General features: G+C 39.1%; 1 protein-coding gene across 1 annotated transcript; it reads right to left on the bottom strand.

The window, feature by feature from the left end:
* Positions 1 to 21,269: 21,269 nt before the first annotated feature.
* Positions 21,270 to 31,536, bottom strand: LOC115520530 (guanylate-binding protein 6-like). The gene is made up of 6 exons (XM_030324979.2): positions 31,229 to 31,536; positions 27,145 to 27,362; positions 26,004 to 26,088; positions 25,472 to 25,662; positions 24,351 to 24,530; positions 21,270 to 21,685 (listed from the first exon to the last, which is right to left on the bottom strand). Exons 2-5 carry the CDS (start codon positions 27,232 to 27,234, stop codon positions 24,357 to 24,359), a joined length of 540 nt encoding a protein of 179 aa, XP_030180839.1. The 5' UTR covers positions 27,235 to 27,362; positions 31,229 to 31,536; the 3' UTR covers positions 21,270 to 21,685; positions 24,351 to 24,356.
* Between the last annotated feature and the right edge of the window lie 40,553 nt (positions 31,537 to 72,089).

The following is a 72,089-nucleotide window of genomic DNA, read 5'->3' on the forward strand; positions in this document are numbered from 1 at the left end:
CATGCAGTGAGATTAGCCTTGGTGAGATGGAGTTCAGGCTAATGGGTTCATATGAATCCTGCATCCCTGCAGCCAAGTCTACTCTGAAGAAATGGGTGACTGAGGAGAAAGAGTGGCTCAAATCTACTGAATAGGTCATTCTAACCACCCGATTGCTTAGTGTCTTTATGAAATGTATCCTCTTTAGTGAACATTGACATAAAGATCCACATCCTTTATATGACCACTCTCTAGGTTAATTCAGACGTCCTTATCTCTGATTATCCAGTCATGCTCCTTCTAAACTGTGGCCAACTAGATAAACCATTGCCACTGCTCAAAATTCTATGTATATTGTTACTTCAGACCTTTATACAAAACTGATACCCTGTTGTTTGAAGCTCTATCCATAGGGAAGATTTCTCTACATCAATGTCTTTGGGGGCTATCCCTATGTGCACCAGCAATTAATTTTCCATTTGGTTTTTATAAATAGAAAAACCTGAACACTGAATTAGAATTGCCATATAATGTCATACCTTGAATTGAGGTTCTCCGTTGTATTGAAAATTTCTTGCACAGGAATTCTAAATTATATTGGCTTTATATCTTACTCTAGCCTCTGCCATTGTTACCATTTCTGCAGGTTTGTATAGGTATCATTGAGTGGTTTCTCCCCTGGGCTGGTGCTTCATTTCTTCTATGCTTTTACAGTGTTGGGCTCTAATGAGAATTTACTTGATGTTCTTTCATGTACAACTACAAAGTGTAAGAGAAGTTAACATTTATAGGAATGGAAGCCAATAAGGAAATGCTTTCCTATTGTTTTTCCTGTATATTCCATTCTGAGATGCTTTTCATAAAGTGTCTCAGAAAGTTCTGGCGAGATCAATTAGCAATTATTCACACTGGTGACCAACCCAATGACTTCTTCTTTCATTGACCTTCCCTCCTTTTCTGTTTTACTCCCCTGATCCTCTATCCTAATCCCTATGTCCTTTCCTGGGATCATTTTTCTAAAAACAACTGTTTTCACTCAGGCCTTTGTCTCAGGTTCTGAGTTGAGGAGTATCCAGACTAAGACAGGTAATAATGGAGACCCTAGCAAGCAACCCTATTGGTGGTATTCAGACTGGATCATTTACTCAGCAAAGAGTTATAAGGGCTCCATCAGTGGTGATAAGTGGTGTGATAACCTCTAACATGTAAGTAAATTAAGATAAAGTGCAGGTTGAAAATGAGCATTAGATTATGCTCTGAGATTTTAAACCGTATGGGTCCATGGAAATTATAAGAATTTCAGAATTGCGGACTCTTGTTAGTTGCTTGGAAAATCATGAAAAGAAAAAAATAACAGGCTTACAATGTTCTTTGGGACCCCTAGTATGCCATGTAAGATGTACAACTAGAGATGAAAATGTACAGACTAGTACAACCAGAGATGAAAACTAATGTAGACACTTCAATTGATATTCCCAGGTGGACCCAAGCATGTAAATGAGGCCATCCTGAACCCTCTAAACCATCTGTTAACTGAATACCAGAGTATCTTCAGTTGGAACTCCTTGGAGCTGAAGTGTCACTCAGCCAACTCTGGCCCAAATTCTTGACATAGATGATTGTGAAATCATTGGCTGTAATAAAATGTTGCTTTAAACCACTGAATTCTAGGGTAACTTTCTAAGCAAAAATATAGGACCAGAGTAATTTACCCTGATTACAATGAGGACTGGAGTTACATAGTGGATGCACAGAGGAGTATATCTGGAACATAGAGCATAGCTTGTGGGTTTTTTTGTTTTATTTTTTATTTGTTTTTGTTTTTGTTTGTGATTGATTTTTATACTGGCAATGGCAGCAGCCACCACTCAACAAAAATCAAGATAACTTAGCATTCAGATTCCCTAGGGAGAAATAACGCTCACCCCACACCCACAAGCAACTTAAAATATCCAAAGGGCCGGCTGAAGGTTAAGGAAATCTAGAATGGATGGAACAAGAGGGAGGTCAAGAATATCAATTATGGTCTCAAAGCCTGCTGTTTGAAGCAGGAGATAACTTTTCCCACTAAGCCTCCTTTATGAAATCCCTGCAGTTTCCATCTGAGGACACCCTGAAGGGGACTGTATGATTGACTGATCCTAATGGAGAGAGCAAGTGGATCAGGTGGTCGTGCGCACTGTACTGTACAGGCAGCCCTTTTGCACCACGTCAGATTTCTCATGGCTCTACCTCATAGTCTAGGTCCTGGTATTGCAACCTATTCCACATGGGCTGGGACAGGCTTTATGCTGGTGAACCCTTTGCCTCAGGCTCGTACCTATACCATTTGTTTCCTGCCCTGAGGCTTTTTTGATGCTGCAGTCTGGATCAACCTTAGAACATGCCTAGCGCTCATTCTTGCAGAACTCGATGGTAACACCTGTCCGACCTCCTTAATCAATAAGGGTTGGGTGCTGAAGCGTCCATGCTTTCCTTTTTCAACTTCTTGGGGGAATAGTTTTGGAATACATTTTGTGGGCACCTGGGTGGCTCAGTCGGTTAAGCGTCCAACTTCGGCTCAGGTCATGATCTCGCAGTTCGGGAGTTTGAGCCCCGCGTCCGGCTCTGTGCTGACGGCTCAGAGCCTGGAGCCTGCTTCGGATTCTGTGTCTCCCTGTCTCTCTGCCCCTTCCCTGCTCATGTGTACTTCTTAGTACTTCTGCCCCTTCCCTTCATCGTGTGTACTCTCTGTCTCTCAAAAATAAATGAATATTTAAAAAAAAAGAAATACATTTTGTAATACTCCCCAAATCTCCCAGTGAAATTAAGCAGCTCTGTACCAGAAGTGCCCAACTTGATCACCCCATTCTTTTATTGACTTTCCTCCTTTCCCTATTTCATTCCATTTCTCATTTCTACTCTCTGGGATTGTATTCCCAATTAGAGCACCAATGAGCAAGCCGTTATTTCTAGGCTCTGCTTTTAGAGAAACTAAAGCTAAGAAAATGTGAATTTATTATCTTAGATATTGGAGTATACCAATATTAGATAAACTTTACCAAACTGGGCTAAGTGTGTTTTCTTACTTCCTCTCTTCATTCTACCTCCATTTTTTTCACTTCTAAAATTTGATATCTGTATTGGACATCTAGGTGCTTATTTATCTAATGACATGTATATAAGAAATGACAGCTCTACCTTTAAAATAGATCCATAATCTGACCACTTTTCAACACTTTTCCACTTGTCTCCTTGGTATAGGCCTCTAGCATCTCCAGTCGAGATTATTGCAGGAAACTCCAGTAGGTCTGCCTTCCATTCTTTCTTCCTTGCCCCCTTTCAGCATCCAGTGTTGTCCTTTTTACGATGTAAGTCAGATACTGTAATTCCATTGCCCAAAAGTTTTCAGTGACCTCGCTACATGTTTAAAAGACCTGTAAACCAGAGGCTTTATATTGGCTCAATAAATCTGGCTTCTGCTCTGTTCCTCAACTCATCTGCACACTGCTGCTTTCTTACTGTTCCTAGAACACACCAAAGATTCTTTAGTTCAATACACTGCACATGGCTGCTCCTTTTACATAGCAGAGTTCTTCCTTTAGATATCTACATGGCATCTCTGTAATTGAATTTGCAAACCTCCCTCCTTCTCTGACCTAAATTTCTATCTCTCCCCTCTGTTTTTCCCATAACAGTTACCACCAGCTGATATATTTTACTATTTCATATGTTTATTTTTTTCGTATCTTCATTTATTAGAACGTTCCATGTGATGGGTTGTTTGTACCTGTTTTGTTGACAGCTGTATCCCTAGCACTTCAAATGCTACATAACATATAATGGGTACTTAACAAATACTAATTAAATGAACGAATAAATAGACAAATAAACAAGTAACCTGTGGTATCTGCAATATTTGTAAAATGTGATACAAATTTGGGATGGGTAGTTGATTGAATTATAGCCTCTCATAAATCGTTTTTTCCACTGGCCACAATTTACTGGTATAATGGTGGGCATCTAGGCTGAGCTAATTCAGTAGTGCTTCCTTCATTAAGGAACACTGATCTGGATTTTCAATGACATGATGAGAGAATAGATCAACCACATATACAAATATATATTTAGACAGCTGTGGTAAATCAGTAATTCAAAAGAGCTTGACTAAGCTAAACAATCAGGGTAAATATACAAAATTGAAAAAAGGAGAATATGGAGAGCAGAACAGCAATCTAGGAAATTCTAATTTGCGTCCTCAGTGAGAATGGATGTGACTTTGCTCTAATTAAATGAGAAGGCTGTCATGGAGAAAGGACTATTCTGTGACACAAAAATAGTCTCAAAAAGATGCATACTTTGACATATAAAATCAAAAGAAGTACTGAAGAAGAAGAATGGATACTGCTTGAAACTGATTAATAATAGAATCAAATCAAGGAATCTTCGAAAGCAGAACAAAAGGACAAAGAGACAACATGAAAACAGACACAGAGAGTGGTCTGGGAAGTACATTATCTACATTTTGGGAGTTGCAGATGGAAGAACAGAAGCAAAAGCAATCTAAATGATTATCAAAAAATACTCTAAGAAAAATTGCTTCATCTGAAGAGACAAATCATCAGATCAATCCTGGAATAATTTCTGAATTCCAAGGATAAAGAAAATGAAAGTTTTTAATGAAATACTGTTTGCCTACAATGTCAAGAGAATCAAACTTTCCATCCATGATACCATAGAAAATGCTTTATTTTGACCTAGAGTTCTATATCGAGAAAAAATATCACTTATGTGTATGTGTAAAATAAGACTTTTTCTAATAGTGAAGAAATCAGAAAGTTTATGATCATTAACTTTTTGGTAAGGCAAATTCAAAAATGTGTGGTCACCACTGACAGAAGTAAAAGTAGGACAAGATCTAAGCAGCTCTTGATGGTGTTATTTGTGAAATACAGTAAAACCTTGGTTTGCAAGCATAACTTGTTTTGGAAACATGCTTGTAATCCAAAGAACTTGTATATCAAAGTGAATTTCAAAAACCATTGGCTCAGTTGTGATCATGTGATGTACACGATCATGTACATGATCATGTACCACTCGTATTGGAAGACATTGCTCATTTATTAAGTTAAAATTTATTAGAAATGTGTTCTCATCTTGCAGAACACTCACAGAACAAGTTACTCGCAATCCAAGGTTTTTACTATATTACAAATGCTAAAGTTGAGTTTTTAATGGGAAAGGTCTACTTATCTAAGATATCTACGTATCTAAGTTTCCTTGTCTTTGAAAGAGACTACTGGGTAAAGTGGTCTCCCTGGGAAGCCCTGCTCTGCTGATTCAGTGTTGCTTTCCACAACCTGGACTTCCATTAGCTCTATTAGTTGTCCTCCCCAGCCCTCATTCTCAGGCACCCTATTACTTTTCAAAGTACACTCTAACTTGATGTAGAAAATACTTCAGTCTCTGAAGACCAACATATTTTAGTGCTGCCAGATCGAAAAGTTGACTCCTATCTCATGCCTCAACTCGTGTATCCCACTGAGTAGAGTAGTCCAGGATTGGATTTCTTTGCCCTCCACTTCTGAGCCCATATGCTGACAACTGCACAAAATCTCACCACTGCTTTGTATGGCACCCTGTCCTGTTTTACAGCTGTCCACCTCTGAGGGACTAGAACCCTGACCATGAATTTTGTTCTGAACTTGAAGCTCTGATTGCTGTAAAATACTTTCCAAATATTATAGGACTGCCTTGATTCTTTGTTACTGTGCACAGATGGTCTGCTTATTTGAACTGGCTATTTGCTTGCCTAGAATACAGATTTCAGGGGCGCCTGGGTGGCGCAGTCGGTTAAGCGTCCGACTTCAGCCAGGTCAACGATCTCGCGGTCCGTGAGTTCGAGCCCCGCGTCGGGCTCTGGGCTGATGGCTCAGAGCCTGGAGCCTGTTTCCGATTCTGTGTCTCCCTCTCTCTCTGCCCCTCCCCCGTTCATGCTCTGTCTCTCTCTGTCCCAAAAATAAATAAACGTTAAAAAAAAAAAAAAGAATACAGATTTCAACCGTCGTAATCCCTTGACTTATTCATCAAGCTAAGCCATCCTTTCTCCTCGACTCATGCCAACTCTTTTCTGTGTTCTACTCTACTGGTTCTTACAGTGTGTCCTACTTTTAAATAATTGGCCTTTGATACAACAAACACAATTTTGTATATATAGTCATTCTTTAGTAAGTAACTTTCCAATTAAATACATAATTGAGTTGCAATATCTAAATTTTTAGTATCTCAGTGTGTTTTAAAATGAGATGGATTAGACTCGAGAGTACGGAAGATGGCGGCGTAGCAGGACGCTGGGCTCACTGCGCGTCCTGCTGATCACTTAGATTCCACCTACACCTGCCTAAATAACCCAGAAAACCGCCAGAGGATTAGCAGAACGGAGTCTCCGGAGCCAAGCGCAGACGAGAGGCCCATGGAAGAGGGTAGGAAGGGCGGCGAGGCAGTGTGCGCTGCACGGACTGGCGGGAGGGAGCCAGGGCAGAGGGGCGGCTCGCCGGCCAAGCAGAGCCCCTGAGTCTGGCTTACAAAAGCAGAGGGGCCTGATGGACTGTGTTCCAACAGCAAGCGTGACTTAGCGTCTGGGAGGTCATAAGTTAACAGCTCTGCTCAGAAAGCGGGAAGGCTGGAGGACAAAGGGAGGGAGAGCTGCTGAGCCCCCTGACGACAGAGCTCAGTTTGGTGGGGAACAAAGGCGCTTGCCAGCACCATCTCCCCCGCCCATCCCCCAGCCAAAATCCCAAAGGGAACCAGTTCCTGCCAGGGAACTTGCTCGCTCCCGCGCAAACACCCAACTCTGTGCTTCTGCGGAGCCAAACCTCCAGCAGCAGATCTGACTCCCTCCCGCTGCCACAGGGCCCCTCCTGAAGTGGATCACCTAAGGAGAAGCGAGCTAAGCCTGCCCCTCCTGCCCCCGTGCACCTTGCCTACCCACCCCAGCTAATACGCCAGATCCCCAGCACCACAAGCCTGGCAGTGTGCAAGTAGCCCAGACGGGCCACGCCACCCCACAGTGAATCCCACCCCTAGGAGAGGGGAAAAGAAGGCACACACCAGTCTGACTGTGGCCCCAGTGGTGGGCTGGGGGCAGACATCAGGACTGACTGCGGCCCCGCCCACCAACTCCAGTTATACACCACAGCACAGGGGAAGTGCCCTGCAGGTCCTCACCACTCCAGGGACTATCCAAAATGACCAAACGAAAGAATTCCTCTCAGAAGAATCTCCAGGAAATAACAACAGCTAATGAACTGATCAAAAAGGATTTAAATAATATAACAGAAAGTGAATTTAGAATAATAGTCATAAAATTAATCGCTGGGCTTGAAAACAGTATAGAGGACAGCAGAGAATCTCTTGCTACAGAGGTCAAGGGACTAAGGAACAGTCACGAGGAGCTGAAAAGCGCTTTAAACGAAATGCAAAGCAAAATGGAAACGACGACAGCTCGGATTGAAGAGGCAGAGGAGAGAATAGGTGAACTAGAAGATAAAGTTATGGAAAAAGAGGAAGCTGAGAGAAAGAGAGATAAAAAAAAATCCAGGAGTGTGAGGGGAAAATTAGAGAACTAAGTGATACACTAAAAAGAAATAATATACGCATAATTGGTATCCCAGAGGAGGAAGAGAGAGGGAAAGGTGCTGAAGGGGTACTTGAAGAAATTATAGCTGAGAACTTCCCTGAACTGGGGAAGGAAAAAGGCATTGAAATCCAAGAGGCACAAGAACTCCCTTCAGACGTAACTTGAATCGATCTTCTGCACGACATATCATAGTGAAACTGGCAAAATACAAGGATAAAGAGAAAATTTTGAAAGCAGCAAGGGATAAACGTGCCCTCACATATAAAGGGAAACCTATAAGACTCGTGACTGATCTCTCTTTTGAAACTTGGCAGGCCAGAAAGAATTGGCACGATATTTTCAGTGTGCTAAACAGGAAAAATATGCAGCCGAGAATCCTTTATCCAGCAAGTCTGTCATTTAGAATAGAAGGAGAGATAAAGGTCTTACCAAACAAACAAAAACTGAAGGAATTCGTCACCACTAAACCAGCCCTACAAGAGATCCTAAGGGGGATCCTGTGAGACAAAGTACCAGAGACATTGTTACAAGCATGAAACATACGGACATCACAATGACTCTAAACCCATATCTTTCTATAATAGCACTGAATGTAAATGGACTAAATGAGCCAACCAAAAGACATAGGGTATCGGAATGGATAAAAAAAACAAGACCCATCTATTTGCTGTCTACAAGACTCATTTTAGACCTGAGGACACCTTTAGATTGAGAGTGAGGGGATGGAGAACTATTTATCATGCTACTGGAAGCCAAAAGACAGCTGGAGTAGCCATACTTATATCAGACAAACTAGATTTTAAATTAAAGGCTGTAACAAGAGATGAAGAAGGACATTATATAATAATTACAGGGTCTATCCATCAGGAAGAGCTAAGAATTATAAATGTCTATGCGCCGCATACCGGAGCCCCCAAATATATAAAACAATTACTCACAAACATAAGCAACCTTATTGATAAGAATGTGGTAATTGCAGGGGACTTTAACACTCCACTTACAGAAATGGACAGATCATCTAGACACACAGTCAATCAAGAAACAAGGGCCCTGAATGAGACATTGGATCAGATGGACTTGACAGATATATTTAGAACTCTGCATCCCAAAGCAACAGAATATACTTTCTTCTCGAGTGCACATGGAACATTCTCCAAGATAGATCACATACTGGGTCACAAAACAGCCCTTCATAAGTTTACAAGAATTGAAATTATACCGTGCATACTTTCAGACCACAATGCTATGAAGCTTGAAATCAACCACAGGAAAAAGTCTGGAAAACCTCCAAAAGCATGGAGGTTAAAGAACACCCTACTGGGGCGCCTGGGTGGCGCAGTCGGTTAAGCGTCCGACTTCAGCCAGGTCACGATCTCGCGGTCCGTGAGTTCGAGCCCCACGTCGGGCTCTGGGCTGATGGCTCAGAGCCTGGAGCCTGTTTCCGATTCTGTGTCTCCCTCTCTCTCTGCCCCTCCCCCGTTCATGCTCTGTCTCTCTCTGTCCCAAAAATAAAATAAAAACGTTGAAAAAAAAAAATTTTAAAGAACACCCTACTAACGAATGAGTGGGTCAACCAGGCAATTAGAGAAGAAATTTAAAAATATATGGAAACAAACGAAAATGAAAATACAACAATCCAAACGCTTTGGGACGCAGCGAAGGCAGTCCTGAGAGGAAAATACATTGCAATCCAGGCCTATCTCAAGAAACAAGAAAAATCCCAAATACAAAATCTAACAGCACACCTAAAGGAAATAGAAGCAGAACAGCAAAGGCAGCCTAAACCCAGCAGAAGAAGAGAAATAATAAAGATCAGAGCAGAAATAAACAATATAGAACCTAAAAAAAACTGTAGAGCAGATCAACGAAACCAAGAGTTGGTTTTTTGAAAAAATAAACAAAATTGACAAACCTCTAGCCAGGCTTCTCAAAAAGAAAAGGGAGATGACCCAAATAGATAAAATCATGAATGAAAATGGAATTATGACAACCAATCCCTCAGAGATACAAACAATTATCAGGGAATACTGTGAAAAATTATATGCCAACAAATTGGACAACCTGGAAGAAATGGACAAATTCCTAAACACCCACACACTTCCAAAACTCAATCAGGAGGAAATAGAAAGCTTGAACAGACCCATAACCAGTGAAGAAATTGAAGCGGTTATCAAAAATCTCCCAACAAATAAGAGTCCAGGACCAGATGGCTTCCCAGGGGAGTTCTACCAGACGTTTAAAGCAGAGATAATACCTATCCTTCTCAAGCTATTCCAAGAAATAGAAAGGGAAGGAAAACCTCCAGACTCATTCTATGAAGCCAGTATTACTTTGATTCCTAAACCAGACAGAGACCCAGTAAAAAAAGAGAACTACAGGCCAATATCCCTGATGAATATGGATGCAAAAATTCTCAATAAGATACTAGCAAATCGAATTCAACAGCATATAAAAAGAATTATTCACCATGATCAAGTGGGATTCATTCCTGGGATGCAGGGCTGGTTCAACATTCGCAAATCAATCAACGTGATACATCACATTAACAAAAAAAAAGAGAAGAACCATATGATCCTGTCAATCGATGCAGAAAAGGCCTTTGACAAAATCCAGCACCCTTTCTTAATAAAAACCCTTGAGAAAGTCGGGATAGAAGGAACATACTTAAAGATCATAAAAGCCATTTATGAAAAGCCCACAGCTAACATCATCCTCAACGGGGAAAAACTGAGAGCTTTTTCCCTGAGATCAGGAACACGACAGGGATGCCCACTCTCACCGCTGTTGTTTAACATAGTGCTGGAAGTTCTAGCATCAGCAATCAGACAACAAAAGGAAATCAAAGGCATCAAAATTGGCAAAGATGAAGTCAAGCTTTCGCTTTTTGCAGATGACATGATATTATACATGGAAAATCTGATAGACTCCACCAAAAGTCTGCTAGAACTGATACACGAATTCAGCAAAGTTGCAGGATACAAAATCAATGTATAGAAATCAGTTGCATTCTTATACACTAACAATGAAGCAACAGAAAGACAAATAAAGACACTGATCCCATTCATAATTGCACCAAGAAGCATAAAATACCTAGGAATAAATCTAACCAAAGATGTAAAAGATCTGTATGCTGAAAACTATAGAAAGCTTATGAAGGTAATTGAAGAAGATATAAAGAAATGGAAAGACATTCCCTGCTCATGGATTGGAAGAATAAATATTGTCAAAATGTCAATACTACCCAAAGCTATCTACACATTCAATGCAATCCCAATCAAAATTGCACCAGCATTCTTCTCGAAACTAGAATAAGCAATCCTAAAATTCATATGGAACCACAAAAGGCCCCGAATAGCCAAAGTAATTTTGAAGAAGAAGACCAAAGCAGGAGGCATCACAATCCCAGACTTTAGCCTCTACTACAAAGCTGTCATCATCAAGACAGCATGGTACTGGCACAAAAACAGACACATAGACCAACGGAATAGAATAGAAACCCCAGAACTAGATCCACAAATGTATGGCCAACTAATCTTTGACAAAGCAGGAAAGAACATCCATGGAAAAAAGACAGTCTCTTTAACAAATGGTGCTGGGAGAACTGGACAGCAACATGCAGAAGGTTGAAACTAGACCACTTTCTCACACCATTCAGAAAAATAAACTCAAAATGGATAAAGGACCTGAATGTGAGACAGGAAACCATCAAAACCTTAGAGGAGAAAGCAGGAAAAGACCTCTCTGACCTCAGCCGTAGCAATCTCTTACTCGACACATCCCCAAAGGCAAGCGAATTAAAAGCAAAAGTGAATTACTGGGACCTTATGAAGATAAAAAGCTTCTACACAGCAAAGGAAACAACCAACAAAACTAAAAGGCAACCAACGGAATGGGAAAAGATATTTGCAAATGACATATTGGACAAAGGGCTAGTATCCAAAATCTATAAAGAGCTCACCAAACTCCACACCCGAAAAACAAATAACCCAGTGAAGAAATGGGCAGAAAACATGAAAAGACACTTCTCTAAAGAAGACATCTGGATGGCCAACAGGCACATGAAAAGATGTTCAGCGTCGCTCCTTATCAGGGAAATACAAATCAAAACCGCACTCAGATATCACCTCACGCCAGTCAGAGTGGCCAAAATGAACAAATCAGGAGACTATAGATGCTGGAGAGGATGTGGAGAAACGGGAACCCTCTTGCACTGTTGGTGGGAATGCAAATTGGTGCAGCCACTCTGGAAAGCAGTGTGGAGGTTCCTCAGAAAATTAAAAATAGACCTACCCTATGACCCAGCAATAGCACTGCTAGGAATTTATCCAAGGGATACAGGAGTACTGATGCACAGGGGCACTTGTACCCCAATGTTTATAGCAGCACTCTCAACAATAGCCAAATTATGGAAAGAGCCTAAATGTCCATCAACTGATGAATGGATAAAGAAATTGTGGTTTATATACACAATGGAATACTACGTGGCAATGAGAAAGAATGAAATATGGCCCTCTGTAGCAACGTGGATGGAACTGGAGAGTGTGATGCTAAGTGAAATAAGCCATACAGAGAGGGACAGATACCATATGGTTTCACTCTTATGTGGATCCTAAGAAACTTAACAGAAACCCATGGGGGAAGGGAAGGGAAGGAAAAAAAAAAAAAAGAGGTTAGAGTGGGAGAGAGCCAAAACAGAAGAGACTGTTAAAAACTGAGAACAAACTGAGGGTTGATGGGGGGTGGGAGGGAGGGGAGGGTGGGTGATGGGTACTGAGGAGGGCACCTTTTGGGATGAGCACTCGGTGTTGTATGGAAACCAATTTGACAATAAATTTCATATATTAAAAAAAATGAGATGGATTATTTTTTCAAAATGGGAATATGTTTATTGATTTTGAATTATAAAGTGGTTAATTATAAAATAAACACATGCTCATGGTTAAAAATACAGAAACTATGTAGAAGATAAATGATTCATATCTAATCTCTCCATCCAGAATAGGATAACAGGTCCATAATATTTATGTGCCCATCTTTCTGGCTTTCTTTACATTATTTAAACATTTATTTATACAAATAGAGGAATATATGGTTGATCCTTAGCCACTTTTTACAAGGCTAATAGGTATTAGTTCAGATAAATGGCAACAGAAAAAAATCCAGCTTTCATATGCCTAATTAGCAAAAAGCTTAAATTGCCTTTGGGAAAACTTTCCAACAGTCTATTATAGAATATTTGTATAAGTGTAAAAACAGAAAAAAAATTATTTCAGTTAAATAGAGCCAACTTTTTATTGACAGTCATTTCTCTTTTTAAGCCAAGTAAATAACCAAGTGCACTGTCAATACATTCTGGCATTAAAAAAAAAATTCCATGTGGATTGTAGAGCCAACTAGGAAAGAAAAAAACAAAGTGTATAGAAAATATCAAAGATAATATTTTCATGTCCTCCAGATTGGGGAACAAGACACAGAACACTAAATGTAGACAAAGAATTGGTGAGTTTACATAAAAATTAAGAACTAACACAGCTCAAATTCAGAATATAGAAAACAATCTTTACATCAACAACAAGAAAGTCTGTTAGAAAAATAAACTTGTCTTGAATATGCATGACAAAGAGAGGACATCCAAATTATCAATAGATATGAAAAGGTCCTTGACCTCCCTAGTTATCCAAGAAAAACAAATTAAACCTGTAATTAAAATTCCATACTCATCAAGATGATTACGATTTAAAAGTTGGATCTATCTAAGTAATGGTGACTATAGGGAACATTGGAAATTCTTATACATTGATAGTGAAAGTAAAAAATTGGGAGAATCACATTGAAAATTTTTCATAGGCTTATAAATTGAAATGATTTTACTGAACCCAACAGCTTGAGTGAATCTAAAAACATAATGTTTAGCAAAGGAAGTCAAACATAAAACATCCTATGTAATTTAATTTATATAAACTTAAAAAATAGACCATAGCAGTCTCTGGCATTAGGAGTCTGATGAAAGTTGTCTGAATTAGTTATCTATTGCTGCATAATAAATTTCCTCAAAACTCAGTGGCTTGAAACAACATTTATTATCTCAGAGACTCAGAATGTCAAGAATTCAGGTGTAGTTTAGCTAGATCCTCTGCTTTAGAGTCTCTAATTGGGACTACAGTCATCTTAAGACTTGGAGAGGGGGAGAGAGAGAGAGAGAGAGAATGAGAGAGAGAATGAGAGTGAGAGAGAGAGAAAGAGAGAGAAATCAGTCATTTATAACCTAGTTATGGAAGTACAGTCTCATAACTTTTGCTGTATTCTTAGAAGCAGTTCACTAGATTTGGTCCACCCTTGGAGAGGAGAGTATAGAACAAGGGTGACAAGGGTGTGGGCAGTAGGAAGTGGAATGATACTAGGATCATTGGGGCTACATCAGAAATTGTCTACCATAGTTTTCTTGTGGGAGAAGGGAAGCAGTTGAAATTGCAAGGTGCTATGATTGAGCTTCAGAAAGTATTTGTAAAAATGTACTCCTCAACTTAAGTGATAGTGCAAGGACATATTTACTTTTTGAAAATCACCTGTAAGTGTATGATTTTATTGCAACTCTTTGTGTATATGATTTTCTAGTTCACTTTTTCAAAGTGAATATTGCTAGGCCTGGAATACAGGGGTACAAGAGTGAGCATGATCGTTGGGTTAGAAGTCTAGGATTCCAGGTAGATGGTGATGTGAACTTGGACCTGACTCTAGATATATTTCAAATTTAGAGCTGATAGGACTTGTTGGTTTGAATTTAAGTCTGGAGAGAAAAATTGGAATCAAGGGTGAATTAAAGGAGTTATTACTTACTGATACAGGGCTCTATGGGATGATCAGGTATTAGATCATGGGGGAAATAAAGACTTTTAGTTTGTATATATTAAATTTGAAATATTTGTTGAAAACAGGGGTGAACATGTTAAATAGGTAGTTAAATTTAAAAGCTTAAAGTTCAGGAGTAAAGATAGGACTGAAAATATAAATTTGGACTGTATGTATATATGATTACTCCAGCCATGGTCCTTAAGAAAAATTTCTCAAACTGAGAAGTATAATATTTATAGATTAATAAGTCAGAGGATATGGAATTGGAAGCTGAAAAAAAAATTACTGGTGAGATAAAGAAAAACAAGGAGGGTATGACAGAGAAGCAGCCAGAAAAATAAAATACTTTAAGAAGGAAGGGAGGGTTGATTAACTTTGTCAAATGTTGCTGAAACATAAAATAAGAGGAGGGCGGAGAATTGGCCACTTGCTGTGGCAGCATGGGAGGAGGTCTTGAGAAGGACTGATTGTGTGGGATGCTTGCAACTGAGATTATGGGGGAGGTTTAGTTCCCGTTGGAAAAATGTCCAGGCTGAGGTGAGGTGGTTGACAAGACTTTGGATATGAGAAAGTCAACAGACCGAGAGGTCGTGGTATTAGATGGCTGTCTGCTGGATGCTGAAGGCCCCAAGATTAACAAGAGTAGTGGTAAAGTGGGGAAGAATCAGGTGCTAAAATCTTCAGTAAATGAAAGGACTGTGAGATCTAGGACCCCTGGAATAACAGGGAGTAACGAGTAATAGAGTCTGATGACATGTGCTTCAAAGATACTTTATGCGTTTTGTTGTTCTTTGTCATTTTTTTTTTTTATGGGAGGGCTAGTGGCCTAAAAAAAAAAAGGATAAATGATCTGGAAGTCATAATAAGGAGCAAGAAGGGTATGTAATCTACCTCACAGCTCTGTCAAATTAGGAAAGTGGAAGAAAAACAGAAGCACTAGAAGGAGCTGCCCGCATAACACTTGTGTAAATCAACTGCCCCTTGTCTTTCTTTTCTCTGTCACCTCCTCCATCATCTACCCAATTCTAAAGGATTGTGAAGCTTGAGATAATGCATATAAAAGGCCTATCACATATCAAGCTCATCATGATCATTTAAAATTGGTAACTTTTGGGGCACCTGGGTGACTCAGTCGGTCGGTTAAGCATCTGACTCTTGATTTCAACTCAGGTCACGATCTCATGGTTCATGGGTTCAAGCCCCACGTCAGGCTCCACGCTGACAGTGCAGAGCGTGCTTGGGATTCTCTCTTTCCCTTTCTCTGCCCTTCTCTCACTCAAGCTCTCTCTCAACATTATGAATAAACTTTGAAAAAAATTTTTTTTAATTGGCAACTTTTAATTAACTCTAAAAAATCAAAACATATTTCTTAATCTTGTTAATTAAATACATCCTGTTTTCCTTCTGGGAAAGTTTTCATATCACAAAATTTGTTTTTTTTTTTTTTAATTTTTTTTTTCGACGTTTATTTATTTTTGGGACAGAGAGAGACAGAGCATGAACGGGGGAGGGGCAGAGAGAGAGGGAGACACAGAATCGGAAACAGGCTCTAGGCTCTGAGCCATCAGCCCAGAGCCTGACGCGGGGCTCGAACTAACGGACCGTGAGATCGTGACCTGGCTGAAGTCGGACGCTTAACCGACTGCGCCACCCAGGCGCCCCTCATATCACAAAATTTGTAATAAAACTGTTCTGTAGTAATAAAAGTCAGAATTGCGGTTAACTTTGGGTTAGTCGAATAAGGGAAGCTTATGGGATGTTAATAATGTTCTCTATTTTAGTCTGGTAGGAGTTACATGTGTATATAAATTGGAAGAGTACAGTTACCTGAAATAAAAGTCTCATCTTGTATATATCTGTATGTGTGTATTTTGTCTTTTTATTAAAATATTATTATTTACTGACTCAGAAACATGACTTTAGATAGGTCTGTTTCTATGAACTCTGGCTCTATTGACATTGAAACCATGCACTTATTTTGCAAGGTGCAGACAAATATCTAATCTTCTCGACTCTACTTTCTGATTATTTCCCTGTTTTGCCTCATTTTTTTCTAAATCTGTTGATGCTTAGCTTTTGCTATTGCTGTTTAGGTGTTTAGACATACTACATGGCAAGATGAATAATATATGTTATTCCAGCAAAGAGAATTTTTTAAATTATTGTCATGTAGATGACCACATTGTGTACTTTTTCTTAGAGGAGAGAGAGTATAGTTATTCTTCTGTCCTTCCATGACCTTGTGAAGTCAGTCATATAAACTGCAGCAAACAGAACTGAGGACTTTGTCTTCATCTGGCAAGAATTCCGATGGTTTCTGTTTTCTGAATTGAATGGTGAGTGGATACAACAAGCAGGAAAAGATTTCAGTGTCTTATTTTTATTTTTTTCAAGCAGTACTGTGGTTAACTCTCATTTACCTCACCATATGAAACAAACAGAAGATACTGGCATTCCTAACACATCCCTGGTCCTTTAACCACAGATGCACTAATGTAGCTTAGAGTTTTCTAAAAAAAATAATTTGTTTTCTAAAGGAAAACTGTTCCTCTGCACCTAGAACACTTCTGACACTAAATGTGTAGGTTTTTTCCATATTAACTACCACGTCTCCAGCTCTTCATACTCTACATGGGTGTCCTACAGTTCAAATCAATTTGACAGTGTCTACGTGGAGTTAGCATCAGACCCCACAGGGTAGTGGCTCAGTACCACTTCAGACATCATCACAAGTTCCACTGGGATGCCTGGGTAGCTCAATTGATTTGGCATCCGACTTCGGCTCAGGTCATGATCTTGCAGTTCATGAGTTTGAGCCCTGCGTCAGGCTCTGTGCTGACAGCTCACAGCCTGGAGCCTGTTTCAGATTCTGTGTCTCCCTCTCTCTCTGCACCCACCCCCCCCCTCCACCTCCCCGGGACTTGTGTGTGTGTGTGCAAGTCTCTCTCTCTGTCTCTCAGAAATAAGTTAAAACATAATTTTTTTTTTTTTTTCAAAATCACAAGTCCCAGGCCTATGGTACTTATGACCAACTTGACTACAGTTTGAAGGTTCCCATGATCCCCTCCTTGGGTTTGATAATTTCCTGGAGCTGTGCAGAGAACTCAGGGAAACACTTGTGTTTACTGTTTTACTATAAAGGATACAGATAAAAAGCTCTAAAAGAAGAACTACAGAGGGCAAGGTATAAAGCAACACAACTTCCATGCCCTCTCAGGTCACACCACTATCCCGGGATCTCCATGTGTTCACCAACCCAGAAACTCTCCAAACACCATTGTTTAGGGGTTTTATGGGGCTTCATTATACAAGCATGATTGGTGATTAAGTCAGTCTGCAACCCCTCACCTCTTGTTGCCCCTTGGGGAGAAGGGCTGAAAATCCTAACCCTCTAATCACATAATTAGTTACCCTGGTTACCAGCCTTCATCTTCCCAGGTTATTCTATTACCATAAACTCCCTTGTAGTTGAAAGAGGATTATTAAGAATAACAAAAAAGTGCTCTAATCATTCCAGTGACTCAGGAAATTCCGAGAGTTTTAAAAACTCTCTGCCAGGAGCCTGAGATAAAGACCAAATGTATATTTGTTATATCACATCACAGTGCCCAAGGTGAATACAATGCTGTGTTTTCATATTTGTTTTCTGTGACCTTGAATCTGCAGATATCTGTGCAGTAAAGTATTACTGGCTAACAAATCTATATTATTATGAGTAAGTCCCTTCGTCTCTATAAAGATATCTAGTTAACTAGAAGATGAGAAGGCATGAGGTCACTTCACACTTACTGTTCCACATCTGTTTAAAAAAATTCCAAAGTAGTCCTTCATGTCTATTTTAGAGACTGTACAGTTGTGGTACATCTCCTTTAAATGATGAAGGCACTACTGGCAATGATCACTAACAAAAAGTCATTTAAATAAAATACCTTATAAGTTGACAACTGCAGGATTTTTTTCTTTTCCTCACCACAAATTGACATAAAAACCGAAGTAATGAAACAGTTCTAATCTGGAATTTCGCCTGGTACCTTTGATACAATTGATTAATCAGACATGTCTCACAGTGTCCTAAATGCTTAATTTCTGGACTTTATATGTAGTACTAATCATTCAGTAATTATTATTACTGTTTTAATTAAAATCGAATCTGCTTCTTGTTGATGTGGTTTGAAGTAGGGTTCAGGAGCCAATGGCCAACAAAGAAATCTTGAGACATTTTCAGTGCAAAAAGGTGTTTTTATTATAGCATGGGGACAGGACTCGTGGGCAGAAAGAGCTGCACTGGGGTTTTGAGGAGTAACTGATTATATAGGATTTTCTATCCTATGGAAGAGGAGGGTGATGTTAGGGCTCTAGGAAGTTGCATCTATAGGTTTCTAGAGATTGCTTTTTTCTTATAAATCATGAAGACAGTTGCCAACTGATGGAGACTCATGTCCTACACTACTGTGATCTCTATCAGTTGACCATTTGTTTTTCCCTTTCCTTTGTTTTGGGAAGCCAGGAGTACCTAAGGAATGTCACACATATCCCACCTGGTGGAGGGGGGGTGTTGCAGGGTGTTATCTTGTGTCTTGCCCTCAGCTTGCCTTTTGCTTCCTCATCATTGTCACATTAAATTATCCCTAAGAATAACAGCTCAGTTTGAAAACCCTAGAATATGAATATATTTGATTTTTTTAATAGACAAGCTGATTAAAATCCCTAATGGAAGTTTAGAGTATATGTAGTTAATTGGAGCTTCTTGAAGCCCTCACCAAAACACTACCTAAAATTATACACACAAAAAATGTTACACATCCTTGCAACATGACTGTGTCAAGTCGTTAGAGAGGACATATGGAAAACTACTAAAATCAGAAAGAATGTATCCATGTGGGAATGAAGAAAACAACTGCAATTTCAAAACATCGGAAGGGCACATGGGTTTATCAGATAAAAAGGAATATTCATATAGGAAAAATTCCCTGATTGTGAGTAATTCAAGGATGATGGATCATAAATAAGCATAAAGAGATATCAGCAACAACTTCATTGATCTCTTTTTTATTAGATATTGGGCAGGTCCAGTGGACAGAAAGAGTCATACTGGGGTTGAAACCAGTGACTGATTATATACCTTCAGGTTGGGCGGGGGTTAGAGATAGCATAAATCTCCAAGGTATTTTGGAAACAAGGTTTTAAGGACCTGGAGGGGGCTAGCTGCTGTTAGGAAAAGGTCATTTATTACCATTTAGTAAAAACTCAGTCATGAGACCCTTCAGATGTATATCAGTGGGCCACATAAGGTTGGAATAGGATTGCCCACCTATATCTTGGGGGGTAGAGATCAAAGAAGTTTCCAAAGGAATTTTTATATGTTAAAGTAGACTTACAGGATCCTGGAGGTCAGGATAATGTTAAGCTAAGATTGCCTTTTGCCCTCAGCCAAGTATCATCATTGAGGGAGTGGAGTTGTAGACGAAGGTCACTCTGCCTGTCTCAAGGACTTGCCAATGGGTTGTAAGTTGTAAGGAAATGTAATTTTTTTCTTTTGCCTTTGTTTCCCACATCATATACCACATCTTCTTTATCCCTTCATCTATCAGTGGACACGGGCTGCTTCCATAGTTTGGCTGTTGCGGATAATGCTGCCATAAACATAGGGGTGCATGTATCCCTTTGAATTTGTGTTTTCATGGTTTTTTTTTTTTGGGTAAATACCCAGTAATGTGATTACTGGATTGTAGGGTAGTTCTATTTTTAATTTTTTGAGGAACCTCCGTACTGTCTTCCACAGTGGTTGCACCAGTGTAGATTCCCATCAACAGTGCACGAGTGTTCCTTTTTCTCCACATCTTCACCAATACTTGTTTTTTCTTGTGTTGTTGATTTTAGCCATTCTGATAGGTGTGAGGTGATATCTTGTCATTTCGATTTGCATTTCCCTGATGATGAGTGATGTTGAGTATCTTTTCATATTTTCCTTTAAATGTTTTCCTTTGACCTGTGAGTCAAAAGTGAGTGATGTCATTCATGAGTAGTTGTCATAGGAAACTCGAACTGAATACATGATGAATCAGCCCTTCTCTCAGGAAGAACACTGTAGCAAGTCTCAATTAGCATGCGTATCCTCACAGTCCTATTTCCTAGGAATTGTAGTCCTAATTCATTCCACACCCTTTGTATTAGAATCTTAAAACTTATGTGATTTGATGTAGGGTTCAGGAGTGAACAGTCAAGAAAGAATTCTTGAGACATTTTTGGTGCAAAAAGGTGTCTTTAATTGAAGTACAGGGACAGGACTCCTGGAGAGAAAGAGTTGTACTGGGGTTGTGAGGAGTGATTGATTACATACTTTTAAGGTGGGAGGGGTAGAGAAAAAGAAAGTCTCCAAGAGGATTTTCATATATTAAAGAAGACTTACAAGATCGTGGAAGTCTGACTATTGTCGAGGTAAGGTTGTTTCTGCCACTAGCAAAGCATTAATATTAACACAGTTGGGAGTTCCTGGAGGAATGTCATACTCTCCCTGTCTCAAGTATTTGTCATTGGGCTGCAGGTTATGAGGAAATTTAATTTTATCTACATCTCCTTTTGTCTTTGTTCTCTATGTCAAAAACTATACCCTTTGTTTTAAGGGTCCTTTAAAGCATCTGTCATAATTAGTGAGGATATATATAGAAAACAGGAACTGGGCACCTGAGCGGCTCAGTCAGTTAAGCATCTAACTCTTTATCTCAGCTCAGGTCATGATCTCACAGTTCATGAGTTCGAACTCCACATCAGGCTCTGTGCTGACAGTGCAGAGCCTGCTTGGGATTCTCTCATTCTTCCCCTCTCTCTGCCCCTTCCCCACTCATGCTCGCTCTCTCTCTCTCTCTCTCTCTCTCTCTCTCTGTCTCAAAAATAAATAAACCTTTTGTTAAAGAAGAATCTTTAGAGAGTGGGGAATGTGTTCAACCATCATTTTGCAGTTACTGATCAAGTGTTGGACATGCAAATAGGAACTAAGATTACAATGATAAAGATAAACTTGTCCCTAGCAGTGAGGTATCATCAGCGAAACAGAGTCAATGGGTAACTTAAGTTTTCAAAATCATGCCATAGGTACAACGAGATCACAAAGGAGGGCCACCCAACCCGCTTTAGAGGATTCAGGAAATCCAAGACTTCATGGAGAAACCAGTCTGCAACATAAAGTTGAGGATCGTAGAGGTTGTTGGAAGAAGTCTGAATACTGTGCACAGGTATCTAGAATAGAGGTGTTAACATGTCAAGCTTGTGCAGTTGGAAGTAGTTCATTATAACAAAAGCAAAGCATGCAAACATCAGCTTAAAGGGAAGTCTAAAAACATCAAGATACACTGCAGACACACTATACAACTAACATCTAAAACTGTAATTTGAAGTTGGAAAGTGAAGACACACAAGCTGGGATTTCAGAATTGCATCATATTCTTATTCAGACCTTATTTTTCAAAGAATTTAAGGAAGTAGAATTCAACCCTATAATATAAACAAGATTAGGATATATGTTTTTCCCCCCAGTATTGGACCTCACTATTTATTACACCTCTCTTTTGAACTGGTTGATGCTTTTCTAAGAATGTAAAATTTCCTAAATACCATCATCATTGTCATCATCACCACCACCATCATCACCATAAACAGCATCGTTGGTTTTTTTTCTTATACTCCTGAACAAGTATTACATACTCCTTGTAAAATTTCCAAAGATACAAAGGTTTATACCGAATAAAATAAGTATTCCTCTCATTCCTGATCTCAGAAACCTAGTTTCCCCTAGAAGCAACCAACAGTGCTAGTTCCTCATGTGTATACAAATAAGTATTATGAATTCCATTTTTTTTTGCAGAAATAGTGCCCTAGTCTCATTGGTTGGCACCCCAGTTTTTCCATATTACAATAGATCTAGTAAGTTGTTCTGTGTCATTACAAATCGTGCTATTTCTCAATTTTCTGGCTATATAATCTTCTATTGTAGAAGTGTGCTGAAATTTACATTACCACTCCCATATAGACATATAAGTAGTTCCAATCTTTAGAGTTACAGACAATGCCACAATGGACATGTTATCAATACACAATTTTCATGACTGTGTGTGTGTATGAGAGAGTGTGTGTATACCTTAAAACTGAGTATGTGGTGCTAAAATGGACATCTATTAACATTTAATATATATTAGACACAATTTGCAATAGATATTACACAATTTGGGCTTCCATGAAAGGACAGGTTTTCAGAAACATTGGGAACACAGTTTGATAGCATGGGAGGTAAAATATTGCATCTTATAGTTTTGTTTCATTTCTCTTATTTTGAGTTACTTGAATATCTTGCTTTTCTATAAGCTATCTGTTCAAAGCTTGTCCACTTTTATTGATTTGTGGCCCTTTATGATGTATAACTCATATAAATCAGCTCTTTCCTCTGACAGAAATCAAGGCTGTCTCTTCAGAACATTATTGGCTTCTGAATTTCTTTAGGTTCTTTTTCACTATAATGAATTTATCTTTATTTTAATGTAGTTTTTGTCAGTGTTTATACATCTTTGGGGTTTATGGCATTTAAAAATAAATTTGATTTTCCAACATAATTTTATAATTAATCTGACATTTACTGTTTCTGTGGAGCTTTTTGATGTTTCATCTGAAGTCAAGCTGGAACTTACTTCACACAAAATTTACAATAGATCTACTCACCTTCTTATTCTACACAGCTCTCCAGTTGTCTGACAACAGCTGTTATGTAGTTCATACTGAACTGTATGTTCCCACTGATTTTACTTTTTTATTTTATTTTTTAAAAATGTTTATTTATTTTGGGATGGGGGAATGAACACACACACAGAGAGAGACAGGGAGAGAGAGAATCCCAAGCAGACAATGCACTGTCAGCCTGCTGCCTGTGGGGTTCTATCTCACAAATTGTGAGATCATGGCCAGGGCCCAAATCAAGAGTTCGTTGTTTAACTGATTGAGCCACTCGGGTGCCCCCAAAAGTGTTATTTTAAATTACTGGGGGAGGTGCCTGGGTGGCTCAGTCAATTAAATGACTGACTTGATTTTGACTTAGGTCGTGATCTCATGATTTGTGATATTGAGCCTCACGTGGGGCAGTGGGCTGACAGTGCACATTCTGCTTGGGATTCTCTCTCTCCCTGTCTGTATGCCCCTCCCCTGCTTGTGTGTGTGTGCATGCACGTGCTTTCTCTTGCTCTAAAAAAAAAATAAATATGCTTAAAAAAATAAGTATGTAAATAACACTGTTCACATGCACTTAATTCCTATATGTGGTGGGGTTTCTACTTTTAGACTACACGGTATGTTCTGTTCTTATGTTTTTATATTTATGCTCGGTGACACACTGTTCTAATTCTTGCAGATCTATACATTTCATTGTACCTCTTCTGAATTGTCTTGGCTTTTGATTTTTTTGATCAGCTCCATTTAAATTTTACAATTAGCCTTTTTAAAATTTTAACTTGCAATGCATAAAATTTACAGGTAAACCAAGAAAGAATTGCTTTGCATATGGTGCTGGCCCGTCCTACTCGAGAACACGCTATGGATATCTATTGGAGTAATTATTCAGATACAACTTTCAGAAGCACTTCTTGATAAATATATTCCAATGTGTTTCTTTCCAGGAGGCTACAAATTTGACCTTCTCTTTGTCTTCTAATCAGTTATTTCCACATCCATTTAAATTAACTGTCCAGCCACATTTACTCTATCTTTTGTCAACCATTGATGCCCTATAGTAGGGCATTTCTATTTTTTCTGTTTTCTACTTTTCTATTTTTCTGTTAAATTTTGCTGAAAAACAGAAAAGGTACATATGCGTGAAAATAAGCTATATCAAAAAGCTGTTATGAAAACTTGTGAAAATTACCTGAAATTATATACAAGAGAAAAACTTGACCATTAGTAAAATCAACTCTTGTAGCAGCTCACAAATTTGAGGCCACCACGAAGGCCGCGAAGTATCTTCTCTGTCATTGTTCTCCATTATCTTTGGAGTGCAGTCAGTTTCAGTATGTTGCTTGTTACCAGTCATGATTTTTATTTGGGCCTAAAATTGTGTGATACATTCATAAAAGAAAAACATTTAAAGATCCCAAACTTTCAGGAGTAAGGTTATATATTAATAATTTATAAAATTATCTGCATTTTCCTTTTTCAAGTATTCTCTCTTATTAGATCATTTACAGCAGGAATATCTCCTGGTTTGGGGCTGGGGAATAAGAAGCACAGTACCACCTTACTTATATTCATCCATCACTAAGGTTTTGCGAGGGTGCTAAACAGGTGTGAGGACAATTGTATGATAGTCTATTAATGCTATTTAGGAGGGACTCTTTCATCTGAATGGCACAAATGCTCACCCACATCTTAGAAATAATGGGAATGTCTAAGCTGGTTGAGAAATCTGATGCAAACACTTCCAGTCGGGAGAAGAGAGAATTTCCCCTATGTCGCATGCTGACTCAGACAGGCCATCCTCTCCTGGGGTTTGGAGCTATCAGTCCCCCTCACTTCTGAGTCTATACATATCTGATGGTTTTAGGTCAGCAGGGATCTATCTTAGGGTCTTTGGGTGGGTAGGGTGCCTGAAAACTGGCAGTAATCTTGGGAAAGTGAACCAATTGCTGCTTTTATTACATACACCCAGTTAGGACATCTTCGACGATAAATCTGAGGACCCCATTTAATATTGGCTCCGTGAGATCATCCAGGAATCCCTCAGAACAGCAGCACATGCCCTGGGAAGGTGATTTATATTCCGGAAATTCTTGGAGCTACAAGTTCCTATGGGACTCTCCAGAAACTCAGCGTGAACACAGCCCACGTGCCCTGACACAAGCCATTACAGATTCAGGGCTTGTAGTGAATTGAGTGCAGTAAATGACAGCAGTGCTTCTCTGTCTGGCTTTGCTTTAACTTTCAGCCCTCCCTTGCTAGGGTTCCAGGGCTTTCTTCTGCAGTCACTGCCCAGACCCGAGCCAGGCTTACCTCCAGCCTCTGAATCCTCTCATTCTGCCCTCTCAGAAGGTTTTTTCTCTCTCTCTTTATCTCCTCTCTCATTTGGGCCATGGATTCCTGGAAAATTGTTTCTAGAGTCTCTAACTTTTGCTGCAGCATTTTACACCTTTTCTCAAGAAGCCGCTTTTCCTTCTCAGCTGTCTCTCTTTTGGCTTGCTCCTCTGCTCCAGGCAAGAAAACAACGGTTAAGCCTGAAAGCAACAACCCCCTGTCCCACAACCACCACTTTCTCAGACACCAAACTGTCTGGGAAGAGCAGACAGAAATGTCCAAATTTAACTCGTGACCACACATCGAGGGCAGGTTTGAGAACAAGGTGGGAAAGGCCCTCTGACTGGCTGGCCGACGAACAACCACACCTTGTCTTATTATGTTCAGATTTAGCAGAGCATGCCTTCCACAGGAGAGGAAACTCCTTGCTTCGAGAAGATCTTCCTGTCAGAGGTCTCAGAGGGCCTGGCAGGAACCTCCCTCCCCATCATGCCCAGAGCCCTCCCCATACCTGCTAAGGCTTCTCGTGCTTCATGGAGAAGCTCATCTTTCTTCATGCAGCTTCCCTCTAGTTCCTTCTTCATCTGCACCAAACTCTGGGAACCACAAAGGGCAAAGACATATCAGGCAGGTCTAACCTGAACTTCCGTTGAAATATTCTGAGAAAAAAACTGCCCTGATCAAATTCCCCAGTTGTTCCCCACCCCCCAGCCCAACCCCACCTACGTGCATGTTCTAAGACCCTGCCTGTCTCACTATTCCTCCAGCCTCGTCTGCCAATGCTGCTTCCCTCCACTCGGGCTAGGTTCCACCAGTCAGAAGAAAGTGCAGTTTTCCAGATGTGTAACCTCAGATTCTTTCATATTTTTCACATGATGGGTTTTTTTTTTTTTTCCTGCTTGTGACTCCTCCAGTAACATCCACCCTGGATAATATGTACAAATCTTTCAAACTGTATGTCACACTCCTCTTCCAGGAAGATTTCTTAGACCACCTCCCTCGTGTGAAAGAAATCACTGTACATTTACATTTGTACATCTTTGTCAATTGTACATTTTCACTGCATGAAACTTATGGTGTGTGAATTACTGTTCAATGAAACTTGAATTACTACCATCTCAGAAATACTCCTTCAAGACTATTGGTTAAGTTTCTGAACTCCCTGAGCCTTCCTTGTGAAATGCTGAGTTTGTATTATATAATCTCTATGGCTCTGTGAAGCTATGGCATCCTGTAGTGCTATGTACAAGGCATGATTAACAGTCATACAACTCAAAGTAAAATAAAGGTAAAGAATGATCTGGTAACTGTCTTCCCAGAGACCTTTGGATTGAATGGGTGAGAGTGCACAGAAAAAGCAGCCAACTCAAAATAACTGAAGCATGTTTCAAGCCCACAGGGAAACTAGATGTTCCGTCAAGGAGGCCATCTGAGTGTCTGTACTGACTTTGCTTCAGAGATTAGACAGATTTCCAGATAAAGTGCTGGAGTTTGGAGGCGAAGGAGATAAAATAGAGTAATAGTGTCCTTTTAACTCTCTTATTCAGAATAATCAGCATCCTTCTGCTGTGAATGTTAGCTAATCTATGGCCAATCAGGTGCCCTTTAGGTAGAGGGGATAACATGAAGAATCAACTATTAAGACTAAGTACCGTGTACTTCTTCCATAACTCCTCGTCATTTTGGGGAGGCTGCTCCGTGGGGGCTGCTCCATAGCCCAGGTCTGGTACTGCCACGACCATTTCTGTGGGAACCTCACTCTGCAGAGCCACTGAGTCCTCACACTAGGACACAGATATCACCGTGTTCTCCAGAGAAGGAACCGCTCCGCTGTTGAAGGCATCCACTAAGGTCACCAGAATCCCCAGCCCTGAATGAGGCAAGAAGTTTAGGGTATCAATGAGATTCAAAATTAGAAACTATAAATTCTAAAATGATTTTTAAAAGATGCTATGACGTTTGAAACTTTTTATAAATCCCATCTCCTCCTACTAAATAAGTGTTTTCCTCCTGATCCCTGCACTTAAAATTTTTCAGTATCTATTCTCAGTTAACATGCTCTGATATCTTTTGGAAAAAGAATTTCCAAATGAGGCATAAAAACACAGTAGACAACCACACAATAAGAATCAATTACAAAATCAGCAGAGGAACTACACAGGCATATTTCCAAAGAAGACATCCAAATGGCCAACAGTAAATGAAAAGATCACTAATCATCGGGAAAATAAGAGATATCTTAAAACCAGAATGAGATGTCACCTCACACCTGTTAGAATGGCTAATAGTAAGAAGACAAGAGATAATCATTAGTGAGGATGTAGAAATGAGACAACCTTCATACACGGTAGAAATGTACATTGTAAATTGGTTCAGCCACTATGGAAAACAGTATGGAGTTTCCATAAAATTAAAAAATAACTACCATGGGGCATCTGGGTGCCTCAGTCAGTTAAGCATCTGACTCTTGATTTCGGTTCAGGTCATGATCTCATGATTTGTGAGATTGAACCCCTCACCTCCCCCTCCAGGTTCTGTGTGCTGTCAGTGCAGAGCCTGCTTGGGACTCTGTCTCTTCCTCCCTTTCCTCCCCTCACCTGCTCTCTCTCTCTCTTGCTCTCTCTCTCTCTCTCACTCTCTCTCTCTCTCTCTCTCTCTCTCTCAAATTAAATAAAATAGAACTACCATATTATCCAGCAATCCCACTTAGGGGTATTTATCTAACAGAATTGAAATCAGGATCTCAAGGAGATATATGCACTCTCATGTTATTGCAGCATAAGTGACAATAGCCAAGATATGGAAACCTAAATATCCATCAATAGATGAATGGATAAAGGAATTCTGTACATATATTCAGTGGGATATTGTTCAGGCATGAGAAATAAGGAACTGTTGCTGTTTGTGACATGTATGGACCTCAAGGGTATTATAGTAAGTGAGATAAGTCAAATACTCCATGACAGCACTTGTATGTGGAATCTAAAAAACCTGAACTCATAAAGACAGTAGAAGGGTAATTACCAGGGGCTGGGAGTTGGGGGAAGTGGAGGTTTGTGGTTTACAAGGGTATAAACTTGCAACTAGTAAATAAATAAGTCCTAGAGATGCACAGCATAGTGATTATAGACAACAACACCAGATTATAAACTTCAAAGTTGCTAAGCACACACATACACACACATATGATAATTAAGTGACATGATAGAGATGTTAGTTAAGACTAATATGATTGTAATCATGTTGCAATATATAAATATATCAATTCAACAAGTTTTATACCTTAAACTTATAAAATGTTATGTCATTTATATCAATAAAAATAAAAATAAAGTAGATATGAGGTGAAGCAGAGTAAATGAGATTGTATATATTCCTACTAAAATTCTACTGACTTTGAGGAATTGTTGGAAATTTAGTTTTCTTGGGAATAATATATATATTATATATTATATATTTTATATATTACATATTTTATATTTTATATATTACATATATTTAATCTCTGAGAAGAGCATTTCTCATACAGGTTGTCTCCTCAGATACAATGGAAAATTGCAAACCCAGAAGAGCTTCACAGTAAAATAAGACCACAAAGTCATTCTCTAGCCTCAGAGTTATCCGAAGCATGAATACATCAGCACTTCTGTACTTTTCCATGGCACAAAATGCGGGCTACCATTGGCCATCTGCAGAGTGCTGCCTGCATTATTCTCCAAATCTCTGATGAAGCTAGAGACAAAATCCTGGGTATCACCAGTCTCTGATGTGTTGCTCTCATTGATTCTAACAAGAACCTGCAAAGTAGGCTTATTCTACTCACTTTGCAAATGAGATCAGAAAGTCAAAGTAAGGTATTTGCCAAAAGCACATAGTGAATAAATGATAGACCCATGACTAGAAGCCTGAAGGTCTGTTTTACTATTCTATGTTTGGCACCCAATTACCTGGCAAGATAATTTTCTTCAAAAACATTGGTTACCCATATGTCATGATTAGTAACTTCTACGGGATTTCTGTTGACTCTCCTATCTTCACAATACCTGCTCTAAAGTATTATTGTGACCCGATGGGCTCCTCTTGTTTCTGCAGAGTCAGGATGACAGCCGCAAACCACTCAGCAGTTTCTAGACCTGGCTCTCTCCTGGCACAGCTCAGTGCTTCACCAAGGGCTCCAGTTCAGCTCAGGTTTATGAAAGATATCTTTTCATATGTTTATTCCTTGATATCTAGTCCCATTCACTGTGCCCCCCCCTTTTTTTTTTTACTTCAACTCATTGGTTGAACATCTATTATTTGCCACATGTTGTGCTTGTGTGCTTGGATTAAAAGATAAATAAGCTGCAGCCCCTGCCCTCAGAGTGATACTAAGATAACTATTAGGTTAGAATTAGGCTTAGCTGCGACAGTTAGGAAAGAAATGTGTCATAAGCAGTTTACGTTTATTTCTCCCTCATAAATTTCAGGGTTAGTAGTCTGGGGATGGTATGTAGTTGTGTTTCATAAGGATGGAAGCTTCAGATCCTATCATATGCTCAACCATCTGTAAGGGGCAGTCCCTGGTGTGCTGTCATTTGTATTCTAAGCAGAGAATACTAACTCTTTACCTTACTATGTAAAGTCTATGTAAACTAAATCGCTTCTTAGGTTATCCATATTCCCGTACACAACCACAAGAGAGGCTGGAATTGCCATCATTATTCTGGGAAACTATGTGCATGGCAAAGAAGCAGGAGTTCTATTAGTAGGGGAGAAAGGAAGAATGGTTACAAGGGGATAGTTAACACTACTTCCCAGTAACCATCTCAAACTAGGAAGATGACGGACAATGCAACAAGGATTATACTCTACTGTTGATCACAACTCTAATCATCTCCACTAAGGTCTAAGCTTGAGGAGAAAGGTGTCCTGACTATTCTGTTCTCTGCCCGGTCCCCATGTTGGACACATGGTAGACCGGTTAAACTGAAATAATCCTGAGGAGAGAGAGAGAGATGTGAGTGACAGGGGTTCATTGAATTACAAGTGGAGATGACTTACTTCAGTTTGGGAATACAAAAGAAGAAAAGCCTCTGGGAACTATAAGGGGTAACAGCACTGGCAGACCATGGGGTTTCAGAGGCAACACAGACAGAGTGAGCCCTAGAAGAAGGGAGAGGTTAGCTATGTTAAATACCCAGAGAATTCACTGCAAGCATTAGCAGGATGGCCAGGGATGTCCTTACCAGAGTGACGGAATAGTAGCCGGAGGGAGAGGTAGGAATGGCTGTGGGGGAATGAGATGGGTCCAAAGAAAGAAAGTAGAATCATGTCTGGATCCCAAGATCTATGTGCCAAAGTATTTAGTGGTGAAGAGTCACAGCCTCTGTTACTTATTGCTCCAAATAATAATCAGAATAAGAATGTTAATAGAAAAACTTACATATCTATTTAGAAAGAGAGCATGCAGATGTCACAAAATATCACCACAGGGGCAAATCCAAGTGAATGGTGTGTAAGAATTCATTGCAGTCTTAAACTTCCTCTGTAATTCAGATTTTTTTTTTAATGTGTAGATTTTAGAACAAGAATATGTAACAGCATTAAGTGGAAAATCTCAAACACAAGGTTTTATAGCTTACATATTTACATGTATCTATTGCATTCCTCTTCTGAGTTCTCGTGTTTATGTCAGAAATTAGGGTTTTAAGCCCAAACCTAAAGTGCATGTAAAAGACAGTTTAGAAATGAACATACCTGAGCCATAGATTGCTGTTCTGTTCAAGAATGAGCATCCAGGTACCTCTTAACTCACCCTTGCTGTTTTCTTCCCCCACAGAAGCTGAAAACAAACTGAGGTTGTTAAGAAAGGAAATGAGCGTAAAGCTGAACCTGAAAGTAAAAGCACTTCATGCTATTTTTAATTATTTGGGGAAAACCTGCTGGAACCCAGACGCCAGAGCCGGAGAAGGTATGAGGGTGAAGCAAGTGAGAGCAGCCCAATGACTCTGCAGTTAGGCCCTAGGAAATTGCACCAGACCGGCTTTATTTTCTCCCCAGCTCGCCTGTCCACAAAGGGACTGCTGCCTGAGACCAAGGGCACAGAGCTGCTGGCTCCAGGGGCCGCAAGCAGACTAGGTTTGGCAGCTGGCCATTGACAAAACCCAAAGGCAGAGAGAGGAGTGGTGGCGAGTCAGGAAAGGAATTTGTTTCAGGGAGGCTGACACTGGGAAGACAGTGGACTTGTGTCCCAAAGGCTGTCCCCAAAGTGCCAAAAAATATTTCCAGGTTCATGTAAGGAAAATGTGGGACAAAGTGGTAGGTAGGTGCAACTGGGCAGCAAAGGTCAGGTGGATCATCGTCTTGGGGTCAATCACCCAGGGTCTTGCTGGTCTTAAGAGAACTTAATCAGTTAGAAAGTACAGACTGAAGTCAAAATGTGGGTAGTTTGAGTCCTCCCTAGACTCGATCCTTTTCCAGGACTACGATGTCTGTAGGTGTGCATTCTGTTGTACTTTTATGTCTTGGAATTCATGGAGCTTCTTGAATGAGTCGATTAATGTTTTTCAGAAATTATGCATGTTTCTGGTTATTATTCCTTCATATATTTTTTCTAACACTTTCTACCTTTTATCTATTGATGAGACTTCCATTCTGCCTATATTTGCATGCCTGGTGATGCCTCACAGTCTCTGAGGCTCTATTATTCTTAATTCCTTTTTCTTTTCTGTTGCTCAAAATGGGTTCTCTCTGTTGATTTATCTTCAGTTCACAGATCTTCCCTTTGCCAGATCAAATCTGGTTTTTGAGCCACTGTAGTATATTTTGTATTCCAGTTCTTATACTATTCCACTGTGGAATTTCTATTTCATTATTTTGGTTAACTTCTTCTTGTTATTAGTATTTTCTTTTTTTTTTTTAATTTTTTTAACCTTTATTTATTTTTGAGACAGAGAGAGACAGAGCATGAATGGGGGAGGGGAGGGTCAGAGAGAGGGAGACACAGAATCCGAAACAGGCTCCAGGCTCTGAGCTGTCAGCACAGAGCCCAACGCGGGGCTCGAACTCATAGACTGCGAGATCACGACCTGAGCCGAAGTCGGATGCTTAACCGACTGAGCCACCCAGGCGCCCCAAGTATTTTCTATACCATGAGTCATTTTCAACACACTTTGGGTCTTTAAACATAGTCACCTTTAGTTCTTTAAACATACTCATAATAGCTGCTTTGATGTATTTGCCTGTTAAATAAGGTATTTGTCTGCTAAAGCCCCAAAAGATGGTTTCTATTAACTTTTTTTCCTATGATTAGGCCAACTTTTCTGTTTCTTTGCATGCCTCATAATTTGTTTTGAAAACTAGACATTATAAATAATATGATGTGGACTCCAGTGTCCCCTGAAGAGATTATTGATGGCTTTATACTTTGTTTAGTGACTTGGCTGGACTAATTCTTTGTTTTTTTTTAAGTTGTGTTTATTTTGAGATAGAGACCACATGCATGGGAGAGGGAGAGAGAGAATCCCAACCAGGCTGGACACTGTCAGCTTGGAGCCCTATGTGGGGCTCGAACCCATGAACTGAGTGATCATGACCTGAGTGGAAGTCAACTGAGCCACCCAGGAGCCCCTTACTGAGACTAATTCTGTATGGTCTGATTAGCTTGCCATATGTGGCCACTCATGGCTCTGCTTGGTTATGTTTTAAAGTATTTTTCACTTAGGGGCACCTGGTGTCTCAGTCAGTTAAGCATCTAACTTAGGCTCAGGTCATGATCTCACTGTTAGTGGGTTTGAGCCCTGCGTTGGGCTCCGTGCTGACAGCTCGGAGCCTGGAGCTGCTCTGGATTCTGTGTCTTCCTCTCTCTCTGCCCCTTTCTGCTTGCACTCTCTCTCTCTCTCAAAAATAAATAAACATTTTAAAAAAATAAAAATTTTCTTTCATTTAGTTTTTAAGATAGACTTCTTAAAAGTCACCTCTAACCTCTGAGTCATCATAGTTTACTGATGAGCCCATGCTAAGCTAGAATTTATGCTTAAATACCTCGAGCTGACAAAATTATCCTTTGTCCATAGCCTTTCAGAAGGCATTATTTCTGCATATGCAAGGTCTCACACACAACCAGGAGAATGTAGCAAAGAGTGAAGCAAGGAAAGAAAGTAAACAAATCCAAGGATGTGTTATGGTGCCACTCTGAGCTCCTGGGGCTCAGTCCTGCCAGCCTACCCGGAATGAAATTCAGTGAGTCTCAGAGAATTCCTCATTGCACAATGAATCTGGTGGAGGGAGAGTCAGCAGTGTTATAGAGGTTGCTGATATGGGAATTAGGCCACCTGCTCATGTAACTTTGTTTTGTCTGGTAGCCACCCAAATAAACTTGAGATTTGGATGGTCAGACAGTATGTACCTCATGATGGAATGCTCTGCTCCTGTTCTGACTTGATATACTAGAGTCAGGAGCTCAGCAGCCCCAAAGTAGCTTTTCAAATAGCAAGTGACCTTCTGATGCAGAAGCTTTGACCTTGTGCTGAAACCCTGAAAGCTCTGCTAAGATGGTGACGATTGCAGGAGACCTTTCTCTCCGCCTGCTCCCTCTGTCACCACCGTCTCTCCCTGCCCACATCAAGGGAACAACTATTCTGCTTTGTTTGGCACTTGGTACAACTGGATCCCTGAAGTATGTATTCTGTAATGTCTGGTGTCTTATACTCAAATATTATGTATGTGAGATTTGCCCATATTTTTGTGTATAGCTGCAGACTGTTTATTTTCTATGCTGTATAGTATTCAGCACTAAGGATATTCTGTAATTTATTTATCCCCTCATTTATTGACAGACTTTAGAGCAGTTTCTGTTTTCTTGGCTGCTATAAACATTCTTTCATGCATCTTTTAGATCACATCATACCTGCACATTCTCCTTGTGTATATACCTATGAATGGGTTGCTGAAGAGCACATGTTCTGCCCAATAGATCTGACAGACACTGGTCAAACAGTCTCATGGTTGTGCCAATTTATATTTGCACCAGTAGTGTAGAACATTCCAGGTGCTGTGCAAGCTCGCCAAACCTCAGTAAGGTCTGCCTTTTCTTCATTTGGTAGATGAGTAATAGTAATATGTTGTGTTTTTAATGACTTATGAATGACGTGTCTTTTCATATGCTTTTTAGAGATCCTCTTTCATGTTTTTTTAACAAAAATATTGCCATTTATATATGTGTCTGTTTTTAATGTGCGTTTTTTTGCTTGTTTATGTTTCTATTTGGAGATCTTTTGCATGCCTCTGTGTGTGTGTGTGTGTGTGTGTGTGTGTGTGTGTGTGTCTGTGTGGTGGTGGTGGTGGTGGTGTTGAATAGCTGCTTAGAGTAGATATAACATTTGTATTTCCCAACTGAAACCCTTTAGGCAGTTTAAATTTTTTTGTTTTTTTTTCTGAGACTGTTTCTAGTTTTGGTAACATAATTATCTCTAGCTCATCATCCAGGGAATATCTCAGTTTCTTTTTTTTTTTTTTTCAGTATACGAAGTTTATTGTCAAATTGGTTTCCATACAGCACCCAGTGCTCATCCCAAAAGGTGCCCTCCTCAATACCCATCACCCACCCTGCCCTCCCTCCCACCCCCCATCAACCCTCAGTTTGTTCTCAGTTTTTAACAGTCTCTTATGCTTTGGCTCTCTTCCACTCTAACCTCTTTTTTTTTTTTCCTTCCCCTCCCCCATGGGTTTCTATTAAGTTTCTCAGGATCCACATAAGAGTGAAAACATATGGTATCTGTCTTTCTCTGTATGGCTTATTTCACTTAGCATCACACTCTCCAGTTCCATCCATGTTGCTACAGAGGGCCATATTTCATTCTTTCTCATTGCCACGCAGTACTCCATTGTGTATATAAACCACAATTTCTTTCTCCATTCATCAGTTGATGGACATTTAGGCTCTTTCCATAATTTGGCTATTGTTGAGAGTGCTGCTATAAACATTGGGGTACAAGTGCCCTGTGCATCAGTACTCCTGTATCCCTTGGGTAAATTCCTAGCAGTGCTACTGCTGGGTCATAGGGTAGGTCTATTTTTAATTTTTTGAGGAACCTCCACCACTGTTTTCCAGAGCAGCTGCACCAATTTGGATTCCCACCAACAGTGCAAGAGGGTTCCTGTTTCTCCACATCCTCTCCAGCATCTATAGTCTCCTGATTTGTTCATTTTGGCCACTCTGACTGGCGTGAGGTGATATCTGAGTGTGGTTTTGATTTGTATTTCCCTGATGAGGAGCGACGTTGAGCATCTTTTCATGTGCCTGTTGGCCATCCGGATGTCTTCTTTAGAGAAGTGTCTTTTCATGTTTTCTGCCCATTTCTTCACTGGGTTATTTGTTTTTCGGGTGTGGAGTTTGGTGAGCTCTTTATAGATTTTGGATACTAGCCCTTTGTCTGATATGTCATTTCGAAATATCTTTCCCATTCCGTTGGTTGCCTTTTAGTTTTGTTGGTTGTTTCCTTTGCTGTGCAGAAGCTTTTTATCTTCATAAGGTCCCAGTAGTTCATTTTTGCTTTTAATTCCCTTGCCTTTGGGGATGTGTCAAGTAAGAAATTGCTACGGCTGAGGTCAGAGAGGTCTTCTCCTGCTTTGTCTTCTAGGGTTTTGATGGTTTCCTGTCTCACATTCAGGTCCTTTATCCATTTTGAGTTTATTTTTGTGAATGGTGTAAGAAAGTGGTCTAGTTTCAATCTTCTGCATGTAGCTGTCCAGTTCTCCCAGCACCATTTGTTAAAGAGACTGTCTTTTTTTCCATTGGATGTTCTTTCCTGCTTTGTCAAAGATGAGTTGGCCATGTGTTTGTGGGTCTAGTTCTGGGGTTTCTATTCTATTCCATTGGTCTATGTGTCTGTTTTTGTGCCAATACCATGCTGTCTTGATGATTATAGCTTTGTAGTAGAGGCTAAAGTCTGGGATTGTGATGCCTCCTGCTTTGGTCTTCTTCTTCAAAATTACTTTGGCTATTCGGGGCCTTTTGTGGTTCCATATGAATTTTAGGATTGCTTGTTCTAGTTTTGAGAAGAATGCTGGTGCAATTTTGATTGGGATTGCATTGAATGTGTAGATAGCTTTGGGTAGTATTGACATTTTGACAATATTTATTCTTCCAATCCATGAGCACAGAATGTTTTCCCATTTCTTTGTATCTTCTTCAATTTCCTTCATAAGCTTTCTCAGTTTCTTTTTTTAAAAAAATTTTTTATGTTTTTATTTTATTTTTGAGAGACAGAGTATGAGTGGGGGAGGGACACAGAGAGAGGGAGACACAGAATCTGAAGCAGGCTCCAGGCTCTGAGCTATTGGCACAGAACCTGATGCGGGGTTCAAACTCATGGACTGTGAGATCATGACCTGAGCCGAATTTGGACACTTAACCAACTGAGCCACCCAGGAGCCCTTGGAATATCTCAGTTTCAATCTCACACAAGGAACTACTGTACAAGACACTCTCTTGACACATGAGACAAAGGAATGATTTATGTTCTTTGGTCCAAGATGATGGGAAGGACCTCCATTCCTTTTCCTGAGACCTCACTTTCAGAGCTCTCTCTCACAAACTAGGTCACGCTGGACTTGCTTACTCTACGATGAACACCTATTACGGCAAAACCTTGTTTCTCACTCAAACATATCGTCTCAACCTGCACACCCTCCCAAAAGTAGAAGAAGTGGAAGGACTGATTTTCACTGCGTTAATGTAATATTTGTAATATTTGAGTGGTTTTCCAGGGAAAGCTGAGATCACGCTCATTTTCTATTCCCATACAGCATGGTTTTTGTAGTCATGGTGATGATGATCTTTCAGCTTTGGGGTGTACCTGAATCAGAGATAGGGCTGGATATAGCTTCTCTTTTCATTCCCACTCAAATGCAAGACTATCTAAAAAGCAGGTATAAGTGTAATGGATTTTACTGAATATGTGGAAGGGGTTATTGTTTTTTTTTTTAAGTTTTAATTTTAATTCCAGTTAGTTAACTTACAGTGTTGTATTAGTTTCAGGTGTACAATGTAGTGATTCAACAATTCCATACATCACTGGAGCTCATCACGCGAATCCCCATCACCTAGTTAACCCAACACCCCCTCGCCCTCTCCTCTGGTAAACATCAATTTGTTCTCTATAATTAAGAGTCTGTCTCTTAGTTTCTTTCTCATTCTTTTTCCCTTTGCTTGTTTGTTTTGTTTCTTAAATTCCACATATGAGTGAGATTGTATAGTATTTGTCTTTCTCTGACTGACTTATTTCGCGTAGCATTATACTCTCTAGCTCCATCCATGTCATTGCAAACGGCAAGATTTCATTCTTTTTTATGACTGAATAACATTCCATTGTATATATACATCACATCTTCTTTATCCATTTGTCAATCTATGGACAATTGGGTTATTTCCATAGCTTGGCTTTTGTAATAAATGCTACAACAAACATAGGGGTACATGTATCCCTTTGAAAAAGTGTTTTTGTATTTTTGGGGTAAATAATAGTGCTGTTTCTGGATCGTAATGTAGTTCTATTTTTAGTTTTTTGAAGAACCTCCATACTGTTTTTCACAGAGGCTGCACCAATTTGCATTCCCATTAACAGTGCAAGAGGGTTCCCCTTTCTCTGCATCCTTGCCAACATCTGTGTGTGATGATGAATGTCTTTTCATGTGTCTATTGGACATCTGGATGTCTTCTTTAGAAAAATGTCTGTTCATGTCTTCTACTCATTTTTTAATTGGATTATTAGCTTTTTGGGTGTTGAGTTGTGTAAGTTACATACTTTGGAGTGGCAGTGTCAGCAAAATTTGGTTGGGCCTCTAGTCCTAGGCCAGATCCCCTGAAGCGATACCTCGGCTGGAGGCTGCTCAGCAGGGTCCCTGGCCTAGGCTGGGTGCAGCATACAGCAATGACTGGGGGCCCCGAGGTTGGGTGCAGTGGGGCAGCTGGGTGTGGTGCTCAAATTTGTTGCTGGTTCACCCAGCATATGAGCTCAGTGTGCTACAGTGGATGGGGGTGCCAGGCTGGGTACAGCACTTGGTTTTGGCTTAGGTCATGATCTCATGGTTCCTGGGATCAAGCCCCGCATCTGGCTCTGCGTTGACAGAGCAGAGCCTGTTTGGGATTCTCTCTCTCTCTCTCTCTCTCTCTGCCCCTCCCCTGCTTGTGCTCTCTGTTAAAATAAATAAATAAACTTAAAAAAATCTTAAGCCCTCCCCCCAAAAAACTCATGGAGTCCATCCCCTTTGGTCTTTAAAGCCAAACATTATGGGGTGCAAGGGCCTGGGCCTTTTCTCCACCCTCTCAGATCACGCAGCTGGCTCCCTCTTGCCAGCAGCCTCCCTCTGCCTTTCTGACCTTCCTAACCTTTCAGATGCAGCTTCTACTCTCTATTTACTTATGGAGTTTGTTCTGCCAGGCTTACTGTTATTGACTTGGATGTGGATGAGATCTAGTTTTAAATGTGGTCCTCCTGCTCAGCCATCTTCCCAAGCTCCCCTAATTTGGGGATATCATTTCCTCTGCTGTTTTTGCCTGTCCGTTTTGTGGAGAGTGACAAGACTTCCAGTCCTCTGAAGCCCTTGGGTCTGCGCTTTCTCTCCTCCGCCTTTTCTGTTTTCTTTTCTCACCCACCATCTGCTTTAGGAGGAAATAAAATCGTCTGGCAAGGCAAGTTCACTGTCACTTTCCATGATTTAGCTTTCTGCAGAGACTTACAACCTGGTATAGTCTCCTATGTTCCAGTAAGCATTTCAAAGTATCTTTATAAACATACACATTTTCCTCTATGTCACGAATTTGGGAGACCTGTTAAAATAGTGACATTTGTTTTACATAATGATCATGTTATCCCAATAGTTACTCTGCTATGAGAGAGAAGGAGGCCATATGTAAATTGTGAGCTTTATAAATGGTGCCCAGACACACTTGCTTTGGAAACTGTGGGGAGGGTGTTCCACAGGTGGACAGAGACATGGAGCTGACGTTGAGTAGACATTTTGAGGGCTCTGGAGCTTTGGTGACGGTTTTGAAATAAGCAGTAGATGCACATGCCATCACATTTTTCTGATTGGTGAAACACAGATAACCCCTGTGGAGGGTGGTATCTAGAGAGAGGCCCCTCAGGGACAGTGGTCTGGTTGTCCTTGAACACTTTTTGTGCAGTCTGCTAGTAGTTTAGAGACTTTAAAAATCATGTTTGTTTTTTCCCATAACTGAAAAGCAACTGATTTCCTAGAATTGTTTTGAAAATAGCAGGTCATTGCTTTCGGTTTCAAACCTGAAGTACAATTTCAGGAAATACCTTTCCAGTAGACTTGCATGATCTCAGAGATTGTTTTTCTGGCTTGAAACCTTTGCATGAGTTTATTTTAAAACATACTCTCCAGTTTAAAGCTATGAGGGATTGCAGCAAACGGGAAAGTCTGGAGCAGAGAGATTGATAACAAGGGCCGAGTTTTGGTGCCATTTCTAGGTAACATCTATGAAACAGCAACAGACTCTTTCCATTGGGTCAGCTTTCTGTCTAACCCCTTGGAGGTTTCCTGCCGTTCTTGGTGAAGTAGAGGCAAAGCAGCATGATGTGTCTAGGTCCGAATAAGGGCATATGTAACAGAAGTACATGGATGAGAAAAGAGAGGGTGGAAAAAGTCCAGTTTGTTTTGTAGGGAGAGGCAGGAAAGGTACAGAACAAAGTTCGCTTAAACTAAAAAGTACCAAGCTAAGAAAAATAAAATTTCAAATGTTTGAATTTGGGAGGAAAAAATATGCTATCAATTGCACTTCAACAGTTAATTAAGAAAAAACATAATGACTAATCAAATTCATAGGAAGAGAAAGTAGGATGGTAGTTACCAGAGGTTTAGGGGAGGGGGAAATGTAAATTATTTAATGGATATAATTTCAGCATTGCAGGATAAAAACGTTCTGGAGATCTGTTACATAACAATGTGTATGGAGAATAAACTGAGGGTTGATGGGGGCTGGGGGAGAGGGGAAAGTGGGTGATGGGCATTGAGGAGGGCACCTGTTGGGATGAGCACTGGGTGTTGTATGGAAACCAATTTGACAATAAATTTCATTAAAAAAAATTCAAGAGGTAAAAATTAAAAAACCCAATATGTATGTATTTAATACTACTCAAATGTACACTTACAAATGGTTAAAATGATTATAAAAAATCTAAAACAAGAAACAATGACTGGAAGTATGTGCAGGTGGGAAGGAAAGAGCCTACTGTTTGTCAGAAGGAAGTATATAGATAGCCCTTGGCATTTTCATTCTTTGTACAAAAAGCTGATCATTTAAAAAATTTTTTATGTTTGTTTATTTTTGAGACAGAGAGAAACAGAGCATGAGTGGGGAAGGGGCAGAGAGAGAGAGAGGGAGACACAGAATCTGAGGCAGGCTCCAGGCTCTGAGCTGTCAGCACAGAGCCTGATATGGGGATTGAACCCATGAACTATGAGATCATGACCTGAGCCAAAGTTGGAAGCTTAACCATCTGAGCCACCCAGACACCCTCAAAAGGCTGGTCATTTTAAGAAACTGTAGGTTGAACTTTTTTCAGGGCTGCTGACATGGCCAGAAATCATCAATGGGCCACGTCCAATTCATTCTCCATGCAGCCATCACAGCGATTTTCAAAAAAAAACCCCACCAATTAAGTCATGTCACTTCTCTGCACAAAATCTTAAAAGCTTCTTACTGCAGTTAGGGTAAAGTCCAGTCTCCACACAAGGCCTTGTAAGGTCCTACACAATGAGGCTCCTGCCTGCCCTTCTAAACATGGGCTGTCTCTACTTCACCACGTGGATCATCCTTCCCGGACCAAACACAGCAGTCTCTTCCCCAGTAAGGAATTAGGCACAGTCTTCTGCCTGAAACTCACTTCTCTCGTATCTTTCCTGGTCGTGCTCTTATAAATTCATCTTACTCTCATTTCCTTAGGGGAGGGTCACTGACTGACAAATCTAAATTGGGGCTCCTTTCTGCATTTACTCTTGGTATCTTGTACTGTTCTTTTACAATGCTTATAAGTTCAAAATCCTATTGGTATAACAATTTGGTTAATGTCTTTATTTCTAAATGAAAAACTACATGAGCACAGGGACCAAGTCTGTTTTGCTAACCACAAATCCTTGATCCTTTCCACGCTGTCTAGGAAATGGTCAGTGGTGAATACTTATTGAACAACTAGATGAAATCATGTTTAAAAGTACCTGCTTTGGTGTTAGTAAGGACTACATTTGAGTTTGATTCACAGCATCCTGGTGTTTTGGTCTCATAAGACAAACTATGGAAAATCCATCCCATAGTGCTCACAAATGACTTCATGAATGTGAGCTTGTGTTACTAACCTATTTGATGCTGACATTTGTCATCCTTAACAGTGCCATCATCATCATCTTATCATGTTATCTTCAGATTTGATGGATCATTAATCCAAGGATTAATTAATGTTATCTGTATGAGGTAAACATGTTGTACCAGAGGCAGCAAGTTTGAAGGCTTTACTTAGATTTGTTATATATTTCTAGTGAAAGTTTTAGATTTCATTCTGAATTCAATTATTTAATATTATCGTGAATAAGACGGTCAAAAGGAAAATTACAAGAACTCTTGGCATTTGGCAATGTTTTGAACTAGATATTTTCAACTTCAAAATATGAAAAATACTTCACATAAAAATATTTAAAAATTTGATAAAATTGGGTAAACATTCTTACCCATTGATAAAGTCACAAAATACAGAGACCATGAGGATTTTTTTAATTTTGTTTTTTTTAATTTGATTTTTTAAATTTTATTTAAATCCAAGCTAATTAACATATAACGTAGTAATGGTTTCAGGAGTAGAATATAGTGATTCATTACTTAAATATAACACCCAGTGCTCATCCCAACGAGTGCCCTCCTTAATGCCTGTCACCCATTTAGCCCATCACCCCACCCAACACCCCTCAAGCAATCCTCAATTTGTTCCCAGTATAAGAGTCTCTTATTGTTTGCCTCCCTCTCTCTTTTTATCTTGACTGAGAGGATTTATAACCTGAATCAGTGGGTTGGATAATGTTACTGTTAGCTTCTCCATAGAGAATCAGTAAATTTAAACATATTTTGAAGCAAAGACGACCTCTTCCTTAGACATTGTCAAGTGGCCCTTTCTTCCATGCTTTTGTCTGGCCCTTATGGCTGCTTAGACCCTGGAACACCTATTACGAGACTAGAATGTGATTGAATAGAGATGATTTTATTTATTCCAGCTCAGTAGTACCCAATTGTGGTCATTTTGCCCCAGTGGTGATCTTTGCAATGTCTGGAGCCATATTTGATTGTCACAGCTGGGTTGCTTAGCAGAAAAGGTGCTATTGGCATCAGATGGTTAGAGGCCATCATTGCTGTTTAACATCCTATAATCACAGGGCAGTTCCCACAACAAAAAATTATCTAGCCCCAAATCAAGAGTGCCAAGGCTGAGAAACATTTGCTGTGCAATGAAAGAGTGAACTCTTGTACACAATAAGAATAACTATCACAAACAGGTCTGGAGGAAGGGGAACACTTTGCACTGCTGGTGGGGATGCAAACTGGTGCAGCCACTCTGGAAAACAGTATGGAAGTTCCTCAAAAAATTAAAAATAGAGCTACCCTACGACTCAGCAATTACACTACTAGGTATTCATCTAAAGGATACAGGAGTGCCGTTTCAAAGGGGCACATGCACCCCAATGTTTACAGCAGCACTATCAACAATAACCAAATTATGGAAAGAGCCTAAATGTCCATTGACAAATGGATAAAGAAGATGTGGTACACACACACACACACACACACACACACACACACACACACAGATACCCACACACTAGAATATTACTTGGCCATCCGAAAGAATGAAATCTTGCCATTTGCAACAACGTGGATGGAACTAGAGGGTATTAGGCCAAGGGAGATAAGTCAGAGAAAGAGAAATGTCATATGATTTCATTCATATGTGGAATTTAAGAAACACAACAGATGAACGTAGGGGAAGAGAAGGAAAAATAAGATAAAAACAGAGAGGGAGACAAACCATAAGAGATTCTTAAATACAGATAACAAACTGAAGATTGCTGGAGGGATACTGCATGGGGGGATGGACTAAATGGATGAGGGGGATTAAGAAGGGCACTTGTTGGGACGAGCACTGGGTGATATATGTAAGTGACGAATCACTAAATTCTACTTCTGAAACCATTATTACACTATATGTTAACTAACTTGGATTTAAGTAAGATTTAAAAAAAAAGAATAACTGTCATAAACATAACATTGAACAAATAAGTCAATCAGGAAAGAGTACATGAAGTTATTTTATATGAAAATCAGAAACAGATTAAACTTTGATTGGTGATAGAAGTCCAAGTAGTGTTTAACACTAGGTAACCAGAAGGAAGGAGGATTGACATAGACTGCATTCCCATATGCACTTGATTCTATTTTCTAACGTATTCTATTACTTTATTTTTAAATTTAGGCCCCAGTGGCACACTCAGAATTCTAACTCTTGTTGCTAGATGTAAGCCTGTCAACTTGGATCTAAAACTAAGGAGATAGGCTAGTAAATGTTGTACTGTTAAAAATCCTCACTCTTTCATGAATACAATTTTATATTAACAATTTATAAAATTGTCTGCATTTTCCTTTTAAAAGTGCTTTCTCTCATTAGATCATAAGAGGATACTTGCAAGATAGTACTTTGTTTAGTCTAGAAAGGAGACAGGAAAGATAGCATATCCTTCCTTATAGTCACCTATTATGAGGGTAATACAGGGGTGCTATGTCAGGTCAGAGGACAACCTCTGTAAGATACTCTGGCCAAAATTACACTACTGGGAGAGAGATTATGGTCTGAATGGCTTTTTCACCCATATGTTAGAAGAAAAATGGGAACTTCTAAGCTGATATAGAAATCTGATAGAAAAACTTCCAGGTAGGAAAACAAGAGTATTCTCCCTGTGCCGTGTGCTGATTCTAGGCTATCCTCACCTGGAAACAACTGCAGTGTTTCTGTGGCTGTGTGTATCTGCTATCTTTAGGTCAGCATGTGTCCATGTCTAGCAGGATTCCTGCTAATTGGCAGTGACCTTGGTAAAGCAACTCATTTTCTGCTTACATTAGATATAGTTGGTTAGAATTTCTACTTGATACCCTGGGAACCCCATTTAATTTTGGCTCTGTTAGGTCATTCTAGAATCTTCCAAAACAGCAGCATATACCAAAAGGATATTATTTAAAAACACGTAATCGCTGGTGTTTTCACATTCTTGCACATGCTGTTTTTTTGCCTGGGACTCTTCTCCGTAGGTAACATGTCAACCGAGAAAACTGATATAAATACAACAAAATTTACACTCCTTTTTCCAGGTCCCCTAGGTCATCTTCCCGATGTACAATGCTGCTGCTTATAATCTGTGCTGCTGCCATTGCTGGATTAGGAATTTCTTTTTAACCCGCATGACCTCACAGTTCAGGTTCCATAATAGAGAATTAAATGAGAAAACCTAGGATAAGTGCTTGACAGTTTATCTGTCCCATTGACAATACCTGTTTAATATAAGATATTTGTAATATTATCATTACTTTTATTACCACCATTTGTGCAGCCCACCTTCCTAAGCCTTTTCACATCATAGGCAATTTTCTATTTATGTGTCTGTTTCCTGAGATGAAAAGACACATAAAGTATGGTTCCCACCCTCAAAGTGACACTAAGGTAACTATTAGGTTAAGATTAGGCTTAGCTGTTAGAAAGGGGAAAAAAAAGGCTCATAAGCATTTTTTTCCCCTTGAGATCTACTTTATTTTTTTCCAATTTTTTAATTTAAATTCTAGTTAGTTAACATATAGGGTAACATTGGTTGCAGGCGTAGAAGTAAGTGATTCATCACTTACATGTAATACCCAGGACTCATCCCAAATGCCTCCTTTATACCCATCTCCCATTTAGCCCAGCACCTCCCCACCCCCACCTCCCTCCATTAACCCTCAGTTTGTTTTTGTTCTCTATAGTTAAGAGTCTCTTATGGTTTGTTTCCCTCTCTTTTCTTTCCCTTTCCCATTCCCATATGTTGATCTGTTTTGTATCCTAAATGCCACATATGAGTGGAATCACTTTGAGGGTGGGAGCCATACTTTATGTGTCTTTTCATCGCAGGAAACAGACACATAAATAGAAAATTGCCTATGATGTGAAAAGGCTTAGGAAGGTGGGCTGCACAAATGGTGGTAATAAAAGTAATGATAATATTAAAAATATCTTATATTGAACAAGTATCGTCAATAGGACAGATAAACTGTCAAGCACTTATCCTAGGTTTTCTCATTTAATTCTCTCTGCCTCTCTCTCTCTGTCTCTCAAAAATAAACAAACATTTAAAAAAATGCAATCCAGATTCTTACGGCCCAGAATTTATACATGTAGGTACCACTGGTGACTCTGTTGTCTCTATGAGAAACATGACCAGAAACAAAACTCAGTTTTGACTGAGGTGTTATTTTTAACTATTAGAAGTCAATCATGTAAAGATTCTTTTCATTCCTACAGAGACATACAAAGGATTCATTTCAAGGCTGATTAAGTATAAGTAGTGTAAAGATAAATAATAACAAAAAATAACCCAGGCTTTTCTGGTGATAATTTTCCATAAACTATCTTTGTTCTCTGTATCCACAAAATACCATCTCTTGAAGGGGGGGATGTTACTTGATCAGGGAGGCCATTGTAGAGAACTGAGCCTCCCGTTTTGAAAATCTGTTTGAATATGGGCATGGAAGCACTTCTAAAGATTTTTCTTGAGAACTGTGAGTTTAAACTTACCTCACACATCACCATTCTAGCATATGTATCCAAGGAATGCATTTTAACTGCAGTGAGGTGAGTCATACAGGCTTTTGCATTGGGAGACATTGGGAGAAAGCCCTTCTGGTTTTGTTTAGTGTTTCCTGTAACTGGTGGAACGTTATGGTCACCTGACAGGGTTGTGGGTTGTTTAAAAAATGCTGCTACCTGGGGCACCCTTCAGATTAATTAAATCAGGTGAGGGCAGGAGAGGAAATTAACGGTACTTCCTATGCAGCCAGATTGAGAACCAGTGGTCTATCATACACACAGAGAGATAACTTGAGATCATGGATGAAAACTGTCTCTCTCCCCCTTTTTAAAGAACCAGAAGAAGGCCTATATCTATCTATGCAGTGTTCGTTCCACTCCACTTGCTGCTGCCCTGGGCTATGTGATGTGGCATGAGACTGTCAGCTCCCAGTGGCCTCTAGTCCAGATGGAGAAGTTGGACTTCCCCAGGAGTGACGGCAGTGACTGGCCCCTGCCAGCTAGACTATCAAGGAAACTTCTTCCTTATCTCTCCATGCTTCCACTGCTGTTTTCAATTAGAGATGGAGCACTTTAAGCTAAGTTGCATGTAGCAGAAAGCTGATGAATGAGCTTTTCTGCTTCCCAGCACTTGCATGGCAGTGAGTTCAAGAACGAGTTCTCATCTGCCTCTCTCAGCCTTGCTCTCCCACCTCTCCTCCCACCCTTCTATGTCCTTTATGGAAGCTGAAAAAAACCTAAGGACATCATCACTGCCACAAAGGAAATGAAACAGAAGATAAAACCTGGAACACCAAGGAAAAGAAAACCAGAGAGGCCAAATTAACACGAGACAAAGTAGATTTCACAGCAGTTAATACCGCAAGGAACGAGAATGTCCTTTCACAATGAAAAGACATCCTATTCATCAGGAGGACATCACAATCATAAGTGTTTATGCATCAAATAATAGAGCTTCAAGATGCAGGAAGCAAAATCAGATAGAACTGCCAGGAGAAATAGACAAATCCACGGTAACAGTTGGAAATTTCCATACCTCTAAATAATTGATAGAACAAGTAGATGGACAATCAGTACATAGAAGGCCTGAACAACTTTATCAACTAACTTGTCCTAATGGAGATTTATGAAAGAGTTCACCCAACAACAGCAAATTGTATATTCCTTCACATGTACATAGAACATTTCCTAAGAAGGACTACACTCTGGGACGTAAGACAAGTTTTAATTTATCTTTCTAATAACTTGGCTGGACTATTTTAGTAAAGTTTACTTCCCCTTTGGTGTGAAGTGTCTGGTGTTGGTTCTCATAGGGCGTATCCTTGAGCATGCACAGAATCACCCTGGGATGGCAGTGGTTTTGTCAGTTTTTTCTTTGTCTCTTTCCGTAAGCTCTCTGTCTTCCACTATCTGTATCTCAGCCAGCTGTTAGGCTCCACTAGTTTCCACCTGATTGCTCTGTAGTTTTTGACAGTGCCCTGGGGAATCGCTCCAGTCTGATTCAATTAAATTTGGGGAAGGAAGGGTTACAGGAGTGCTGATGCATAGGGGCACTTGTACCCCAATGTTTATAGCAGCACTCTCAACAATAGCCAAATTATGGAAAGAGCCTAAATGTCCATCAACTGATGAATGGAGAAAGAAATTGTGCTTTATATACACAATGGAGTACTACATGGCAATGAGAAAGAACGAAATATGGCCCTTTGTAGCAACATGGATGGAACTGGAGAGTATGATGCTAAGTGAAATAAGCCATACAGAGAAAGACAGATACCATATGTTTTCACTCTTATGTGGATCCTGAGAAACTTAACAGAAGACCATGGGGGAGGAGAAGGAAAAAAAAAAAAAAAGTTAGAGAGGGAGGGAGCCAAAACATAAGAGACTCTTAAAAACTGAGAACAAACTGAGGGTTGATGGGGGGTGGGAGGAAGGGGAGGGTAGGTGATGGGTATTGAAGAGAGCATCTTTTGGGATGAGCACTGGGTGTTGTATGGAAACCAATTTGACAATAAATTTCATATTTAAAAAAAATAAGTAAATTTAAAAAAATAAATTTGGGGACGGATAGTTTTGGGGGTTCTAACTGCAGGAGAGCTCTTAACTCTCTTTTTCTGGTTCTCTCTGATGAACTAGCTAGCCTATGGCTTAACTTGTTGCTTTTATTTAAGAGAAGTATATAATTTCTTAATTGATTACCACCCAAATCACTATTGGTTTTGATAGTGTCCTTAGGCTTGGACTCCCCTACAATTAGTTCCAAATAAAGTCAGTTCACTGGGGGAGAGCTTCAGAGTCTTTTTTATTATGGACTGCCCTCCTTCTAGGCAAAATCTCTGAGCTGTGTTCTAGGATGGTAGAAGTGGTGAGACAGTAGCCCACTTCCCTCTGCTTTAAAGCAGGGTGCTGGGCAAGGGTAGTAGCCTCTTATCTTCTCAACATGCCTCCCCTGAAGTGTAATCTCTGCCCTATGGGTGAGCTATGCAAGTGTGATCAGGACGCGAGTATTCTCTGCCTGCTGCATCTGCCCTAGATCCTTTATCCAATAAATGAGGAAGGAAGCCCCTTGCTTCTTGACTGCACTCACCAGGAAATTAGCCTCTGCAACTCAGAGCCGAGAATGATGAAAAATGCTGGTGGTCTGTCCTTCCCAGTGTGGTATGTTGTCCCTTGACTGGAAGCTGAGGGTAGAGAGATCCTTGTTTTCTTGGCCACATCTACCAAAAGTGTAGATTCCTGCTGAGCTGGGAGGAGTGGGGGAGGGTGTGGGTGTGGCTCAAGTGCTGTGGACTCTCACTGTTCTTTCCAAAATTGAGTACAATTTCTGGAATAATTATTTATTTGCTATATATCCCTAGGGCAATTTCCAGAGACTTTAAATGGTTGCTTTTTAAACAATTTGTGCCAGCATGATTGTTTGGCTGAGGAATGGGTCTGTGAAACTTGATGCCATTCCAGAAGTTGAATTCAACTACTTATTTTATTTTTTTTAAGTTTATTTATTTATTTTTGAGAGAGAGAGGGTAAAGGAGGGACAGAGAGAAACAGAGAGAGAGAGAAAGAGAGAGAGAGAGAGAGAGAGAGAGAGAATCCCAAGCAGGCTCTGTACTGTTAGGGTGGACATGGGGCTTGAACCCACGAATCCTGAGATCATGACCTGAGCCAAAATCAAGAGTCAGACGCTTAACAGACTGAGACACGCAGGCGCCCCTGAATTCAACCATTTAAAAAATAGTTGCGTGTAGTAGCATCAAGGGCAGAGAATGATCTTTTCCTGTTTTGCAGGAAATGGCTTCTTAAGCCTATGGATGAAAACAAAGGTGATAAATGTTTGTCATCATAGTTGAACAAACACCCAGTTCTTGCCACCAGTCACCTCCTTCCTGCAAGCACAACTGGGACCACTGCCCTCTCTCTTCCTCCCCTATCATTTTCCAGGAACCACGGCAGTATCGGCAAAGGACTGCCACCAAGTGTCCACTAAAAAGCAGTCACCTAAAAGATGTAGCTAAATGAAGTTTTTCAGGAGTTGCTGTGCAAGCCTTGTCCTTAGGGTCTGTTGGGTGTCAACTCATTTCTAGGGAGTGCTTGGAGATGAACAGATGGAAAGTAAAAGAAACTTCTAATGTCTCTTTTCTCCCCTTCCCAATCCTTTCAAAACAAGAGAAATAAATTCAAGGAGAAGCACCATGAGTGTGCAAAAGTATACCATGTCTTTTGGAGGTATTCAGCGAAATCACAAAGGACACAAAAATACTGTATCTTGGCATGCTTTGGCACATATTCTGGAAAGAGGAACACAGCAGTTATTCTGTTACTTTAAAAGTCTCAATTAGGGGCACCTGGGTGGCTCAGGCAGTTAAGTATTCGTGAAATGGAGCCCCAAGTCAGGATCCACGCTGATAAGGTAGAGCCTGCTTGGGACTCTCTCCCTCTCTCTCTGACCCTCCCCCATGTGCACGCTCTTTCTCTCTTTCTCTCAAAATGAATGAATGACTCAATCAATCAATCAATGCCTGGATTAGAATATCTTGGGCAGGAGGCTATGGAGCAAGAAAACAAAGAGAGTTTATAAATATGGCAGTAGAAATTATTAATTTTCCTCTTAAACCCATTCCCCAATATTTCCTTTACAGGAAACCACTTCATACCCTCTGAATATCAATCAGGCAAGAAATAGACATTGTGATATTTGCTCAAAATATATAAGTTTTTGTCTGATGATCTTGATTAGAATTGCATTGTTCAGACGGAAGAACAGATATGCGTTTCATGATGACAAATCATCTTTTGGAACAGAAAGCAACACCCAATACATTTCAAAGGATTAAAATCATACAGAATATATTCTCTAACGTAAGAAAATTAGATTCAAAATGAATTTCAAAAATCTATAAGGTGCCAAATATTTGGAAATTAAGCAAGCACACCTATGTAACTTTAGAGATAAAAATAAAATCACAGGGGTGAATTAGAAAATATTTCAAAAATAAAGTAGATCATTATTTGAGGATTATAATTAAAGCAGCAATTATAAAAAATTGGTAACTTTAAGACTTAGTAAGATGTAAAAAGGTTAAAATCACTGATCCAACTTATGTCCTAAGAAATAAGAGGAAATTAAATGCAATCCATGTAGAAGAAAGAAAATTATAAAATAGAAAACATGGAGGCAAAAGACAAAATTTAAAAAACTTCAAATTTTCTTATTTGAAAATATTTATAAATTCAGAGTGGTTAAGAATTAGAATTTAGAACTTTAGATGGTCAAGAAAAAGTAGAGAAAACACAAATCATCAATATTAGGGATAAAAGTGAAACATATCATGAGATATCCCACACAAGTGTGAATCTAACAGAGAAATTTTGTGAGCATCTTTATGCCATTACAGTTGAAAACCTAGATAAAATAGATTCCTTGAAAATTCCAGCTTAAAAAATGCCAAAAAGAGAAAGAACAAGGGGCGCCTGGGTAACTCAGTCGGTTGAGTGTCTGACTCTTGATTTCGGCTCAGGTCATGATCTCACGGTTCGTGGATTCAAGCCCCACATTGGGCTCTGTGCTGACAATTGGGAGTCTTGGAATTCTCTCTCTCCCTCTCCCTCTGCCCCTCCCTCACTCATGCTGTCTATCTCTCTCTCTCAATAAATAAATAAACATTAAAAAAAAGAGAACGTTTGAAGTTAACATATGTTAACTAATGTTAACTTCATACTTAAAAACCTTCTCAGGAAAACAGCTTAATGAAGTTACATTTATTGGTGAATATTATCAAATATTGAAGGAAAAACAAAAACAGTCACATACTGGTTTTTTTTCAGAAAAATTTTGCAAGCACTTCACAAATTATTTTATGGGGCCAGCATAAACCTAATTATGATGACCCCTAATTATGATGAGAACATTATAAGGAAATAAAATTAGACATCAAGCCTCTAAAGAACATACATATAAAAATCCTTAACAAAACATTTGCAAGTGGAAAAATAGCAATATAAATTGAGGGTACTATGTCATGACCAAGTGGGATTTTCTCAAGAAAACAAGATTGATTTCCCATTTAAAAATCAATAAATGCAATTCACAAAATTAAGAGAATAAGGAAGAAAATGGACGCAGAAAAAATATTTGACAAAAGTCAACACAATCTTAACTAAGCAAGAATGAAAATGTGTAGGCAAAATTGGAAAAGAATGGTTTCTAAATTGGATAAATGGTATCACTGAAAACCTGAAATGAATATTCTATACCACAGTGAACTATTGAACATTCTTCATCTTTTATCAGGGAAAAAATGAGTTTTTCTCTCCCACTTTGATTAAACCTAACACTAGAGATCCTTAGGTCATATTGGAAGTCCTAGTCAGTGCAATAAGGCAAGAGGAAAAGTGGCATGAAGATTTTAAGAAAGAAGCAAAACTCCTTATTCACAAAAGAAATTATTCTTTTGCCCCAAGATAGTCTCTTGACTTTATCAAAAACGTAGCCACTGATAGACTGCATTTCCTGTATTTAAATAGACAACAGGAACAGAGAGTGACTGGGGCCTTTTCTAGTCCAAATATATTAGGGAAGGGATTTATTCATGTTTGATCAAGGACATTTCCCTGAATCAGTCAACAGGGCCAAGAGTGAAATTATATTCAGTCCAGCCTGGGACAAGTGGGCACACAAAAAAAGTGTCCAGGAGAAAGGATCATATTGTCTGAAGTAAGAAGAATTCAATTCAAATAACAGTTTTGAAACCACACTTCCAAGAACATTCCAGAATTGATATATCAGTCATGGTATAGTCACGAAAACAGAAATCACTTTCATTTGTGGAAACACAATTCATTTGGACAGTTGATAGAGGAGCTGAGACCAAAAGCAGGAGCGGCTCATGAAACAAACTAGGGCTAAGTAACCGTGTGGAGGAACAACAAGCTAAGGCTGGAGAGACAAGTGAACAAGGTGGTGATAGGAGGCCCAGAGGCCTGGGCCTCTGCAGACTGTGACACCACATGGGGCCTGTCTTGCGAGAGAGGGAGCATTGGAGAAGATGAGCCTGCTTCCAGATATTAACTGAGGCAAGCAAGATAATCACTCAGGCTTAAGACGGAAAGCCACTGGGAGTGTTTACTTAAGGTTGGAAACCTTTGGCACTAGCCTGACTCTGGGACTTTGGAACTCAGAGCTATAAAGCCCAAGCCCTGCTCTGTGAGGGGATTTGTTTGTACATTGTGTTTGTCCTTCCAGTCATCTAGAGCCTTGCATCAGACTGTTGATTCAATCCTGTTACTTGGGAGCCTGTCAGTGGTTTGTTTCCATCAGATCCAAGAACAGCATTCTCAGTTAAAGTCTTTACTCTTTTGGAAATGAGTCACAGAAAAGATATTTATTGCCCCTTGAAATGATAAACAAATGTTACCCTTATTCATTCATGCAACCACTCATCTGTTTATTCATTCTTTCAATCACCATTCACCCTGGGCATTACTGTGCCTTAATGTTAATATGTTAGATTCTTAGGACTCAAAAATGAATATCTCTTGAAGAAGCATGTGATTTTATTTCCAGGAAATATAAATTAGGTTAAAGGTAAACGTAAGGAAAAACGCTTGGTTCCTAGTCCAACAGATCTCAATCACTAGCCAGAAAAGAAAAAAAAAATCACTTATTATTACCTATATAATATCATCTATATTATTTTTATTTTATTTCTTTATTTTTTATTTTCTAGAGAGAGAGCAGGAGAGAGGGGCAGAGGGGGTGAGAGAGTAAGAGAATCCCAAGCAGGCTCTGTGCTCAGCATGGAGTCCCATGTGGGACTAGATCCCACAACCCTGGGATCATGATCTGAGCTAAAGTCAAGAGTCAGATGCTTAACCGACTGAGCCACCCAGGTACCCCTAGTATATCATGTATTTTAAAGGTCCCTATATAGTCTAAGCTCCATGAAAAAAAGAAGTTTAGCTGTCTTGTTTCTTCCTTTCATCATAGGGCCTGGACAATAATAGGTATAGAATGCAAACTGAGCAGACAGTCCAAATAAATGAATCTAACAGTTCATGCGTATGAAAATTATATGTATAAAAATTATTTATTAAAACATCATTAAATACAAAGCATTTTTTTCTTTTTGTTCCTGAAGTCATGGTGTATTGGTTTCCTACTGTTGCTATAACAAATTGCCACAAAATAAGTGGCTTAAAATAACACAAATTTATTCTTTTATAGTTCTGGGAACTAGAAGTCAAAAATGGGTGGACAGGGATGCTTTCTTTTTCGAAACTCTCAGAATTTTTCCTTACCTTTTACAGCTTATGAAGGCACATTCTATTCTTTGGCTCATCCTGCACTTTCAAAGACAATAGTTTAGTACCTCCCAACCCTCTCTCTGGTCACCTTTTTCCTGACTTTTATCCTCCTTGCCTCCTTCTTAAAGGACCTTCTGATTACACTGGGCCCACTTGAATCATGTACCCATCTCAAAACCCTTAAGTTAATCACATCTGCCCAGTCCTTTCCCCATGGGACCATATTTACAAGCTCTGGAAATTATATGTGAACATCTTTGGAGAGCCATTATTCAGCCTACCACATAGGGTATCTCTAGTCTGAGGAATTAGAACATCTATTTGATTCAGGCTCTCAGTGGGAACAAATAGTTCTATAGAATAGCTTGCTTTTCCATTAAACTCTCCAATTTATTGGCCACATATTCATTACTGTATGATTTCTCTCTTATAAAGATAAAGCCACTCTTCCTTCTAAATACTTGAAGTCACAGCTGGAAAGAGCAGTTTAAAATCTCTAGAGCAGATGTATTAACATCCTCATAGAGGCACAGATACCGTGACACCCAAGGTCACAGGGGAGGAGACTTCACCAGAAAAGTTCCTTTTGTTCCACTAGCCTTTAAATCACCTTGGAGACCTTAATCTGGTATCTAAAATGCAAAGCATCTATTACCTCCTTCGACATTTGAAAAACTCATGGAATTCTTACAGTTGAAATTTAGTATGCATTATCCTTTTGTCTTAATAGTAGAAGCTTATTTAGCACATTGAGCACTTAAACATACTCTGAAAAATGGTCCCTGTACTCAAATGAACTTTACTACCTAATTGGAAACAAATACTGGATTCCACTTAGTTGTATTAAAGAAGGACTCTATCACCTGGACCCATGTGTTCCACTTTAACAAGCTCTATGAGTCTCCCTAGTATCTTGGTATCAATGCCAAGCTGGATCCTGAGTCACGAGTTTTTAAATGTTTCAGTATTCCCATTTCCCCAATGCATAAATACCTGAGTAAATTGTCAGTGGTCTGCTAAAGGAAGGGCAGGAGGAAGTATTTTCATTATTCTTGATCTGGAGTTTCAGGGCCCTTCTTCCTGAGGACCTGGCTTTTCTCCCCACGTGATGAGTTCAGGGTCTGAAACTGGCTCAGAATAAGGTTAGGGATTGTAACACTTTAATGGGGCTCTAAATCAATAGCTTCTTCACAAACCATTCGTGACTTCATTGTTTTCTCCCTATCCCTCTTGATCACGTTCTACTCATCGTCTACTGAGTTCTTCATGGTCAGGCCTAGCAGGCTGTCACTCCAACCTTGCTGCTCCACTGTCCCTGCACCAGCTTGGCTTCTGTTGTTCAAGTGCTAACACATGTCCTCCATGCGTCAGCATCTCTCATCCCCAGCAATACCAACAGTCCAGTTCTGTGATAGCAGGTTGTCTCATCCGCGCTGACATATAGCAGAGATGCTGCTACTGAATGTTTTAAGGGTGATGGGATTCCTCTCACCAGCATGTTCTTGTTTTTTGGTAATTCTGCTTTTAATTCCTTAAAGCTGTAATTCAGAGATAGAAAATGAGGCCACTCCAGCTGAGATTGCAAAGGGTCACCAGAAACTTTATACCTTTGTTTCAAAGTGAATGTAAGAATTTTTAAAAAGCAAGGCCAAGGTGAAAACAAGTTTAGGGTGAAATTGTGGTATTTCTAGTGCTCCGATTCTTAGCCTTAAACCCCTCATTGAGTTGCCTGTTGTCATTTCTAAGAGCAATGAGAAATTTATATCATTAGTGGTCAATTTCACATTCCTGTTAGTTTTTAGTAGCATTATGGTTTACATTTTTTTCTTACTTATGAATAGGTAATACAAGCTTTCCTTAAAAAATTCATATTTCCCCCCGATTCCTGATCTCATCCAGTTCTCCCCAGAAGGAACCAATGTTACTAGTTTTCATGAATTTTTCCATATAAACCATACTGTATACACTGTATACAACATACTGTTGCATCTCATTGTTTTCACCTTAAAGTATAACTTGAATATTTTTCTATATTAGTATATATAAACTTTGTTGTCAAATTATCAGTTACCCAGAATTCCACCACATATATGCATTACTTTATATTCTCACTTATATTTATAAAAATTTACATTTATATTACCAATATTTCCATTAAAAGCAATGCCTCAATGGACCTCATTTGTGTTTGTGTGTGTGTAGAACTTTGCATATGTGTTTTTCTAAAAATGAACATGCCGTATCAAGGCACAACTACATTAAAATATAAGAAATAATAGGACACACTCTCAACAGAAATTTTACAATTTACATTGCTATGTGAGGCTCTTTTTCCCATAACTTTCTAGCACAATTTGCTATCAAATTTATTGATCCTTGTCAATCTGAGAAGTTTTAGTTTCACTTCTATAATTGTGAGTAAGGCTGAATATCATTTATTTACTCATTTAATTTTCTGTTAACTACTCACATACTGAGTTGTATCTCTTTTTTTAATGTTTATTTATTTTTGAGAGAGAGGGAGAGACAGAGCGTGAGCAGGGGAGGGGCAGAGAGAGAGGGAGACACAGAATCCAAAGCAGGCTCCAGGCTCCGAGCTGTTAGCACAGAGCCTGATGCGGGGCTTGAACTCACAAACCGCGAGATCATGACCTGAGTTGTACTCTCAGACGACTGAGCCACCCAGGCGCCCCGAGTTGTATCTCTTTTATATTGCTTAGATTAGCTCTTTTTCTATGATAGTTTGAAAATAGGTTTTCAGAGTGCTGTTTATCTTTTGACTTTTTTTGACATAAAGGATTCAGTTTTATTGTACTTTTGTATATGTTTTAGGTCATCTGGGTTTTTTGTCATGCTTAGAACTTCCACATTTCGATTTTTAAAAAAGATTTCAGATTTCTAAATTTTATGGTTTCAATCTTCATCTATAGTACATCTGCAATCTGCTTTGCTATGATAAACACGAGATCTAATCTCTGTTTTCTCTAAGTGGCTATCAAGTTGTCTTAGACAGTTTATTGGACAGTTCATTATTTCCCACAGACTTGAAAACCTTTGAGATAAATAGTTCCTAAAAGTATTCATTTCTATCTCTAGACTATGGAAAGGGTTTTATAGCTTTGTCTGTCTTGTTAGGACCTGTGCTGCACTGGACTAATTACTGTAGCTTTTAGAAGAGGGATTCATATGGAGCAAATGTGGTTCTTCTTTGCTACTCTTCCTCTGTATTACCCAATTTTTAAAGCACCATAAGCATTTCCATTTAAACTTGCAAATAGATAAAGACAATTTGGTATAAACACTTGGGTTGCTTCCATATTTTGATTATTGTAAATAATGCTACAATAAACATATGGATGCATGCATCTTTTCAAATTAGTGTTTTCATTTTCTTTGGGTAAATACCCAGTAGTGGAATTACTAGGGTAATTTTATTTTTAATTTTTTGAGGAACCTCCATACTGTTTTCCACAGTAGCTGTACCAGTTTGCACTCCCACAAACAGTGCACCAGGGTTCCTTTTTCTTCACATTCTCGTCAATATTTTTTTCTTGTGTTTTGATTTTAGCCATTCTGACAGGTGTGAGGTGATATCTTTCAAAGTTTTGATTTTCATTTCTCTGATGATAAGTGATGTTAAGCATCCTGTCCTGTGTCTGCTGGCCATCTGTATGTCTTCTTTGGAAAAATGTCTATTCGTGTCTTCTGCCCATTTTTACTTGGACTTTTTTTGGTGTTGTGTTGTATAAGTTATTTATATGTTTTAGATATTAACCCTTTATTAGATATGTCATTTGCAAATATCTTCTCCCATTCAGTGGGTTGTCATTTTGTTTTGTTGATGGTTTTATTCACCATGCAAAAGATTTTTATTTTGGTGTAGTTTCCATAGTTTAATTTTGCTTTTGTTTCACTTGCCAAAGGAGACACATCTAGAAAAATGTTTCTATGGCTAATGTCAAAGAGATTGCTGTCTATGTTTTCTCCCAGGAATTTTATGGTTTCACGTCTCATATTTAGGTCTTAATCCATTTTGAGTTTATTTTTGTGTATGGGCTGAGAAAGTGGTCCAGTTTCATTCTTTTACACATAGCTGTCCAACTTTCTCAGCACCATTTGTTGAAGAGACTGTCTTTTTCCCATTGCAATAATATTCTTGCCTTCTTTGTTGTAGATTAATTGGCTGCATAAGTGTGGGTTTATTTCTCAGCTCCTATTCTGTTCTATTGATCATACAAAGATCAACAGAACTGTTCTTTGTGCCAGTTCCATACTGTTTTGACGACTACAGCTTTATAGTATATGTTGAAATCTGGGATTGTGACACCTTCAGCTTTGTTTTTCTGTTTCAAGATTGCTTTGGCTATTTGCGGTCTGTTGTGGTTCCATACAATTTCAGGATTATTTGCTCTTGTTCTGTGGAACATGCTGTTGATATTTTGATATGGATTGAATCTGTAGACTGTTTTGGTTAGTATGGACATTCTAACACTATTTTTTCTCCTGCTTCATGAGTGTGGAATATCCTTTCACTGGGGAGATGTTTTAGGAAACATCTGCTCCAGGTAAAGAAACTGTGTCTGGTTTCCACGAAACCAAATACGGTACCTGGTTTATTGGATGTTTATTGCATGAATGATTTCATGAATAATGGTCAAATAACAATTTCTGGCCTACTTCAGCCCACGTTGGAAGTACATTGTAGTAACAAAATAAAGAGGAGCTTACCAACAAAGATAATGGAGTAATGATTAACATAGGACATATGATACCTTGTTCAGTTAAGGAAAGCTTCATTGATGGATGCAAATTCTTATTCACATTCTACAAATAAGATTAGCTATTTTTAAGTAGAAACTCTGAAGACTACCTGAAACCTAAATCTTACTGAAAGAACTCACCACTACTTCATAAACATGTTGGTTTTGTCACTTAAATGTAATTCATTAAAATAATTTATTAATTTAAAGTATTGACAAAGTGAATAAATATGTTAGAATAAAAAGGATGATATGATGGGGAAAGTAACATGAAGATCTAGCTATTTTCAGAAATAATGAAAAGTATGGGCTGAAAGCAGATTGTCAGGTCTAATAAGGGTATAAAAGTCACTTTCATATAAGATACAACTGACTAAGTACTGGAAAGTTATGTCCTTCGTTGAGAAGAGTAAGAACTAGGGGAAATATGTGCTTTATTGTGATTTTATGCCTAATAATTATATGGTTTATTGTTTTCCTTAACACAAAAAGGAAGAAATATAATAAGGAACACAATTGTCTGATCTTTGAAAAGTTTTACTACCCATTGCATCTGGATGTTAAGGTACAAATCATCTTAAGTGCAAATTAGTTTTGAATATTTTCACTCTATATTAAGCCCTGTTCTTTTTGGATGTGCTTAATTATAGTCCCTAGAATTTATCAAGGAATAACAACCTAGTCACCATTTCTGTGGTTTGATCCAGTCTCAAACACAAACGCAAACCCAGAGAAGATGGGCACTGTTTAGGTACTCCCACCCTCCACTGAACATCCACTCTCCAGACCTTACTCCGATTCCTAGAATCAGCTTCAATGCATTCTCCAGGTACTCATCTTCAGTGATAAGATGATCATTTACTTCAGCTCAAGGGTAAAAATCTCATATGGCCCAGATGAAGTCTGGGAAGAAATTCACAAACTCTGTGGCATCTTCTACTCCATCCTCTCTTGGGGAGGACTTTGCCCCGATTAGTTCTATGAGCTCTGTCATATAACTAGGACTTGGCTAAGGAAAAGGAATTTCCTATCCAAAGTTTCCACATTTCTCTCAGAAACAATTACCATAAACATTCTCTTTTGCCCTGAGTCCCCTCTGCTTTACCAAAGGGAATTCAGCCACAAGAAAGGGGAATCCAATTTGGTCTCCATTCCCATCAATTTCTCCATAAAACTGGGAAGGGTACTCAGTCTCTTCAAGGCATCACTGTTGGTGGTATTCATGCTGCTGTAGACTAATGTGCTGCTTAGAAGCATGGCCAGTGCAGAGATCCACAGTCATTCTTAGGATCACCCTAGAAAACATATTCGAGCAAGCACTTAGCAGTCTTCTCTTCAGAAACACATTCAGTTATTTATTCATTCATTTTTTACTTATTATTTCAGATAGTACGGTGTTGGTACAAAAAACACCCTTCAAAACAGAATTCAGGGCAAAGTTCAGTTTTGGCAACCACATTGACATCTCTTGTGACCTCAGTTTCTTCATCTATAAAAGATGATACTTTCCTCCAAGTGCCTTTTTTTTCTCAAATAGGATGGGATTAGTTGTTAGATAATAAGTGATACATATGCTCATTTAACAAAAAGTACACTACAAAATACATGCTATGCTAGTCACAATTGAATGCTCAAAATAAATCCAATTAAATTAAATATTCATGGATTACTACTAAATATTGCATATCTTTTTTAGTTACGGAAAAGCAAAATTAATATGACAATTGCTACATTCAAGAGGATTGTCTCATGGCATTTACAAACATGTGCAAAACAAATGCAGCAAAGATGACCAATGACCATATATTCAAAGAGTTTATGTATTAGCGGTGAATCTAAGCAGTGAAACCAATAACCGTCATACTGAAAAAAAATAATGAATCTGTCAAAGAGGCACAAAGTCTATTGGAGTCAGAGAAAGAGCATGAGCACTGTATAAAACCTCTAGAACTATTGTGCTGGGTGTTAAAAGGTTTGTAGAATCGGGACTTGAAGAAAGAAGCATGCAAGCAGAAAGAGCTGCAGAAGAAAAATGAGAGCTAGAATGCAGGAAGCAGAGAATGACTAGGTCTGACTGGCACAGAGTGGAGGCTGGGTGCAGAAGATTTGTCACCAAAGCCAGATCGTACACAGGCTGATGAAGAACCTCGAAGACAGGCAAAATTGTTCTTGTGTTACCTAAATTATTGCAGAAGCCAATATTTAGTTGTAGTGTAAACAGTATATAAAATCTGATATGTTCTTGAAAACCCTTGAAGAAATGCAAATGCTGAAATCTTAAACCTGGAATATGGGAAATTGTAAAAAAAAATATCACTGATATACCCAGTCTCTCAAACTAATTATTTTAAGAGTAACAAATGAAGAATGGAGGAAGCTGAACTTGAGAAAAACAATAATAGGTTTTGACACCAAGACTAGATCTTTGATATGTCACATTACAAGGAAGTACAAAATGTCTACCTTCTCTTGGGCAGAGATGGAGACCTACAAGAATGTAGGCATTGTTTCCAACTTAATCTCCAAGCAAAGAGTGAAGGAGACAAGAAAGGAGGGGGAGAGGGAGAGAGAAAAGATGGCAAAGAGACAGAAAGAGAGGAGATCATTCATTTTACCCATAATATAAAGACAATCTATAGTCCATGTGAATAAAACTCTTGCCTGTCAGGGTCTGTAGCAAAATCTCCTTTCCAGGAAACCCACCTTGCTTACCTACAACAAAGCACTGATTACTTGGCATTATACTGAACTGCGTATACATTGTCTTCTCGATTGGGCTGAAGGCTCTTTAAGGGTAGGACCTAACCTTCATTCAGTAATATCTATAGTACTCAGCCAAGACCATGTGATTCAACTTCTCAATAAAGGTTTATTAAAATGGATGAAATTATTCACTCCAGGGCTCAGAAATAAAAGAAGATCCTGCCTAATATTCCACATTATCTGACTTTAGAAATGAATTTCAAAAGGACTAAAGTATGTCTCATTCCATGCAGCTGGATCTAAATATTTCAGGAATAGATGACAGCAGTTAAATTACAAGGGATCATGAAGAGATAAGAAGAAACCAAGAGGAAAAAAAACATGTCTGTGACTTTCTGCTTTACCTTTTTTACATACCCCAGTCCCTCAGTGACCAGAAGGACCAGGGTGTGATTCATTTGGAGGGGTGAGGCACACACCACATCCAGATGCCCTTGGTTTCAGACTGTACTGTAGAGCCCAGAGGGAAACATGCAAGGGGAGGGGGAAAAGCAACATAACAATGACAACAGATAGTCCCAGAATCCCATGGACTATAAAATTAGACTTGTTGAATTGTAAATGCCCTAAGATACAGCATGGTGTTTCCTCTCTTTCAGGGATGTCCAACTTTATTCATCATCTAACCACTCAAACTATTTCACATAAATTTGGTTTATTCATAATTCTAATTCTATCTCCTAGTGTAAGAAAATCTCTATTTGTTTCTATGTTGCCCACCAATGCAGTAGATAAGAAAAAAGGCATGCTACACAGAATAAAACTTTGATTTCTGACTGTTCAACAATCATGACTCCCTAAAGAAGTTAAACTAGCTGATGATATTGTAATTGTATCAAGACCTTAAAATAGTCTGAGGGATAGATAATTTATTCAATAATTATTTATTAAGTACATATTACATTCCTGGCTTTAGGGATATGTTTAAGGCTCAGAAGATACAGCAGTGACTAAAACAAACAGAAATACCTGCCCTTTGGAGTTGTATAGCCAGTAAGTGCTAAGACTCTGCTAATTTATAACCAGGTATGGGCCAGGCAGGTGAAATCTGGTCTTAATGAACAGGAGTATGGCGAGAAAGAAATGGGTAAAACAAAACAAAACATACTTTTACAAGCCTTCATAAAAGGTTGTAACTGCATCTCACTTCTTACTTGTTTTGAAGATGTGTAAATCACAGCTAATTCAAGGGATCTCAGCAACGGTTAAAATATTTTCTAAGAGGAACATTAACATCACACACATTCCTGCCTATTTTTTCTATGCTGAGGGAAACAGAATTTCTGAGATCCCTGGGTAGAATTGTGGCTGGGTGTTTGATACTGCTTCTATGTTGTCATTTTCCACCTGTGAAACTCAGTAAGGTGTCCTCTGTTTTTCTTATGGCATTTTATACGTGCCAAGCATCAGATGCTCTTTACATTAAACCATGCTCATTGACTTTGTAGGATCTGGATATGCTAGTCTATAAGGTATACTGCAACACCTAGGTACTTTGCTCTAACTAGAATCTCCATGAAAGTGAGCTAAAGCCAGTGAGCTCATAGAAAAACCTTCTGATTTGCTTCTTTAAAAAATTCAGATAAGGAAGCATTTATTGTGTTCCTACTTTGTTCTATACACTGTCCTTGTTGCTGGAAACTTGGTAGCAAAGAATGAGATCAGATTTCTTCCTGTACAGATTTTAATTTTATTTGAAGAATAAGAAGAAGAAATATAAATATATATGTTCTTATTGTGTTAAGTTTACATGGAGGGTCAATATGAGACAGGATGCTCAGGGAAGACCTCTTTTTTTTTTTTTAAATAACTCAATTTATTACACAGCAGTTTGGTTAAATATTAAATGAGTCTGAGTTGTTAAGAGAAACAATAAAGTAGAATATTTATCAGAAATATTGCAACAAGGAAATTCAAAAGAACATTCACAGAAAATACAGTTGTCACTATAGATACATGAGGATTAGAATGAGAAGAAATAACAATCATTTATTGGTATACTAGAGTATAAAAAGTACTAAAAGAAATGATGATGAAAAAATTCTTTTTTTTTTTTGCATGGAATATATTACCATTTATTTTATTTATTTTTTTAACTTTATTTTTTATTTTTTAAAAAAATTTAATGTTTTATTTATCTTTGAGACAGAGAGAGGCAGAGTATGAGCATGGGAGGGCAGAGAGAGAGCGAGACAAAGAAGCTGTCAGCACAGAGCCTGAGATGGGGCTCGAACTCATGAACCGCGAGATCATAACCTGAGCCGAAGTCGGATGCTCAACCGGCTGAGCCACCCAGGCACCCCATTTTAATTTTAATTTTTTAAAATTTACATCCAGGGGCACCTGGGTGGCTCAGTCAGTTGAGCGTCCGACTTCAGCTCAGGTCACGATCTCACGGTTCGTGAGTTCGAGCCCCGCGTCAGGCTCTGGGCTGATGGCTCAGAGCCTGGAGCCTGCTTCTGATTCTGTGTCTCCCTCTCTCTCTGCCCCTCCCCCATTCATGCTCTGTCTCTCTCTGTCTCAAAAATAAATAAACATTAAAAAAAATTTTTAAAAAATTTACATCCAAATTAGTTAGCATATAGTGCAACAATGATTTCAGGAGTAGATTCCTTAGTGCTCCTTACCCATTTAGCCTATTCCCCCTCCCACAACCCCTCTAGTAACCCTCAGTTTGTTCTCCATATTTATGAGACTCTTCTGTGTTGTCCCCTTCCCTGTTTTTATATTATTTTTGTTTCCCTTCCCTTATGTTCATCTGTTTTGTCTCTTAAAGTCCTCAAATGAGTGAAGTCATATGATTTTTGTCTTTCTCTGACTAATTTCACTTAGCGTAATAGCCTCCAGTTCCATCCACCTAGTTGCAAATGGCAAGATTTCATTGTTTTTGATTGCCGAGTAATACTCCATTGTATATATATATACCATATCTTCTTTATCCATTCATCCATCGATGGACATTTGGGCTCTTTCCATACTTTGACTATTGTTGATAGTGCTGCTATAAACATGGGGGTGCATGTGTCCCTTTGAAACAGCACACCTGTATCCCATGGAGAAATGCCTAGTAGTGCAATTGCTGGGTTGTAGGGTAGTTCTATGTTTAATTTTTTGAGGAACCTTCATACTGTTTTCCAGAGTGGCTGCATCAGCTTGCATTGCCACCAACAAGGCAAAAGAGATACTCTTTCTCCAACATCTGTTGTTGCCTGAGTTGTTAATGTTACCCATTCTGACAGGTGTGTGGTTTTGTTTTGTATTTCCCTGATAATGAGTGATGTTGAGCATTTTTGCATGTGTCAGTTGGCCATCTGGATGTCTTCCTTGGAGAACTGTCTATTCATGTCTTTTGCCCATTTCTTCCCTAGGTTATTTGTTTTTTGGGTGTTGAGTTTGATAAGTTCTTTATAGATTTTGGATACTAACCCTTTATCTGATATGTCATTTGCAAATATCTTCTCCCATTCTGTCAGTTGCCTTTTAGTTTTGCTGATTGTTTCCTTCACTGTGTAGAAGCTTTTTATTTTGATGCTGTCCCAGTAGTTCATTTTTGCTTTTGTTTCCTTTGCCTCCAGAGACATGTTGAGTAAGAAGTTGCTGCGGGCAAGATCAAAGAGTTTTTTGCCTGCTTTCTCCTCGAGGATTTTGATGGCTTCCTGTCTTACGTTGAGGTCTTTCATCCATTTTGAGTTTATTTTTGTGTGTGGTGTAAGAGAGTGGTCCAGGTTCATTCTTCTGCATGTTGCTGTCCAGTTTTCCCAGCACCACTTGCTGAAGAGACTGACTTTATTCCACTGGATATTCTTACCTGCTTTGTCAAAGATTAGTTGGCCATACGTTTGTGGGTTCATTTCTGGGTGTTCTGTTCCACTGATCTGAGTGTCTGTTCTTGTGCCACTACCATATTGTCATGATGATTACAGCTTTGTAGTATAGCTTGGAGTCGGGGATTGTGATGCCTTCTGCTTTGGTTTTCTTTTTCAAGATTGCTTTGGCTATTCGGGGTCTTTTCTGGTTCCATACAAATTTTAAGATTATTTGTTCTAGCTCTGTGAAGAATGGTGGTGTTACTTTGATAGGGATTGCATTGAATATGTAGATTGCTTTGGGTAGTATCGACATTTTAACAATATTTGTTCTTCCTATCCAGGAGCATGGAATATTTTTCCATTTTTTTGTGTCTTTTTCAATTTCTTTCATAAGCTTTCTAGGTTGTCAGTGTATAGATTTTTCACCTCTTTGGTGAGATTTATTCCTAGGTATTTTATTTTATTTTTTTGCAACTGTAAATGGGATCGATTCCTTGATTTCTCTTTCTGTCGCTTCATTGTTGGTGTATAGGAATGCAACTGATTTCTGTGCATTGATTTTATGTCCTGAAACTTTGCTGAATTCATGAATCAATTCTAGCAGTTTTTGGTGGAATCTTTTGAGTTTTCCACATAGAGTATCATGTCATCTGCGAAGAGTGAAAGTTTGACCTCCTCCTGGCCTATTTGGATGCCTATTATTTCTTTGTGTTGTCTGATTGCAGAAGCTAAGACTTCTAATACTATGTTGAATAACAGTGGTGAGAGTGGACATCCCTGTCTTGTTCCTGACCTTAGGGGGAAAGCTCTCAGTTTCTCCCCATTGAGGATGATATTAGTGGTGGGTCGTTCATATATGACTTTTATGATCTCGAGGTATGCTCCTTCTATCCCTACTTTCTTGAGGGTTTTTATCAAGAAAGGATGCTGTATTTTGTCAAATGCTTTCTCTGCATCTATTGAGAGGGTCATATGGTTCTTGTCCTTTCTTTTATTGATGTGATGAATCATGTTCATTGTTTTGTGGATATTGAACCAGCCCTGCATCCCAGGTATAATCCCGCTTGGTCGTGGTGAATAATGTTTTTAATGTGTTGTTGGATCCGGTTGGCTAATATCTTGTTGAGGATTTTTGCATCCATGTTCATCAGGGAAATTGGTCTGTAGTTCTCCTTTTTAGTGGGGTCTCTGTCTGGTTTTGGGATCAAGGTCATGCTGGCTCCATAGAAAGAATTTGGAAGTTTTCTTTCCATTTCTGTTTTTTTGGAACAGCTTCAAAAGAATAGGTGTTAACTCTTCCTTAAATGTTTGGTAGAATTCCTCTGGAAAACCATCTGGCCCTGGACTCCTGTTTTTTGGGAGATTTTTGATTACTAATTCTATTTCCTTACTGGTTATGGGTCTGTTCAAATTTTCTATTTCTTCCTGTTTCAGTTTTGGTAGTGTATATGTTTCTAGGAATTTGTCCATTTCTTCCAGATTGCCCATTTTATTGGCATATAATTGCTCATAATGTTCTCTTATCATTGTTTTTATTTTTGTTGTGTTGGTTGTGATCTCTCCTCTTTCATTCTTGATTTTATTTATTTGGGTCCTTTCCTTTTTCTTCTTGATCAAACTGGCTAGTGGTTTATCAATTTTGTTAATTCTTTCAAAGAACCAGCTTCTGGTTTCATTGATCTGTTCTGTTTTTTTGGTTTAGATAGCATTAATTTCTGCTCTAATCTTTATTATTTCCTGTATTATTCTGGTTTTGGGCTTTATTTGCTGTTCTTTTTCCAGCTCCTTAAGGCGTAAAGTTAGGTTGTGTATCTGAGATCTTTCTTCCTTTTGTAGGAAGGCCTGGATTGCTATGTACTTTCCTCTTATGACCACCTTCACTGTGTCCCTAAGGTTTTGGGTTGTGGTGTTATCATTTTCATTGACTTCAATATACTTTTTAATTTCCTCTTTAACTTCTTGGTTAGCCCATTCATTCTTTAGTAGGATATTCTTCAGTCTCCAAGTATTTGTTACCTTTCCAAATTTCTTCTTGTGGTTGATTTTGAGTTTCATAGCATTGTGGTCTGAAAATATGCACAGTATGATCTCGATCTTTTTGTACTTACTTAGGGATGATTTGTGTTCCAGTATATGGTCTATTCTGGAGAATGTTCCATGTGCACTGGAGAAGAATGTATGTTCTGCTGCTTTAGGATGAAATATTCTGAATATATTTGTTAAGTCCATCTGGTCCAGTGTGTCATTCAATACCATTGTTTCTTTGTTGATTTTTTGATTAGATGATCTTTCCATTGCTGTGAGTGGGGTGTTGAAGTCTCCTACTATTATGGTATTACTATCGATGATTTTTCTTTATGTTTGTGATTAATTGATGTATATATTTGGGTGCTCGCACATTTGGCGCATAAATGTTTACAGTTGTTAGGTCTTTTTGGTGAATAGATCCCTTGATTATGATATAATGCCCTTCTGCATCTCTTGATACAGTCTTTATTTTGAAGTCTAGATTGTCTGATATAAGTATGGCTACTCTGGCTTTCTTTTGTTGATCATTAGCATGGTTCTCCATCCCCTTATTTTCACTCTGAAGGTGTCTTTAGGTCTAAAGTGGGTCTCTTGTAAACAGCATATAGATGGATTTTGTTTTCTTATCCATTCTGTTACCATAGGTCTTTTGATTGGAGCATTGAGTCCATTGACGTTTAGAGTGAGTACTGAAAGATATGAATTTATTGCTATTGTGATGTTTGTAGAGTTGGAGTTTCTGGTGGTATTCTCTTTCCTTTCTAATCTTTGTTGCTTTTGGTATTTATTTATTTCTCTTTCTATATATGTATATTTTTTTTTTCATCTTTTCTCCCCTCAGAGAGTCCCCCTTAAAATTTCTTGCAGGGCTGGTTTAGTGATCACAAACTCCTTTAATTTTTATTTGTCTGGGAAACTTTTTATCTCTCCTTCTATTTTGAGTGACAGCCTTGCTGGATAAAGAATTCCTGGCTGCATATTTTTCTGGTTCAACACACTGAATATATCCCGCCACTCCTTTCTGGCCTGCCAAGTTTCTGTGGATAGGTCTGCTGCAAACCTGATCTGTCGTCCCTTGTAGGTTAGGGACTTTTTTCCCTTGCTGCTTTCATGATTCTCTCCTTGCCTGAGTATTTTGTGAATTTGAATATGATATGCCTTGTTGATGGTCAGTTTTTGTTGAATCTAATGGGGATCCTCTGTGCTTCCTGAATTTTGATGTCTGTGTCTTTCCCCGGGTTAGGAAAGTTTTTCGCTGTGGTTTTTCTCACATAACCCTTCTACCCCTATTTCTCTCTCTTCCTCTTCTGGGGCCCCTATGATTCTGATGTTCCTTTTTAATGAGTCACTGATTTCTCTAATTCTTAAATCATGTTCTTTTGCCTTAATCTCCCTCTTTTTTTCTGCTTCATTATTCTCTATAAGTTTGTCCTCTATATCACTGATTCTCTGTTCTGTCTCATCCATCCTTTCCGCGGCTGCATCCATCTGTGATTGCAGCTCAGTTATAGCATGTTTAATTTCATTCTGACTATTGTTTATTTCTTTTATCTCTGCAGAAAGGAATTCTAATCTATTTTCGACTCCAGCTAGTTTTCTTATTATCATGATTCTAAATTCTGGTTCAGACATCTTGCTTGTACCTGTGTTGGTTAAATCCCTGGCTGTCGTTTCTTTGTGCTCTTTCTTTTGGGGTGAATTCCTTCATTTTGTCATTTTTTTAACATTTTATTTTATTTTTTTTTCAATATATGAAGTTTATTGTCAAATTGGTTTCCATACAACACCCAGTGCTCATCCCAAAAGGTGCCCTCCTCAATACCCATCACCCACCCTCCCCTCCCTCCCACCCCCCATCAACCCTCAGTTTGTTCTCAGTTTTTAAGAGTCTCTTATGCTTTGGCTCTCTTCCACTCTAACCTCTTTTTTTTTCCTTCCCCTCCCCCATGGGTTTCTGTTAAGTTTCTCAGAATCTACCTAAGAGTGAAAACATATGGTATCTGTCCCTCTCTGTATGGCTTATTTCACTTAGCATAACACTCTCCAGTTCCATCCACGTTGCTACAGAGGGCCATGTTTCATTCTTTCTCATTGCCACGTAGTACTCCATTGTGTATATAAACCACAATTTCTTTATCCATTCATCAGTTGATGGACATTTAGGCTCTTTCCATAATTTAACTATTGTTGAGAGTGCTGCTATAAACATTGGGGTACAAGTGCCCCTATGCATCAGTACTCCTGTATCTCTTGGGTCAATTCCTAGCAGTGCTACTGCTGGGTCATAGGGTAGGTCTATTTTTAATTTTCTGAGGAACCTCCACACTGTTTTCCAGAGTGGCTGCACCAATTTGCATTCCCACCAACAGTGCAAGAGGGTTCCCGTTTCTCCACATCCTCTCCAGCATCTATAGTCTCCTGATTTGTTCATTTTGGCCACTCTGACTGGCGTGAGGTGATATCTGAGTGTGGTTTTGATTTGTATTTCCCTGATGAGGAGCGACGTTGAGCATCTTTTCATGTGCCTGTTGGCCATCCAGATGTCTTCTTTAGAGAAGTGTCTATTCATGTTTTCTGCCCATTTCTTCACTGGGTTATTTGTTTTTCGGGTGTGGAGTTTGGTGAGCTCTTTATAGATTTTGGATACTAGTCCTTTGTCCGATATGTCATTTGCAAATATCTTTTCCCATTCTGTTGGTTGCCTTTTAGTTTTGTTGGTTGTTTCCTTTGCTGTGCAGAAGCTTTTTATCTTGATAAGGTCCCAGTAGTTCATTTTTGCTTTTAATTCCCTTGCCTTTGGGGATGTGTCAAGTAAGAAATTGCTACGGCTGAGGTCAGAGAGGTCTTTTCCTGCTTTCTCCTCTAAGGTTTTGATGGTTTCCTGTCTCACATTCAGGTCCTTTATCCATTTTGAGTTTATTTTTGTGAATGGTGTGAGAAAGTGGTCTAGTTTCAACCTTCTGCATGTTGCTGTCCAGTTCTCCCAGCACCATTTGTTAAAGAGACTGTTTTTTTTCCATTGGATGTTCTTTCCTGCTTTGTCAAAGATGAGTTGGCCATACGTTTGTGGGTCTAGTTCTGGGGTTTCTATTCTATTCCATTGGTCTATGTGTCTGTTTTTGTGCCAATACCATGCTGTCTTGTTGATGACAGCTTTGTAGTAGAGGCTAAAGTCTGGGATTGTGATGCCTCCTGCTTTGGTCTTCTTCTTCAAAATTACTTTGGCTATTCGGGGCCTTTTGTGATTCCATATGAATTCTAGGATTGCTTGTTCTAGTTTTGAGAAGAATGCTGGTGCAATTTTGATTGGGATTGCATTGAATGTAGATAGCTTTGGGTAGTATTGACATTTTGACAATATTTATTCTTCCAATCCATGAGCATGGAATGTTTTTCCATTTCTTTTTAAAAAAAATTTTTTTTTTAACGTTTATTTATTTTTGAGACAGGGAGAGACAGAGCATGAACAGAGGAGGGTCAGAGAGAGGGAGACACAGAATCAGAAACAGGCTCCAGACTCTGAGCTGTCAGCACAGAGCCCGACGCGGGGCTCGAACTCACGGACTGCGAGATCATGACCTGAGCCGAAGTCGGCAGCTTAACCGACTGAGCCACCCAGGCGCCCTCCATTTCTTTATATCTTCTTCAATTTCCTTCATAAACTTTCTATAGTTTTCAGCATACAGATCTTTTACATCTTTGGTTAGATTTATCCCTAGGTATTTTATACTTCTTGGTGCAATTGTGAATGGGATCAGTGTCTTTATTTGTCTTTCTGTTGCTTCATTATTAGTGTATAAGAATGCAACTGATTTCTGTACATTGATTTTGTATCCTGCAACTTTGCTGAATTCATGTATCAGTTCTAGCAGACTTTTGGTGGAGTCTATCAGATTTTCCATGTATAATATCATGTCATCTGCAAAAAGTGAAAGCTTAACTTCACCTTTGCCAATTTTGATGCCTTTGATTTCCTTTTGTTGTCTGATTGCTGATGCTAGAATTTCCAACACTATGTTAAACAACAGCGGTGAGAGTGGGCATCCCTGTCGTGTTCCTGATCTCAGGGAAAAAACTCTCAGTTTTTCCCCATTGAGGATGATGTTAGCTGTGGGCTTTTCATAAATGGCTTTTATGATCTTTAAGTATGTTCCTTCTATCCCGACTTTCTCGAAGGTTTTTATTAAGAAAGGTTGCTGAATTTTGTCAAAGGCCTTTTCTGCATCGATTGACAGGATCATATGGTTCTTATCTTTTCTTTTATTAATGTGATGTATCACGTTGATTGATTTGGGAATGTTGAACCAGCCCTGCATCCCAGGAATGAATCCCACTTGACCATGGTGAATAATTCTCTTTATATGCTGTTGACTTCGATTTGCTAGTATCTTATTGAGAATTTTTGCATCCAGGGATGTTGGCCTGTAGTTCTCTTTTTTTACTGGGTCTCTGTCTGGTTTAGGAATCCAAGTAATACTGGCTTCATAGAATGAGTCTGGAAGTTTTCCTTCCCTTTCTATTTTTTGGAATAGCTTGAGAAGGATAGGTATTATCTCTG

The sequence above is a fragment of the Lynx canadensis genome, chromosome C1 (genome assembly GCF_007474595.2).
Source record: "Lynx canadensis isolate LIC74 chromosome C1, mLynCan4.pri.v2, whole genome shotgun sequence".
In the NCBI taxonomy this organism is placed as follows: Eukaryota; Metazoa; Chordata; class Mammalia; order Carnivora; family Felidae; genus Lynx; species Lynx canadensis.

Excerpts from the sequence above, each read along its gene's own strand:
- LOC115520530 (XM_030324979.2), bottom strand. The coding sequence starts at position 27,234 with ATGGTCGTGGCAGTACCAGACCTGGGCTATGGAGCAGCCCCCACGGAG. Across the intron at positions 25,663-26,003 it reads AGCACGAGAAGCCTTAGCAG|AGGAGCAAGCCAAAAGAGAG; the intron begins GTATGGGGAGGG and ends TGCCTGGAGCAG. Across the intron at positions 24,531-25,471 it reads AGAGGATTCAGAGGCTGGAG|GCCCAAATAAAAATCATGAC; the intron begins GTAAGCCTGGCT and ends ACACAATTTTAG.